Source organism: Urocitellus parryii, chromosome 9, assembly GCF_045843805.1.
Source record: "Urocitellus parryii isolate mUroPar1 chromosome 9, mUroPar1.hap1, whole genome shotgun sequence".
In the NCBI taxonomy this organism is placed as follows: domain Eukaryota; kingdom Metazoa; phylum Chordata; class Mammalia; order Rodentia; family Sciuridae; genus Urocitellus; species Urocitellus parryii.
This window is the reverse complement of record NC_135539.1, coordinates 124,214,928-124,287,016: the sequence shown is the minus strand read 5'-3', so window position 1 is coordinate 124,287,016 and position 72,089 is coordinate 124,214,928. Positions and strand designations below refer to the sequence as shown.

The 72,089-nt window shown below is 33.1% G+C and overlaps 1 protein-coding gene across 2 annotated transcripts; it reads left to right on the top strand.

Moving 5' to 3' along the window:
• Positions 1 to 22,324: 22,324 nt before the first annotated feature.
• Rgs21 (regulator of G protein signaling 21) lies at positions 22,325 to 44,100 on the top strand. Of its 2 annotated transcripts, none has more exons than XM_077802768.1 (4): positions 22,325 to 22,335; positions 26,538 to 26,599; positions 30,368 to 30,534; positions 43,897 to 44,100. In XM_077802768.1, the coding sequence occupies exons 1-4, from the start codon at positions 22,325 to 22,327 to the stop codon at positions 44,098 to 44,100; spliced, it is 444 nt and encodes a 147-aa protein (XP_077658894.1). The 2 variants fall into 2 exon arrangements, with proteins under 2 accessions (XP_077658894.1, XP_026246498.1); XM_026390713.1 differs by having other exon boundaries at positions 26,523 to 26,599.
• Positions 44,101 to 72,089: the final 27,989 nt, after the last annotated feature.

The following is a 72,089-nucleotide window of genomic DNA, read 5'->3' as shown; positions in this document are numbered from 1 at the left end:
ATGTACAAGTAAGTCACTGACCATAGATTGGACTGAAGTAGCCAAAACATACCCCTATTTATCCATTTGTTTTCTCTAAGCAATTACCTTAGACTGAATGTTAAAGAAAAAAAAAAAAGCAATAATCATTTTCACAGAATTCATCAATCATCTATAAAATAAAACTATTCTATATTTGGGAGATTCATTCCAGGTTTTAACTGGTTCCAAATATTAATCTAAAATCTGGCTACTTAGATAAGTTTACTAGTAATCAAACATAAATGCATTGCCAGATTTAAAATTAAGTCATTATCTTTAATGGAACTTAAAATTATTTGTCACTTTCAATATGCATTTTAAATGAAATTAAAACAAATAGAGAGAGCTCAAAAGGAAAGAGCTGTGATCCTATAGAGGATTTGTCTTGTTTTCTTTTTTTTTTTTGTTAACCTGAGCTATCCAGTCCCTCATTTTGTATTGTTGTTTATAGTTTTTCTACATTCTTCAGTAGGATGGACATTACAGATGATTCCAGTGCAACAACTGATAGTTCATTGATATAAGAAAAATTTGAGTGATTTGGGCCATCTATAGCGCTTGTCTCTTCCTCTTTCACCCTTTCAAGTATCTGCAAGTAGACTCAGGTCTTTAAAAAAAAATAGTGTACTTTAACAATTTCCCTTCAACCTTGACTTAATAAAGATGTTGTTTATGCATTAAAAGTTATTTCTTAAATAGATAAAATTGCATAATAATACGCAGCTTTTCAGCATTTTCTTCCAGATAAACTGAGTCTTAGAAACTAAAAGCAATGAGCCATACAAATGTAAAATAAAAGATGAATTTCCTATGCAAACATTTATACCATATGAAAGTCATGCAAATGCTTCCTTGAGGAAAAAAAAATGGCATGTCATTATTTTTCTCAAATTGAGCTCTTTCGTCAGAGGACAATTGCAAAGTAAAGATTTACATATTTTTGACTGAAAAAAATTTACATATCACATGGTGATTTTACAGTGTGAAGACTTCAGGATACTAAAACATATGCAGGCCCTAGACCATTTTCTAAAAAGAGACTCAGAGAGTAGAGGTTATGGTTGAATCTGATTTTCTACAACTTGATCAAAACACCATCAAAATCTTTCAAATTAAAACTAACTAAAATCTAAACATCTTGAGTATGGAATGGATTCGATGGTGTTTAGATATTAAACTTGACCTCAAAAATAATGCAGTTATATGAAGATTGTGTAGAAAAGAAACATTTGGTAGGGAGCATGTTAATATAGAAAAACTATTGCTCGGGGGAAAAAAAATCATCTAAAAGAAGGACAAATTCTCCCATCCATCCAGTCAACAAAGAAGACATCAAAAGAGCAAGAAGGAAAGTGATTCCCCCTGAACTGCATTTGTGAGTATAAAGAGATTTAAAGTTTGTTATATAGATGAACTTGAGATAAAGGTTAAAATAATGACATGTGTAAATAAAAATGCCAAATATTAGATTCTATTCATCAAACTTAGTGAGTTTAGAATCACAAAAAGAAAGAAATACTAACTATTCACTACGTAAGATTTGCACGAAATAATATATTGTCATAGACTGTCAGAGAACTGACAGTCTTCCAAGTAGCATGATTCAAATTTATATAAAACATGAACAAAGAAGATCAGACTCCAGAGGAGTTAAAAAAAAAAAATAAGACATAGGATCATGGAACTGACAGAGTTTTAGAGCTGGAAGAAATGTAAAAAAGAGAAAAAGAAAAGTAAAACAACAACAACAACAACAAAAACACTTCTATATCTTTTTAGAAAAGCAACTAGAAAAGGTAATAATAAGACAGAATTCAAGGACAAAGTTAGTAGGTGGTCAATTTTAAAATAATGAATCGTATAAAGAAAATATCAGAAAGATGTTACATATAGCCTACAAAATCACATTTAATATAAAAGTTCTCTCTCTCTCTCTCTCTCTCTCTCTCTATATATATATATATATATATATATATATATATATATTTCAAATAACTTTGGCAGAACATGAGAGGATAAGTTCAGTATTTCTATTGAGTTTAAAGTTTTATATATATATAAAACATTACTTTTACTAGTCTTCCAATTTAATTTTTAAAAATAATTTTGAAAAATGTATCTTTATATCACCTTAAATGAAACTGCAAATCCTGCAGAATCTAAAGTTCTTTAAAAATGATTTATACGTTTTTAATTTGCAACTTAATAAGATTTCGGTAGTCAACATGGGCATTTTGACTAAAGATGAAGTGTGGTTAACTCATTATTCACTAGTACATTATCATAGTAGTATAAATGTACATACCATTACATAATAGTACTTTACAACACGCCCTAAAATTTATGACAAATGCTGACAACTCTTTCCCCTTCTGTAAAAAAATGTTTATCTTCATGCCATCCTAAATAAAATTGCAACTTCTATAAAATTTTAAGTTCTTTAAAAATGGCTTATAGGTTTTTGAGATATTGCATTATCTTAAAAAGCTAGTCATTAAAATTAGACATGTCAAGTGTCCCTTTGGGTTTGTTAATGGGACACTACAATTTTGCATTTGATTTGAAAATAAATCAAGCAGCCACATTCTCAAAGTAGCATTCTCAAAGTAGCACTATTAATTACTTCTGCTAATTGCCTCTGAGCAATTGGGACAAGAGTAAAACAATCTCCTCTGTGGTTTGCAGAGGGACATCACAGGATCTCACCCCAGCAGTCTGCCCTTTCCTTCCCACTCTCTGGGCTAGACTCTGACCCTCCCAGAACTGTAAAATCTGTCAGAATTTCAGTTGAGCTCAGCTCTCCGTTTTGGCCCTTCTGTAACATTGCTCTCTCCCAAGATTTATCTTGTGGCAGAAATACAAGGAGAAAAAATGTATCTACTGGAGACCCTCCTGGGTGAAATATAATTTACTTCCCAATTTTGGCTTAGTTACTTTATCTTCATTGATGGGTTTTATGGTTCAGGAGCCATTCTAGTACTTAAACTGATATTGATTCATCATCCTACTCACCACTGCTCAAGCGTAGAAAAATTATCTATTCAAAGAATATGGAATTTTTTATTCAACAATTTTTTTAGAAGTGGTTCTTCCAAGAAATATTGCAAATCCTTAATAATTTCATGTCACAATCATCATAAAGAGCTGCTGGTCATTTTCACTTAGAGGTAAATGGAAGACAGAAATAATTCTTTACATAGACATGTGTCCATCTCTGCACCAGTAAACAGAAGGGAGGGCAGGGTTCAAACAGCTCTAAGAACGCAACAAGTTTTTAATGTGAGAACCCATTCAAAAATTTTTTTATCAATTTCATTTCAAAATGTTTATCTTCTAGGAAAGCTAATCTCCAATTCATACATGAAATATAGATCACATAAAAATATGTATTTTCTACTTTAACTGTCATACGGTTATTAAACACTATGAAAATACATAGAAATTAGTATTTAGGAAGAATTTCTCCTGGATCTTTGCTGAAGCTATGCAGACAATTTTCCAAAATTAGATAAACATCAGGGTAATCAAGCGATCTCACCTCCATTTTATTTTTTTTAAATCAGTCCATTAAGGATGACCAGTATTAAGTAAACTTCTGATTCTGATTCTGCCACAGTTAACAGATATGATAACTCAGGCTACTTTTATGATTTGCTAGAAAGGGGTCATTTTAGCCCTTTCATATGTAGTTAACTAGTGGATACAAAACTTTTGCTATTATGCATGGCACCTAGTAGACAGTTCATAAGTATTAGTTTCTTTCCATTTCAGTTTTGACCAGAGCTATATAAAATAGTGTTTTTAGCTCTTCATTTTATAGCATGTGCCTCATCTTAAGGCAAATAGAGTTTAGATTGTTTCAGTCACTGAATTATTCTGTTTAAGCTATGTACAATGGTCAAAGTATTGCTAGTTCATCCTTCTGGATAGAACTATTTGGAATATAACACAACGGAGCAGCACACTGTGAGGATTTAAAGTGTGGTGGAATCTAACAACAGACTGCATCTCAGCCATGCAATTCTGTTAAGATTACTCAACTCTCCATGCCTCATTTTCCTCATCTAAAAAATGGTGATAAAGGGCACCTGGGGGATCATGCTTCATGGAATATACCTTACCACTTGTTGCTGGGAGGTAAAGTGTTTGGTTATAGGAAAAGAATGATGGGTGCACAATGAAGTATATTATAACAATTATAAGTAAAAGACACATAGCAACATGAATAAATCTTTTTTTTAAAAAGCACAGTGCTGGATGAAAGACATTAAGAAGCAGAATGAAATACATAAGGCTATTTTAGTTAAGATACATGCATACAAAATAGCAATATCCATTTTCCAAAATATATGCACATAAGATGTTCTACATAACAATGATTGCATGGGAGACTGAGAATCAGAGCACCCCTCAGAGAAGCAACTCAGACAATTAAAATGTAAAGGCAACTACTTGTGAGAGAGGGTTGTAATAGTGCTCCATGCTTTTCTGATAAGAAAACATGCATTCCAAAGCACGGCCACCAATGGTGGGTTAAAACCACTTTAGAACATGACTTTCATTATTTACCATGTTATAAATGTAGTTTGCTGCTACCCCACTTGTAGTTTCAGAAAAAAAAAAAGGATAGAAAATAACATGAGATGCCAAAAAGCAAATTCAGAATTACCTATTTGACTAAAAATATTGAAAATTTCTTTTTTCAGCTTGACTGACTTTTTAATCACTTCTACACCTTTAAATCTGGCCAAGTAAAAGAAATCATAAAGACTAACTATAATGTTTAAGGATTTACAAAGACTTTCATCTCCATGTTATTTATAGCTCCTGCAATTAGCATATTTTCAAAGAATAGACTGTACAACAGGTTATGTTATCATGACTTTCTGCCTTTAATTCATCTAATCAAATATGTTTTTAAGTGTAAGTCACACATTAACAAAGGAAAATCCTAATATTTAAATTCTAAAACTAAAGCTATACATCTTGAAAATATATTTATTAAATTTTATTAATGAAATCAAGTCAAAATTCACAGCAATATTATTTTATTATATAAAATTTAGATTTCTATTCAGTCTGATTTCTCTACTAAACACTTAGAAGATGAAAGAACAATATACTTTGATTTTTTGGAAGAAATAAAATCTTTAAAACTATCCATCAACCAATGAAACCACCAATTTAATTACCTTTCCTGTTCTTCAGAATATAAAATGATCTAATTTATAATGAGTGTTATGACAAGTGCCTAATAAACTTATAATGATTTGACATCAGGGTTGAATTTTCATTGGAAATAGAGAAAAGTTTTATGATTTGAGGATTTTCTAATCCCCTGGCATATTGATGAAATGCAACTCATATAAAATCATCCTGATCCTTGTTGTTTTCCAATTATAACTTTAGGCACTAAGCACTAAAAAAAAAACCTAATAAATGAGAAAGTTATTGACACTTTATAAAAATTAACAAATCCTTATTGATTTAATTTTATGACTTTTTGGATTGCTTTTATATAAATTATTTGCGTATCCATGCATAATGTGAACATGATGATAAGTTAAAAGATATACTACAGGGATGTAAAGCTGCTATATATCAAACTACTTTCTTATGAATCCTACATACACACAAGAAGAGCTCTGATTTGAAAATAATGTGATTTTTTAGTATGGTTTTCACTTTCAATGCTTGAATAGTTTTTTTATTTACATTATATCAAAATGGGAAATTTGACTAAAAACAGTAGCCAAAAACATAAGCATGCACTCAAACAAACACACACACACACACACACACACACACACACACACACATTACAGCATGCAAATATTTTGTACATCTCATTTTTAAATGGGATGTAATGCATATTTTTCTTATAATGTCCTTCTAACTACACAATATGTTCCCAGGAAATTAGAAGTGGAGTAACTAATCCAATATCCTGTCCTTGCTGGGGACTGCAGGTGATACTTCCAGAGAAGTTGACAAATACACAGACTTTTCCCTAGGGTCCTCCGTAGAAGACTTAGCCAGAAAGTTATATTTGCCCCTTAGAACCTGAGAAGATCTGTTTAAATATAGAAGCATGATATTCAAATGCCTAAGGCTGACTATAGATTTTATATCAGCAGGAAAACACTCAACAGTGGCAAGGCAGTAATCAAACGAATTGCTCCAAACCTCAGAGTATCTGTTTCCATTCCCAGACCAATAGGTCCTTCTATTGTCACATAAAGGACCCCTTAGGAAGGATTTGTAAATTCATACTTCTGGCCAATGGCACATGTTTTTAATTTTTCCCCAATTATTTTCCCATTCTGAGTTGTACTCATAGTGATTCAAGCATTCTCTGTGTAATCGAAAACATTAATCTCCAACATCATTGAAATGTTTGTTTCTAGTGAACCATTTTGAGTTCTGATAACCCTCAAGCATTTTACATCTCCTAAATCAAGTGCCCTCAGGTGTTACTGGCTTTTTAGGGTCTCCAAACAATGCCAGACCTTTCCAGTACCAGGCCCCACACTGAAGCACACCCCTCAAACACCCCAACATGGTCTCTCCAAATTTCACGCCTATTGACCTATTTGTTTTATCTTTCTAAAAGGGTGTCTAAAACTAAGTTTTCAGTAACTTCAAGCAATTTTCTCTGTTAACATAAACCATGTTAAAATGCACTGTGGCAAATTTAGTCAATTTTATGTTGTATGAACATACAAAATGCAACAAGAAATCCCACTAGTGTGTGTATTATAATACACCAGTAAAATAATTTAAAAATAAATACACTGTGCCAGTCCCAACTGGATCCTGAAACTGAGAAAAAAAGAAAATCAATGAAATATGAATGAATTTTGAAATGTAAATAGCACTCATTAATGTGTCACTTGTTTCTTAGTTTTGACGAATATACCATGAAAAATATAAAACACTAAGGGAAGAGAAGGGTTTATGTAAATTTGATATTACCTTTGCAATTTATCTGTAAAACTAAAATGATTCCAAAATAGTTATTTAAAAATATATGTTATATTTCAAAGAGACTTCAATTTGTCAACACAAAGAATGAGGAAGATGGAAATTTCAGATATAGTGAAAGTGTTGCAAAGAGAGAAATTTGTGATGGAGAAACAGTAGCTTTGCTTCACCTCATACAGGCAGCTGTCTCTTACTAACTTTGCATCAAGATTGGCCTTGGAGGAAATTGCAGGACTTTGCATAGCATCTGGTCAGGCAATGACATAACCTCAGATTTGTTTTTCAGAAAGACGAAACATGTAGCCTCATGGGGTGTGGCCTTCATCCAGGCAAGACAGGATGCTAGGTGAGCAGCTACAGGGCTGTTGCAGAAATAGCAGACAGAAGCTGTGCTCAGCTAGGAAAGTAAAGAGAAAGTGAAATGAGTAAATCAAGAAACATAAAATTAGATCAGATATGATGGGGGGGAGAGGTAAAAAAGTAACTCTCAAATTGTTTGCTCAAATCACTGAAAAGATAGATGATAGAAAAATAATAATTAAAAGAAGTTAGAGAAGAAGGATACAGTACATTTAGATAGAGTGCAAAAATGATAGCCACGTTAAAAGTTAATATTTGTAGAAAATTTTAAGTAGTGGTATAAGGATAAGCTGCTCAAGAGGAACATCTGAATTACAGATGAAGACCAGATAAATCATCAGCCTTAAGGTGATATGAATGAATTTAATAAAAATGACCCAAACAGTTACTACTATGACCTCAAAAGAAAGGAAAGATTCAGAAAAGAAAAAGATGAAGCTTCAAGTCATAAAAGAACACAACCCACAGATTGCTTACCAAATTATTTATCAGAAAGATTTAGTTATTTATCAGAAAGATTTATACCACCATGACAAGAAATGTATTCCCAAAAGGATCTTGTAAGCAAAAACTGATTGTTAAAAACTAATTTTGCCATATGTAAATGCCTATATCATGCTCTATCATTCATTCCTAAGATTACTATAATTAATAAGGAAGTTATACAGGTAACTACAGATACGAAAAATATACATGTAATAGTTAATAACTGTTTCCACACAAATGTTTTTACAATCATAATATTAAAAAGTCAGCATACAGAGCTTCCTTTAATATTAACAGATCAGTGGGTCTTCTGGCTAACCATATCTATAACTCCATTTTGGTAGTAAAGCCCTAGCAGAATGACAAATTCTACAAGACACTTAAATAACTTTCTCATTAGACAAGTTTTCATTTCAGTTTGATTATTGCTCTACATTTGGCTATAATTTTTCCCTTGTGTAGTTTTCTCTGTAAAAGCAATCTATTTCATAAAAGGATAAGGCAATAGAAGTTGCACTTGACTGAGATTTCATGTTGCACTAGTTGTGGAATTGAACTGAGAGTTGGGAACATGACTTGCTGTTCCCTTAGGAATAGTATTTCACCTCAATGTGAATTTCACATTGGGCAAATGGAAATAATGATTACATTGCACTTGGAAATCTGCTCATAAAATACCAAAAGTATTCACAGAGGAATATATATATATATATATAATATAAATATAATAGTTGCCAGATTTTGACATTCACAGATCTCCATCCATAGAAAAAAATATGGGTTCCATTTGTATTTATTAGATACTATTGATCTTTTCTAAAATAAGTTATTTGCATACTATCAAAGATAAGCCCATAAAGACTATCTCAGGCCACTGAATGTCTTAGTTATAAGATAATCAGTAAGAAGCTGGATTGAAATAATAGGATGCTGTTATAGCTAATGGTAGGATGAGAAGGTGAGAATTTTTTAATCTATGAAAAACCATTTGGGATTTTCATAGATTAAAACCATTGATCTCTTCTGTCTTTAATTTACACTATCCATGAGAATGAATGTGAGCTACCTTGAATCCCTTACTTTTCAAATTTTAAAGCCTTACTATACCAAGAAAAATTCTGTTTTGATTTACTTGGGATAGAGGGATCACGCAGGAAGAATATGGATGTAAGTTGCTTTGTCACAAAGGAATAATATGCCATATATGGGAGATGGTTAAATTTGTTTATTATATTATGGAGATAAAACATGGCTATTCTAGGACTAATAATTATAACTCAAATATATGAATCAGGCTAATATTATAACTTAAGTACAAAGAAAATGAAATGGCTGCTGTATATATCAGACAAATCTGGGTAGTCTTTGTGGTACCAGAATGGGAAAATACTAGGCATGACTTTAAAATAATGATATTTCTTTTTCTGTTATACTCCTTGATTGATCAAAATCTATTTTCAAATACTTTGAACAGTTATGAGATAAGCAATTTGTTTTATCCAGTGTTACCAAACTTGATAGAAAAATAGAGAAGCCAAATTAGACTCTCTCCATAAAAAAATGTGTGTTTCAATTTGAACTCTACAGCTTATTAGTTTTATGACCTATTCAATATGCATACATGAAAACCAATGGATAACAATATTTGCTGAAAGTTATTTTTGACTTTGAAATAATATGAGCAATTATTTCATGAATTGTACTAAGTAGTAAGTACATGTATGCTTCTTATGTTTAAGTCATATTGTCTAATCAACAGGAAAGTCAAGAAGTTTGTCTTTCCTTTGAGGAGACAAATTCAGGTAACTAGCAGTGTGAATTCCACTTCATATGCAAAATGAAATACAATTTCCTCAATTTTAGAAGATGAAGAAACATATAATACAGTCCTATGGAAACTAATACTAACTTCAAAAACAAGATTACTAACTCATTTGTATTTATAATATGCACAACAGCTGATTTTAAGTTTTAGAAGTATATCCTTATGCATCCACCCACCCTGTAAGTCAAGGATATGAATTGTACCAGTCAGTTGCAAGTGAACACCACCAAAAATTTACCGTGTATATCTGCATAATTCCCATATGATAGACAGTGAAGTCAAAAGAGCACTTCAAAAGTCCTAGCGTAGTCCAGGCTCTAGTCCTCTCTGGTTCTATTTTACAGCATAAGCAAGGATGTTGGAAGAACCAGCTTTGACTTCTGATGAAATGGCTTTATGAGGACTCTTTCCCAACAAGCCAACCATTTCTTTCAAAAAGAATAAGAGAATTTCTAGAAATTTATGAACCCTTTCAATATGCAACATATAAAAATAACTTGTTAAACTTTTTCAATTAGCTGAGAAATTCCGAGTGGGTCAAATATTATGCAGCCTTAGTAAGGAGGGAGATATGATGCTACCAAAGTGGCAAAGAGCAATGAATAAAAGGAAAAGTGCAGCATGAGCAGCCTTTAAGAAGATGATAGCAGACTACACAAAAGGTTAGCAGGAGAGGCACAACAAAACATTCTTAGCAACAAGCAGATTACACAATGCCCTAAGTCTCATACATGCAAGAAAGCAGGAAATTAAAAAGATGAATAATAATGCTGAATCAAAATATGTATGAAATTTTAAAAAATGACATTTTTAAAGGGAAAGAGAACACATTCTTAAAAGGATTTGCCATCTGGAAAGCAAAGTCCTATTAAACAATTAACTGAGCATTCGGCAAATATAAAAAGTCTGTTACATCCCATTATATGCATAAAATGATGATATGAGGAAAAAATTATCATGGCAAGAAAAACTAAGACTCTGACTTCTGCATCTGTAGCAATTTAATTACATCAGGAATTGTGCTTATGTAACTAAATTGATGCTTATTATTTTTAAGTTGTATTGCCTAATCACCAATAAGATTGTCTTTACTTTGATAAGCAAAATGGACGTAATCATCAGTGTAAACTATACCCCATACACAAGATGAATACAATATGCTCAATTATTTTTAAAAGGCATAACAATGATATAGGCCTATTGAAATTTATACTAATTTCATTTGTAAGATGTATTAACTATGATTGGAGGTGTAAGAAGTGTAAGAACTGAAGAGTAAAGTTCAGCACAAATGGTTATCATTTACCTGAAACAACAATATCTCATACTTTTACATACAAATATGATTAAATTCAATTAATTTACTTTGTTAAAATATTACACAATTGAAAATTATTTCCAATAGATCAAGTGTTAGAAATTCACAAGCCAATTTTTTTCTTTTTTAATTACAACAGAAAGTTTTGGGGAGTTAGTCTACCTCATAGTGATCTAGGTTTTAAGTTATTTGATGTGATAAATCAAAAATTTAGAATTACTGGTTTTGATTGGACTTTTAATGCCTTAATATTATCAAAATTTACATGACAATAGATTGACGCCTTACTGGATTTGGTGAAAGTAGGTGCTGGGCCACTAAAATACTCCCATTAATATGAGCATAAAATCCAAATACCCATTCTGTTTATTCTTGAATATATGTTATCTTCATTGTGAGCATAAGAAGAACATCTCTCTATTGTGAATTCCACTTCTCAAGGCCATCGCTCTGACATTAACCAGATTTCCTGCCTAAAGAAGCTAAATTTGGACTATTTCTAGTTCTTCTATGCCTATTTATAAAATAATGTTTAAATTTATTTGCTTATTATTATAAAGAGGAAAAAAGGCATTTATGCAAATTGCATGTTACATTAGAAAAATAAAATTGCATAAACACCTATTACTCTGACTTAAAGGAATATTTTAAGGGAGAAATTAAAGTATTAAGGAAATTTCATAGATTCTATAAAGCAGAAGAATGTTTCTCAAATGAGGTGTGTCGTGCAATTAATGTAAAACTGCTGCCAAATCTTTGTTCTATAATCTTACTGCCTAAGGCAATAATACAAATGAGAAAAGGAGGTCAACACGGACAGGAAAGAGTAAAAATACTAAATCAGACCCCAAATCCCAAAATCTTTATATGCCAAATACACATTTTTGCCTTTTCTACATTATGAACAGGGTTGGGGTAGAAGCTTATTTCTTTAAACAGAAATATTCCAATTCAATGAGAAGTTTGTCCTGTAGATATATGTTCATGGCAAGTAAAAGACATGCTACCATGAGGTGCACCCTAGTTGCACAGAGAATAAGAAGGACACAGAAATATTTAAAATTCTGCTCTCTTGAATTATATTTTTACATCCGATATTATTGGTCATATGATATGTCGACCAATATTATTGTTACATATGGTAATGTGCTAGATGTTGAGGAGAATTATAATTTGAATAAGAAGTCAGATCAAATGAATAGACTAAAAGTATTTTTTGCCTTTCCCTCAAGACCACTCTAAGGGAATACTAAAGGAACAAGTATTGAATATATTCACTATAACGAAGATATCTATAGAAGTGTCTTAAATTTAAATATATACATCTTCAATTTTGGGAACCTTATTTGATACAAAAAATTCACGCAAATGAAGCATCACCTTAGACTGAGGGTTCACAGTGATGAGAAACGACCAACTATAGAAGTTAAATTCAGTATGCTCACAATCTTAAAATTGATAAACTTAGGTTTGAGGGGAAATTTGAGGAAAGGAAATTGTCAAAAACATGATGAAAGGAAAATTCACAGGTATGAAGAACATAAAAAATTTATATTGAAAGGATAAATCATCTGTCCAGCTCAATAAAGGAAAAAGAAATGTAAAAAGGAACAGCATCAAAATATTCCATGTTACCAGCAATACAGATGGAAAGAATTGAGAATGATATGGATCAGTCAGCACCATTGGATAGAAGCAGAGAGTGGAGCAACACCATCAAAATAAGAAGTCAGGGAGGATGCAGACACATTGGGTCTCTCATGAACTGTAGGTAGGGTAGGATGTAGAGCAATCAATGGCCTCTCTGGAAATAATTCAGCAGTTTATTAAATAAATAAATACACATACACACACACACATTTACTATAAGACTCAGCCCTTTCTTTCATGATTATTCCAGATAAATGAAAACTTACCTAAACACAAAAACCTGCACATAATTGTTCATAGTAGCTCCATTTTCAATAGATTAAAAATCCTAAGCAATGTTGCTCAATAGGTGAATGGTTAAACAAACAGTGATCTATCCATGAGGATTAAATATTACCCAGTAATAAAAAGATCAGGACTATTTACACACAAAATGATACAGATGTACCTTAAGAACGAGAAGGCTTATTTACTCTATGAAGCCATTTATGTAAAAAAATGACCAAAGAGAGAGAGAGATTAATTCAAATTAGTGGTGTCCAGCATGTAGAGATGATGCACAAGGAGTGACCATAAAGGCCCAGCTTGAGGGAGACCTTGGAGGTGGTGGAGCAATTCTCTATCTTGATTGCCACGTTGATTTCGTAAACCTACACATGTGATGAAATGACAAAGAATGGACATACATATGTCGATGTCAGTTTGCTGGTTTGGTTACTGTACTATAATTATATAAGATGCAAACCACTGGATAAAAACTGTGATGGGCATGTAAGACCTTTCTGACCTATCATTTTATCTTCCTAGGAGCCTATAGTTCTGTCAAAATAAAAGTTTTAAAAAGTAAAAGAAAACATATTGTATGGCTGAAAATATAACTCAGAATTGTATCATTACTCCCAGGGAAAAAATGAACTACTTTAACATATGGCTCCCTAAACATATCATGGTTATGGAAAGATGTATATATAGCCATGGCTTTGGGTCCTACATTTGTTAATGTAGGCCATATTTTTAGACAGTGAAGTTCTCAACAGAGCTAGAGTAGAAAACACATTTGAACTTAGAGAAACTGAACTTCAATCCCACATCCAGCAGTTATTGATTTAAAAAGTTTGTTAGTTGTGTAAGTATGAGTTAATGCATTTTCTGAGTATCAGTTTATCACTTTTTTAAAATGTTTATTCTTAAGTTTTAGGTGGACACAATATGTTTACTTTACATTTATGTGGTGCTGAGGATAGAACCCAGTGCCTTGTGCATGCTAGGCAAGAGCTCTACCACTGAGCCACAACCCCAGCCCCAAGTTTATCACTTTTAAAGAGGAGATGATAAAGGGCTATCATTTAGTATTACTGTCAAAAATCAATGAAAACGTATGAAGAAGAGGTTTCTACCAACATTCTTCCATTTTTGTTTTAGAATTTCATTTGTCAATATTGGGAACAATTTACCTCTCTCCATAGGACAATGAGTACAATCTGCTTTTTTGAGCTGTATCACGAAAGGCTGCCCGATGTTTATTTTTAATTTAGAAATTGTATCAAATAAAGAAAAAAGGGACCTCTGAATCCTGCTGTAAGGCCACTTAGGACAAAAAGAGCAGGAAAAGATAGATGCTGAAGATACTGAAATGAAGAATGAGTTGAACAATTCTGAACAAGCACTAGGAAATCATATGTGATACTTATGTGTTTATTCTTGGAGATATGTCTTCTAGAAAAATTAATTAACTTCAGAGGTCATCAAAGTACTACTTGATACTTATTTTAAACTTATGAAAAATAACTTTATAACCAAAGAATGCACATAATTTGTCCTTATAATTATACACAAAGAAAGAATATTGGTGTAGGGATCAGTTAAGCTTTGTTTGAATCCTGGCTCCACCATGTAAGTGACTTCTGCATGACTCTGTTCGTTTCCTCACCTAGATAGTGGGAAACTGTGTAAAAATGTACTTATAAACTCTATGCAGAGTGTATCAGCAAAGTATGGCACATGACAGAGGCTTATTCATGGCAATCGCTTCCATTAATGATGTTATTTATTTAGCTCCTCCTCGCCTATATTTGTGTTATTTTAATCCTCCCAGGGTGTCCCTTAATCATGTATATGGGCTTCCTGCCATATCCATTTCACTTGTGTTTTTCTGTAACTTTTCACTCTTATAGTGCAAAGCACTATGCCATCTGCTGTGAGGTGTATAGGACGTTATCACCACCTCAGATGAGAGAAAAGACAGGAATACAGAGTGACGCAGTAGGCCATAGGTGACCAGCAGCAGCATTACAGTTTTGCCCACAGAAGGCTGTCTATCCCTGGGGGGGGGGGGTTCCTAAGGAAAAGCACAGAAGGCTTCTAAGAGGTGGCAGCTTTGAAGCTAAGCTTTGAAAATATTCAGATGATAAAAAGTGGGCCAAGAATCCTAAGTAGAAGAAATTTCATGAATAAGAATAAAGACAGCGGCTCAGGAGGTTACGACAGGAGGATCATGAATTCATAGCCAGCTACAGCAATGGCGAGGCACTAAGCAACTCTGTGAGATCCTGTCTCTAAATAAAATACAAAATAGGGCTGGGGACGTGGCTCAGTGGTCAAGTTCCCCTGAATCCAATCCCTGGTACCAAAGGAAAAAGAGTAAGAGTAAGGCACATGAGGGAATAACAGAAAATCATTGTCTGAGAGGAACAGATAAAAGATCTGTGTTTAGAAGAATAGTTTCCATACCACCATGCCAGGGACTTTGGACTCACTGGGCAAGCAAGAGGAAACCAGGGAAAAAAATGTTGGTAGTTGTTCAAGAAGGTATATTCACTGTCATAGTATCTAGGTTAACAACCTGTGTAATATCCTGCCACGTAGAGCACACTGCCTAAAAACCAATTGATTGAAAATTAATGTATGTATGACATTTCTGAATTTCCTGTAGCCAGTCTATAAGTCAAGCCTAAGCACCACTAATCAGAAGATTAAAAGGCTCAAGCAGTCAAAGAATGATAAATTCAATGGGAGACTTTCTACTGTCTGATTCCCGGCAGAGCACTTATTTGATGACTTCCTGCCTTCTTTATAATGTTGAAAAAGAGAGTTCTTTCAGCAATAATCTACAAATTAAGAGAAACCCATTCAGCCTGTCAAAAAAGTTACATGATTGAACATCACTAAGCATTGTGCCAGATATTTTACTAATTCTTGCAAAAAAAAAAAAAGTGAATAGTTTTAATTACCTTTTCCCTTCTCCATTCTAGCAAAATAAATTTTAAAGGTTGAAAAGTTAAAGTATATGTAAGTAAAATGTTGGTACAAAAGGAGATACCTGGTTATGATGAAAATAAGTGAAAAAAAATTATTATTATTTGTCAAGGAAAAAAAGATAATTGGCTTGGTGAGAATTTCATTTGCCTTTTTTCTTTACCATTTCAGGTAATGTAATAGGACAAATTATCCATAGTTGAAATTTCAATCTGGCTAAAGAATTAAATAGACTTTATGTAATGGCTTAAATAATTTCATAATATAAAATAAATAGAACCATTCCCTTATAAACAGTAAAAGAGAGTATATGCTATGCATAAAATGCATTTGGATATAATCAAGCATTTCAATTTAGATACATACAGCCTGAATTTTTGCACATTCTTTTCAGTTTAGGAGTTAATGCCCAGAAAGACAAGGAAAACCTGATCACCTTCTATCTATTGTGGATTTTCAAAATGATACAATAGACAGAGCATTGCCCTTCTTACTATGTCAAAATTCCTACACAGACTGCAATAGTCTGTTGGGCTGAAAAAAAAGTCAAAAAAGTATTTTTTGCCAAAGGTATATATAGATTCCAGTTGAAATATACCCCTAAAAATTGCATTATTTAGTGTTATTACTATTTCCCATGGCTACTACCTTGCCTTACATATGTTTGTGTTGAGTACTGAGTTCATTACCAGATAGTAAAGAAAGGAATACGTAACTCAGAAGAATAAACACATGGTGTGTATACAAAATGGCAATGTAGATATTTGAAGAATGGGGGAAAGACGATTAAATGCTTATTTATATCCCTGCTATTAGAATATTTAGCTATAAAAGAGGAAACTAGTCAGAATCAATTGATAATACACATTATGAAAATGTTGAGTGAAACATTTTATTTTCTTCCCTTCAAAAGAGAAGCTAACATTTTGGTATGGAGAATGTTGTTAACTTCAGTAATTTCTATGATACTCTTTAAATTTAACTCCCACTAAAAAGAAGAAATTAAAAACACTTTTAAAAGGCAAATTTAATTCTCATTAATTAATTTAGGTATATGAAACCACTAAAATGTAAAATGTCACTTTACTTTTAAAACATGAGAAAAGACATTTTTACTCACATCAGAAATCTTGTTAAGCTTCTAAATATTTCTCTTTAGATGTTTCTTCGACTCTCAGTGACTTGGTATTCTAAGAAAACATAAAGAAAGTACATTTAGGACGTATAATCATGTGGTATGACTAGAAAGTAATGTGATTGATTTGTCAACAAGCGTACTTAGAATTATATATCCAAATGAGCACTGTATTTCCAAGCAGCCACTTTGGGAGATCAGACACATTTCAGTAGCATTGCCATTGCTCAAAACATTTCAAACTTCTCCTTTAGAATTGCTCTCAGAAATAATTTATGAACCATACAAGACTCAGGCTCATTGCTTTATAAATTGCACCTCCTACAGCAGTAACTTGAGGGAAAGCGGAATCAAGAAAAAATAATTTCTCCTTTCTTTTGTTTATAAAAGAAATTTAATTTTTAAATTATTTAATCCCAAATTAAACCTGCCTATGTAACTATTTTATAAATCTCTGGAGACAGTTGTAAAAAATAATTAGTATTCCTTCTCTGCCTCTTATAATTTGAATAGAAATGTAAGATGGATTAATTATCAGAGCAAAGATCTGCCCTGTTCATCTGAACTTATTCTGTAGGTCTTGTTTATTTTCCCACAGATTATTTTAGCAAATTCCTCGGGATTTTATCATTTCTTATTCCTTGTCATTCCTCTCTGTCATCCACCTTCTTTATTATCCTGTCTTTTTCCAAAAATTCTCTGAATAGTATTCCTAAAAATATTCCACACCACCGAGTGCAGTAGTGCAGGACTGTTATAGCAGCAGTGGCTCAGAAGGCTGAGGCAGGAGGATTTCAAGTTCAAAGCCAGTCTCAGCAACTTAAGGAGGCTCAAAGTAACTCAATGAGACCCTATGTCTAAATAAAATACAGCATAGGGTTGGGGATGTGGCTCAGTGGTAGAGCACCACTGAATTCAATCGCTGGTACCACCCCTCCCCCCAAAAAAGAAAACAATTTCCACACCACTCTGTAGCATTAGCCTTTCTCTAAGAGTGTGCTACCCCAGTTCTCCTTTTATTCCTAAAAGTTAGCTATTGCTCTGCGTTCAGAAGTTACTGCAATACTTAAATATCTATCACATAGTTCTCCATTCTATTTTTCTGCTCCATTTCCTTTGTTAAACTAAATCTAAGAGGTGAACAATCAACATCACCTAACTACCAACCCCTACCACAGGCCATGCTCCAACCCTACCACTTCCAACTTATATATAATCTTTAGAAAGTTATTTAAACTCATATGAAAAATGGGCATAAAAAATCTTATCTATCTCATAGGACAATAACCCAGGAAATAATGGTTGATAAGTTTCTGATACATACACTCAATGTACATTAGCTAGTATTAATTCAAATACTCCATTATTTTAATTATTTATCCCCAAATCATTCACGAAATCCTCATGTAGATATCATATCAATTTTTAAAATAGCATTCTCTAGAAGTTGCATTTAGTTAAATGTTTTGCTTTTACTTAAATTACGCAAGCACCATGTATGAGAGTCAATCTCTTATTAATTTTCTTCTCCTACCTTTCTTAATGAAGTATAAATAGAAGTAATTTTTATGTTAATGGAGATGTTTTATAGAGATTTAAAAGGACTTTATTGTCTCTGAATAGCTATAACAATGGTGCAACCTCTGACAGGAAAACTAATCAAATAGTGTCTAAACAATCTGTGCGTCTCAAAGCTTTCTTTTACATATTTACTTCCCAGCTTTTCCTTTGATATTGCTGTGATCACAAGTGGAAACAGCATTTGCTCAGAGCACTGGGTTAGACATCTGTTCTTTTGACCCCCCCCCCAGACAAAGGGACACCCCAGGACTGTGGTTTATTTTTTCATCCCTCTGCAGTCACCCTTGCTTAACCCTTGTTCTCTTGCCTTGAACTACTGTACCCACACTTTTTTTAAAAAGGTTCTGAAATTTTTTATTAAAATCAAAAACAAAGAACTGGCACATTTTTAAAACTAAAAAATTGACTGCAGAGTTCAGTTCCAAACTCTAATAGTTCCAAATATAAACATACAGTTCATAAGTATTTACTTAAGCATAAGCCAAAAATGTAAAAAAGGAACTACCTCTAATTCTACCAATTCTTCTTTAATTATTTTCACTGATAAATAAAAACTCTACATACTTACAATATGTTTCTTAACTCCCCCCTGCCTTTTTTCTTACATTCTTCCAATTCATTTTACACGTCTTAATCATGTTAATTTTCCACAATTATCCATTTCATAATCACTGGTAAATATTTTCTATTCCTCTGTTACTTATCAAGATCTCTTACACAATGTAAGCACTCTATAAATTTTTAGTATAAATTTCATATCCTTGCAGAAAAGCATGATTGATCTAAGGTATTCCTTACTATTATCTGAGCCATGGTTCTGTGAACATTAAATATAAGCAGAAAGAAAATAAAATAATCATATATAAATAATAATATATCATAATAAAATAATCATATATAAATAATAATATATAATAATAAAATAATCATATATAAATAATAATATATCATAATAAAATAATCATATATAAATAATAATATATCATAATAAAATAATCATATATAAATAATAATATATCATAATAAAATAATCATATATAAATAATAATATATAATAATAAAATAATCATATATAAATAATAATATATCATAATAAAATAATCATATATAAATAATAATATTTCATAATAAAATAATCATATATAAATAATAATATATCATAATAAAATAATCATATATAAATAATAATATATCATAATAAAATAATCATATATAAATGATGCTATATAAGTTGCACTGACTTGCACTGATCTCCCCTTCGTCTCACATTGTAGTCTTGTGAGAGAGGTACCCCTCCATTTCTGTAGTAAAGGGGTTCAAAGAGGTCAGGGTTACTGTCCAGTATGAAGTAGCCACACTTAAGCACTCACTGCTTTTGTCTCAACATTTATAACTATTTTGTTATATTCCTATCTTATTTTTTTAGAGAGATAAAGAGAATGAATCTTTTTTGTAGATGGACACAACACAATGCCTTTTTTTAAAAAAAAAAAATGTGGTGCTGAGAATCAAACTCAGGTCCCATCTGTCCTAGGCAAGGGCTCTACCACTGAGCCACAATTCCAGCCCCTACTTCTATCTTATTTTAAGCAGGAGTTTAAAGACTGGAGTTACCTGGATGTATTAGATTCCTATTGCTGCTATAATGACCTATCACAAACTTAGTAGCTTAAAACAACACAAGTTTATTAGTTTAGGGACCAGGGAAAGAGTCCAAAATAAGTCTCAGTGGGCTAAATCAAGCATTGGCAGAGCTGGTTGCTTCTGAGGGGTTAGAAGAAAAAAATCTGTTCCTAGCCCTTTTCAGCATCTAGAGGCTGCCCCTATTTCTTGGACCTTGGCCCCCTCCTCGTCCCTTTAATCTCTTGCCTCCATTCCCACACACCCTACTATTCACTTTAACCCTCTTGCCAATTCCTCTTAAAGGATTCCACCTAGTTACAATGGGTCCACCAGGATAAACAACTCCTTTTTGTCATGGAAAATAACATATTCACATTTTTCAAGCATTAAGACCTAGACATCTTTGGGGAGCCATTATTCAACCTGGGGAAAAGCTCTGATAATGGATACTGAACCCCTATAGACAAAAATCTGGTGGTATTTATATGTCCCAACAATGTCTATATCTAGCAATCTTTTTTGAGGATGTATTGAACATTGCAAAGAATCATTCAAGCAGAAAGTTTATCTCCTCACCTGCTCACGGTATTATGGATTTTAACTTTGATACATAAAATTCAATTTTTGAAAACAAGCTTGAAAGAAATGGGAAGTGCATATTAAATAAATAATAATTTTGGTGTGTAGAAGGATTTATGAGAAATGTCATGTTTGTGATTATATTGAACTCAAAATAGAAATTTCAATTTTTGTTTTAAAGTTTTAACATAAAATAAACCTTTTCCTGACTCCTGTTTCTTAAAGACTTTGCAGGGATTTTATCAAAAGGATCTTTAAAAATGACAGCTTATTTTCAAAAATATAATATTTTCATGCATATGTTATAGAGTTAGTACTTCATTATCCCCCTCAGCAAAACAAAGTCAAAATATGTTTAATGATTCAGTTTTTGCATATCATAAGACCATTACTTAATGGTGCATGAATTAACAAATCAAGCTAATTGATGATATCCCTTCTGAATAATACACTGACTTTTTAGGTCATCTCTTCTTCTGTCATTCTCAATAGTCCCAGGGTCATTCCCAGACCTGGGATTTCCATAAAGCAACTAAATGCGGATGCTTTAATAAATATTAAGTCAGGAAGAAGCCAACTTTCTGTGACATTCTGAGATGGTTTTTTTGTTGTTTGTTTGTTTGTTTTCCACCCTGAAAATCATCAATCTTTCAGAAATGTTTAATTTACACTGGGGTTCATAAATATATGATGGTAGAATTTTACTACCAAAGAACTCTTATCACATTGAGATAAAAGCTTGCCAAAGCATGGGATACAAAGCACTGACTACAATTATAAAAATAACAGTATATGGCCTTGGTTTTAATAAATATATCATAATTACCTTAAACATCAACATGGCAGGAAAAAAAATTGGCATAAAATTTCATAAGATTCCTGGCTAAAAGTCATAGGGAAATAAGTGCTATTATACTACAAAAACTGCAGAAATTTCAGAATAAAGTATAGTACTCAATGTAGACCATTTTAGCCCATGTATAACATGACTTAAATACTTAAGCATTCATCATAGTTGTTTGAGTATATTAGAAGTAGAGCCTTCCTCCCACTTCCCAAAAATCAAAGAACAAAGGAAAACAAAATGATCTTTTCTCCAGGTTAAAAAACCAAAGGTGAATACCTAATGTATAGACATTAAATCTATATTTTGATATTTACATTCACTGAATTTCGTATGAACAATAGTTGTCTTGTAAATGAATGTATATGAACTTCTAGAATTAAATTTTCAAATGGAATATCTGTCTGTTCTGATAGCCATTCAGAGAAATGTCACGTTGATTCAAATGTGTTCCTTAGAAGTTTGTTTTGACCAGTGAAAAGTTAACAAAATGAAAAAAAAAAGCTGAGAATAGCATGATTTAAAGAATGCCAGTTTATAACCCAGGGGACAGGTATTTGCATACTAATTGTAATGTTCCTGCTGTCGCATTATCTTCAGCTTGAAGATCAGTCAGAAAGAGAAATTCGGCATCATCTGTGACAGTCAGACAGTGGACGAAACATGCCAGTGAAGTGAGTTGCCCTTTAAAGCTATTTCTATCTCAGAAGATGTAAAAATGAAACACTGAGTCTCCATTGGTCTAGATGCTGCCTTTTCTTCGTTTATGATAAATATGCTAATTGTTGTCTTACCTCCTGATTTATTCTTTTTTCTTTTCTCTATTGATTTCTTCTTCTTTTCTAAAATATGTCAACAATGTGGGGCTTAAAGAAAGGTTATAAAGTGGAGAAAGACCACTGAAGTGTCTCTGTATGATGTTTTTCAAGATTATGAGATGAGTTAGAGACATGACATGTATACAATCCTTGCAAAAATTATTCATTATCACAACACTTATGGAGAAACTTTTACATGGATATTAAATGCTGGGTAAGAAAGCAGCTGTCACTTCCTCGGGCACATGGACTCCTTGCTTGAATTTTCCATTCTCCAGCACACTGCTAATTGAGTGTGAACAGCTAAGTTGTTGGATTCCACATTTTTAATGCAATACAACTGGTTCTAGCTGGCACAATTAGCAAGATAACTGGTAGCTTTCACGCAGTTCCCATCTGGCCTGGCTCTTCTCTGGACATATAATATGGGTACTGCTGGCCTTGATGGCACTTGCTTAATGAAGAAAACAGAAAGGAAATCAGCCAAAACCCCATGAAATACGAAGCGCAATTTTGGCTCTGTAATACAAAGTGAATTTTCATGGCAAACCATACACACACAAAAAGTTACTCTCATTATGCATCAGAATTTTAGAGGAAACAAACAACATGCAAGTACTCACAAATCCTCTGTTAAAATTATAACTATACTCCACATAAAAAGTAAAATAAATGACACACTGTCCATTTACTTTAGGTAACATACATCAAGGAAAAAAACATCAACCAAGACAGCACAGTTTTAAACCAGCCGCCTTCTATTTCTTCACACTTTTATTCAATAGGTTTCTTTCCCGACATTTCTAAGTTGCATTGTTTAAAACACAAAATCATATTTCTCATTCATATCTAACCTAAGAAATGTTCTATTTTTATTTGACAATGTACAAGCTTAAGAATATCTTGTGTAAACTTGTTATTGAGTAGTCAATTACCACAATTAAGCTATTATTTAGAACAAACAGTTGTATGAAGTGTAATAAAATTTCTATTGCAGGAAAATCACTTTCAAGATATTTATTACATGTTTCAAAACATAAATAAGGTAAAAGCATATATGTATTCACAGAGTCGTTTTAGAAAGAAGTGTGAAGATTTAGGGTGATAAGCCCACACGCCATTAAATTCTAGCTCCCCATTACTGTCTCTGGGATTTGTACCAGTTACCAGCACCTCTGAGCCTTTTAACTCACAAATAATGTGGGAATAAAACACATTGCTATTTTCAAGATTAAATGAGGTAAATTATGTGATGTGCTCGCACAATAAAGTGTACATTGTAAACATTCAATAGATCATTGTGCATTTTAAAAAGTGCATTATAGTCTTTTGATTTTTTTCAAAAATACCAATAATTTGCTCTTTCACATAATTGAAAAGATACAAGAAACCCAATATTTAAAAGAAATTAAATGGCAATAAATGAGGATTATTCCTTAAAATGGTTATATGCCACCTAATTTCTAAAAAGTAAATGCTGCATTACCTCCAACCCTTTCAGCATATCAAGTGTATAAAAAATGAACTTTCTGGCTGAGAAGTAGGTTAGCAAATAGTGAGGTGGGGGTACTAGGCATTGTCACACAGCTGCAAGGGTAACCCTTTACAGCAACATAGACATTTGTGGACCCCAATTAATGCTAGAATATCCTAGCAGCTCTAATTCTGTTGCCTATAAGGTTCCATACGTGTATCTATAGAACATCTGTAATCTTTTAGTATATCTCTGCAACTTCAAACAGCAGTTTTCCTTTTGTCATAGATTGTTTATATCTCCCAGATTTTGTTTTCTTCTTTCTGTTTTCACTACCTTACCTTAATGAAGACAATAAGAAGAAGGGCTACCATTTATTTGAACATTTTCATTTTACAGGACTACTTTACATACACAAAGGTCTTTGTGGGCTATTCTTTTAACCAACACCTGGATCTTCCTACAGGACTTGCCTTTCTCAAGGCCTTCTTCATTAAATGTTGTCCCTTCTATCCACCTCACATAGGTCAGGGTTGAGAGTGAAGTTCATCATACCCTGTTCCCCCCCAGGGATGCTATTAGATCATTTCTTGTCTTCCTCTCTCAGAACATGCTAGGTCTTTGAAAGCTAATACAATTAACTATACCTTTCAATAATCTTTTTTATCATTGTAATCTATCAGTACCTTGAAAGCCATTGCCCCTCTTCCTTTGAAGGTTTAATACCTGCCATTATTTGGGGTTTAGTCATTCATTGCTTGTTTGTTAATAAGTTCAATAAGTATGTCTCGGGCCAGGCACACTGTTCCCAATGCTAGTAATAACATTGAGTTCTATCATCAGAGAACTGGCAGACAGCAGGGGAAGTAGATGTTCATTCTTGAATGAATTTGCTTAGATTCTATTTCTCAGTATTTCCCTGGATATCTGCTCCTCTTTCAAAGCAGGTGTGCTATGTGGACAGGCTCACATCTACTCTCTGCATTAGCATATATTCCACAGGTACTGAGTTGCTTTTAACTTGAATACCCTGCTAACCACCAAATTTTAGTCTGCTTTTTAAAGACTTTTTAAACATGTACATTTCAAGTGTTCGTTTGATTTTAGAATTCCTATAAAACCTAATATTTAGAGACATGAAATATAACATAGTTTATTCAAGTAACAGATTATCTAATGCACAAAAGCTCTTCAATGTAAAACTGAATCTCGGATTTAGTCTCATCCTCCATTTATGAAAGATGGGAACTGAACAATATAAACCTTTAAAAATTTCCATTCCAATGAAAAACCACTATTTCAAAATGGTCTCCCTGATAATCTTGTGTCCTCAGAATTTAGCAATCCAAGAGAGAGAGAGAAAAATCAGTGGTCCATAACTGAGGAAGAAAATTTGAGATAGGAAATATAAGTAATAAAAGACAGAAAAATGAATTCCCAATCACATTATTCTGCATGTCCTCCCCTGTTTTCTGAAAATACAACTAATACTGCAATAACAGAAGGGAGCACGGTCAGTCCTCACAAAAATTATAAAACTGCAGCAAATTGTAAGAAGTGATAGGCTGTGATTGTCACCTTGATGTGCGAATGCAGTTTTATAAGGATGACAAGATACAAGACTATTTCTATTTTGTCAGTCATTTTAATATAAACTTTAAATTAGATCATCCCTTTCCATAACTAAGTCATTTTCAAATCACAGCCATATAGCACATTTGTTTGTTTATTTGTTTTTCTGGCCAGCAGATGCTTTCTGTGGATGGGGTTTATTTTATCAGGACCTTTATTTATTAAGAGGAATGATGCATTTGCATTCCAGAAAGTTTATATATTAAACCTAATTTATTATTTCAACATCACATTCCCCCAAAGTATACCTTCCTCAGACAACTTAAGTCTATAAATTTTTGACTGCTTTGGAAAAGACATTACTCTGTCCTGACAGATTCCTAGATTTAAATAAATCAATCTAGAATTTATTTAGCTTGTATCAGTCTAAGGAGAAGTAAAGGCTGACTCAGTGTGGGGCAAATATCCTGGAAATACTACATTCAAATATTTTTTAAGATCATCAGATGTTAAAAAATCTTTAAAATTTTTTTGAACTTTTTCAAGGTGCATAATTATTAAGTGGATAGTTTTGTGTACTGTGAAAACTTGGAAAGTAGTTTAAAGTTCTTCATTATAGTTATCAAAAGAAATTTTCAAGGAATAAAGCAGAGTAATGCCATAAATTTCTAATCATAGTTAAATTCTAATCACCTAAATTTCTAATCATAGTTAAGAAATTCACTATTATTCCACCAATATTGCTCTCGTATTTTTTTAGAAATAAGAATTTACAAATGAATAGATTAGTAAACAATTTCTTGTTGTCAATGTACATCCTACTTCATGTTGCTATAACTGTTCACTGTGAAAAAGCATATGGATTTTTGTTGACCTTTTGCTGTTTGATTAAAGGCACAAAGCTCATTTTAAATAATGTAGTTCCACAAATCTGTATAACTCAAGTATTAATATAGGTTACAGAAGAAAAAGATCACAATACTATTGTCAAGGGTAGATGTTGTTTCTACAGGTCACCAGCCACAGAAGCAATGGCGTGGTCTGAAAATATGGACACACTTTTAGCCAACCAAGGTAAGATCCAAATAATAATAGGTTTTGAAAAAAATATGATAATCAAATGTTAATCATTAAACTCTGAAAATGGCAGGCATAAAATATGATCGACATTTAAAGTATATATAACTCCTAAAAGTGACAAATTCAAAGGCCCAAGGTCAAACACCAAAAAGAATTTACTTGGGTCTAAAATAAGTTTATAGAAACTCTAAACGTTAAAACAAAAGGAAAAGTTCAAACAACAAATAAGAAGTTTCCCAATTCTTCAACCTCATCAGCATTTGATGTATAGAACAAGTGCCTGTCTTTGGGACTAATGGAAAAAAAGTACCAACTATCAAAAAGTTTAAAACTTAAATGAATCCCTTGATTTTTAGCTAAAATAAAGCTTTTTTTTAAAATACACATTTTAACTAAGTTATTCTTATTTTTAGTAAATACAAAAACATTTAAATGTGTGTATTTTAATATGTATATGTGTGAATATTCATTTATATTTTGCAAGAGGTTTAACAATATAATTTTGGCCAGTAATAAAATGCCCTAGTTGTTGACATGAAGTAAGTATACACAAAATAGTCACAAAGGTATTTACAACTTCTGTTGTGTTACACATAAACAGCTTTTCAGCAGTTCTATCTCATCCCAGGGAGGGAAAACGACACTATAGACACATATATAGAAAATATTATAACGATATATTGTTTGTACTAATCAAATGATATTTCCATTTTAAATTAACTAAAACAACCAAAGTATTTGAAAAGTTCAAAACACGATAAAACTGAATAATTTCTTCACAGCTATTTATTCATATATGTTAGATTAAATTACATGAATCTAGATACTCTGAATCTATAATTCTTAAATAATTAAATCCTAAAATAGTGTGAAATAATCAACATAACTCCCAGAATCCAACTAAACACGTATTAAAGATGTTATGGATATTAAATTGCATTTTTAGAAGTTTTGAATGCTGTGCTTCTTTTTTTCTTGTGTTTATAATGAATGTGACAGATCAGGTTTGCTAAGCGCCTGGCCAAAGTGTTTCTGCAGGTTGTGACTTGCTCCACAGGCTGCAGGCAAGAAGGATTCTACCCAACGGTACCATAGACCAAGGCAAGGAGAGGCAGCCTTGAGATGAAGGCAAATGTTTCCATCTGTATACCCCCTAGGATTTCATAGTTCATGCATTAAAGAGCAGAAAGTTCAAATTTTCATCATTTGATCTTGCCTTTATAATACTGGAGAAACAGCAAACTACACTTGTTTTTAATACTTGAAATGGCTGAGGACTCATCAAGTTTCCTAATTGTTTTTGTCAACCTGAAAATCAGTGTGCATAGACTGAGCATATTCCTTCCTTACTGTATTTTTCTCTCCCTATTGTTGACTTATTCCATTCAACACCCACCAATCCATCCATCCTGTAGGGTGCCCTCAGGTAATGATTTTAATTGTATGTAGCACATTATTCCAAAATCATTTGGCATCTTTTGAACATTCAAATTGTATGTACGGAAGGGAAAAGTAGGTCATTTAAGTATTGTGTTCAAGACAGAGATAAATAGCACATTTCAGTTATTTAAGTTGCTTATTTTGTTCTGTTTTGTGCTAAGCCAAGCCTTGGAAGTAAGAAAGAATACATTGTTAGTTCAGAGTAGCCCTTCATTAAAACTGGAGAACAGGAGAAAATAATAATAGTTTCTTGATATCTAACTTCCCATCTCTCATCTAAAGGGAAGCCTTTAGATAATTCTCATAAGGAGAAAGTTTCATCTGCCTTAATGATGCACATATAAAATATTGCCAGGCATTAATTCACAAGATTCTTTCAGTATTATTAAAGTAGACTTTATTCTTTATATAAAATAACTTTCAGCATAGATCATGTTTGGATCTCTCAAATGCATCATTGTTTAGACCACATTCAGAGAAAATTCTAATTGAGTGTTACTAAGATTTTTATAATCTAAATTTTTGTCATAGAAGCTTCTTGGATGTATTTTTAAGTGCAAGCAATGTGTGTAGTTAATTAAATTTTCATATAGTGCTCACTTATTAATGACATCCACACTCTCCAATATTTCTGCTGAGAATTTTAATTGGTATCTGGAACCTTTTGCACTGACTTTTTTATTCCAATGTTATTTCAAATAATTTTTAAATGTTAAATCTATTTTTAATCCGGTGATTTTAGACACTTTAATATTGCTCTGGAAAAAAAAATATTTTCTGTTCTCTCTTGCTAAATTTCCCTTTTGCTTCCTACTGGCAGCAAAAAAACTGGTGTAGTCCCCTTTCTATTAACTTTTTTTTATTATATAGTTATTTTCTCTGGTCAACTTTTCCTATCCCCAGATTCTCCATAAAATTTAACCTCTCCCCTACATTGGAACTTGAAGGATGAACTCTCAGCCTGCAGGCAGAGAAGAATTGCTTTGTGCACATGCAAAGGGGTCCTCCTGTCAGGTGAAGGAGAAAACCACTCATGTTTTGGAAGGCAAATTCCTTTGAGAGGCAAAATCCCTGCTGTACATCTTCCTCTTCAGAGAGCTATAAATACTCACTTAGAAATGGTGATAGTCCTCAGAAAAATGAAAACTATGATACTGAATAACATGACTTTAACACACTAGCTTAGTGTGGTCAACAGAGGGGATCTGAATAAGATTGTTCTAACCTGTTAACTAGTAGCACACTCTTAACTGTACTTGGCCCTAAAATATTTAAGAAGAATTGCCTTCTCAATTGAGCTCTGGATATACCAAAAAGGAATATTTCGGGGCACATTTTGATGAGAAAAGAAGAGAAGTAAGGGTCTAAGATGGTTTTTCCAAACTTAAATATCTATAGGAGCTTGGAATAAGAATGTAAACTTGGCTGGAGATAAGGTGCTGGGAGTTGAGAGAGACATATAGGGATAATAGATCACAAGCTGTGACTATGGTTATCAAATTTTTTAAAAAATGAATATACTAGCAAAGTTGAAGGAAAGTAACCTGCAAAGAAATGGGCCTATTTGCAGTTCTTAGTCTAAAGTTGCCAGAGAAATACATGCACAGGAGTATACCTGGAAGCAGGAGAAAAATACCATCCTAGGTACTGAGAGGGAGATTGGGAGGCATCATGAGTATTGTGCTTAAAGCAAGTTGGAGAGCCCCACCATTTGCCTCAGAATTAAAAATTACCTATCAGCAAATAAACAGAAGAAGGAGCATTCACACAAAATACCTTACTAGTTACTTTCTTGGTTTAAATATATTTGTCCAATCTATTCTTCCCACACTAATAAAGACCAACATTGCCTCCTTTGCTTTAAGCCCAAACCAACACAATTTAATATGTTACTATCAAATTGTGTTTTGTCATCAATTCACAGTGACACAGTCATTCTTACTGTAAAGTCAGTATAAGAATGTTGACTTGACTTAGGGCAGTATGTCTAAAAAGCAAAGTCTATGGGGTCTCCTATGAAGTACCATTAAGACCTTCTCTTTAACATAACTGTTCTTTTCAGAGGTAGAAAGAAAAAGTACATATTTTCTTTGTTAATGGCGTTAATTTAAGGAATATAAATGTAAATATTTTATGTCTCTGATAACTGATTGGAAAATAATTTTTCTAAAGTTAGAAATCGAAACATAACAAATGTTATATTAAGTGGGATGATAAAACACTTGCCACTGAATACTCAATAAATGCTCAATACAATGTACTCATTTTGCACATATTATTGCTATATATCATATTATTCAAAAGTTCTTATATATTTTATAGCTGGTTTAGATGCTTTTCGAACATTCCTAAAATCAGAGTTCAGTGAAGAAAATGTCGAGTTCTGGCTTGCCTGTGAAGACTTCAAGAAAACAGAAAGTGCTGAAAAAATTGCTTCCAAAGCCAAGATAATTTATTCTGAATTCATTGTAGCTGATGCCCCTAAAGAGGTGAGTGAAATACTTCAGGACAATGAAGTTTCATCCCCTAACAAATCTGCTGCCAATTAGAAGCAGATTAGTTTAATCCATCTAAAGGGTAATCAAATCATTGCTATGTATTCAAATAGAAAATGTCAGTGGATACCAAAGGAAGTTCCTTAAGATGATCCTGTCTTTCAGCGACTCAGCTAACATTTCTCAAAACCTACTTTACTATGTATAGATGAGGCTTGACCAATATTTCTATCTCCATGGCACCATACACAGGGTTTCGAGAAAGAGTGTCAAATATCTCAAGTTAAACAGCTGAAGTCAATATGACAAATATCCCATTTCAAAAAGCTGTTGGACTTGCCGTGCATTTTCTTTTTTCTTTTTGGGAACCATGAAGTTAAAAGGCCCATGTGGCATAACATTTTGAGTTCTTTCTTCAAAAGTTAAAAATTGCCCACTAGCCAACAGTATAAAATTTTTCATTTTTAATATCTTAGAAGTCCATTTATGGCATGTAAAACTATCTTACTATCGAATGGAGGGGTTGTTTACTTATATTTCTTTGATGGTGAAAGTCTAAAGTGTAAGGCATTGTACCCAATGATCAGGACCCACCTGTCTACTTAAAATCAGAAAAATGGAGAGGGTCTTAGACAGAAGCCTAGACAACTCAGAAAATAGGCCCCCAAAAGCATTTTATGTGTGGAACAACCTATTTATATTTGACTTAATTTCCAGCACCAATACTATGATCAAACATTTCCAGATACTCTTTTCATCTTAACTGAACAGGTTAAGCAATTTGTATTTTTAAATTTCTTTAGATCCCTTGCCAAAGATATCATGTAAGCAAAAAGATTTAAAGCATAAGCAGCAAGCAAACAGGAAGCTATGTTAAACTTCAAGCACTACACATAAACTCAGGAGATCTGTCATCTTTCCCACAGAGGTAAAATACTCAGATCCTTAGAGGTGATAGTTGCCATATTTTCTGACCCCTAATGAGGATTCATGGTATGAGAAGGATGGTTGTACTTTTGGGGACAAAGGGTAGATGAGATGAAGTGCAAACACCTTCATAAAAATCTAGGACATAAAGTTATCATATCAGTAGTTCAAGTTTAAGATGGACATTAATTACTGCAGACTGTATTGGTCTAGTTTGTCATTAACAAACATGAACCACTGAAACACGGCCAGGAATTCATGGTGGAAAAGGAACTTGAACTCCTGCAGAGTTATTTCAACATTCATTTCCGAGTCACCATCTAAAAATCAATAAATAATTCTGGAAAATTGAAAATGTAGTATGTAAGTTTTGTCAAGTTGATTAATGTGCCATTCCCTAAAAGGCTTTGAAACTTGCCCTGAAAATATTCCATCTTGTGATATCAGTTCGAAAGCCATTTTTCTCTTCTTTATTAATCCATCTAAAATTAACAAATGTTGCTTTGGAAAAGCATCATCAAATATCATGTATAAAAAAATCTTCTAATAAAAAATGTAGTATTTTAATTGCAGGTGAATTCAAAGTTATAATATATAAGAAATTATTTTTTATTTTTCTAACCTTTCCTTCCAAAGTAAATGCACACCATAATAATTTAATTAAATAGCATAGTTATATAGTTATTATTTTAGGACATAAATTTTTCATAGGTTTTTATATTTTACCCATCTGATTAATTTTAAGTAAATAAAATATAATTAAATTATGGCTTCTTTTCAAGTAATAAATTGTCTCCTTGAAGAATCTCTAAACATAGACTGTCAGATATGACAAAATTCATTGGAAACAAATCATGTCTTTACATACACACACATATACTCATTCTCTTTCCTATTATTTACTATTCATTGTTTCTAATTCAAATTATTAAAGAGCATTGCTTGCTATGTTTTATACCAATTGCAATCTTCGAAATATTTTTCTACAGTTTATCAGTTTTATGTGAGATACAACACAGCAGTTAATGTGCTTATTCATTAAACTGATGTTTTGTTTGTCTCCACAAAGAAGTCACAGAATTAAAGGAGAGATTGACAATAAGACGAGACAAACATACAATGGAATATGTGATAATAAAATCATATTTAAAATTCATTATTAGCACTAGGAAAAGAGTGATTAATTTTACCTGTCGAGTTGAAGGACAGATTTATAGCATGGTTCCCACAGGTAAAAGAAAGGTCATGAAAAACAGATCATGTTTTATGAAGAGAGCAAATGAAGAAAGAATATTTCAGACTGAGAGTACACTGGTTAAGTACCGAGGTAAAAAGGCACGCTAGCATGTTCTATAAATCATAAGTATTTTTATATTGCTAACCCAAGCAGAGAAGGGGGTTATGAGGTTAGGACGGAAACAAAAAGTGAAGATAAAGACATGATGGCAAATACTCTAGGTTCATCTAATAGGCTGACTTGACATGATTAGATGATAAATTTGATATGAAGATTGGAAGATACAATGATTTTCATAAGTAGAATATTAAGATGAAATTAACGTAAAATAGTCTCCATTTTCTATATTCAATTATTGTATAGCTTATTCTTAATAAAAAATCAAAATGATAACAAATTTCATCAGTAGAAAATCCTAAAATAAAGAACTGTGACAAAGGTATCCAAAAATTAAATTCCATTTACTTTCCTTTTTAACTTCTTATATCTTTACTGCCATTATCTATAAAATTGCTAGCATAACTTAATTTTCAATTGATTACAATTAGACAGTTTGCAATTGGACTATACTAAATAAATGTCCCCTATTCATAGACTGAGAATTTTTGTGGTTATCAGTTTTTTGCCCTACTAGGCAGAGACTAAATACTTTGATCTCTAAGAAAGGAACTAATAATTTCACTATATTTATGGCCTCTCCTTAATACTATGACCTTCTCTCTGGATTCTACATTAGGGAATTTTTATGATATGGCAGAAAATCTGAAGTTTAGCAATGCCTAGATCTGGGTTCAAATCCTGACGCCTCACTTGCACATAATCTCCTATAAAGCTATTTCACCTCCCTGAGCCTCGGTTTCCTCATCTAAAAAAGTATACACACCCATCCACATAGAAGAGATGAGAATGAAAAACAAAATAATGTGTTAAGGGTTTATATCAAGCAGAATAGTTTTTTTTAAATGTAATCCCTTTTTTCTTTAAAGTCCCTCTATGCACTATTGAATTTTATAGACATGAAAGCAGCCATTAGTTAACTTCTATGATCATTTGAAGACAAGCACCTTTAAATGACTTCATAAAAGTAGAAATCTAAACATATCAAACAACATGTTAATAAAACAGCTTCAGAAAAAAAAAGTGGTAAGAAGCAACTCTTACAGTCAACTGTACCTCGTTAGGTTCAGGAAAAAATGCTGCTGGAAAAATCTACTGTGACCCAGGTATTTTGACTAATTGACTAGAAAATGAGAAAATTGTTAACTAAGCAATGTAGTTTTTTTTTTTTTTAAAGTGTCCCTCCTCTGTACACAGAAAGAACCTGGGAGTTGCAAAGAAAACTAGAATTGTTAAACTTGTACTCATTCTTTGTTCAGCTTAGAGCACTAATTTCATAGGATTTGGAAATTCTCAAGAAAATAATATTACTTAGTTTTCAGAAAATGTTTATCTTAGAAAATTTAAAATAATATCTTCATACTCACATAAGACATGGACATATTTTAAATTTTATGATGTATTTATATCCTCATTCCTTTACATTAAAAAGAAAATTGGTCATAAATGATGGAAAAATGTCATTAAAAAGAAAATAATTTATGTTGATTGTCATTCTGTGTGATTAGAAAATAATATCAAATAACATCACTTTGTAATGTTTCAAAATTATATAAATCCAGGACTGGGGCATATCTCAGTGGTAAAGCAAGTACTTAGCAAGTATAGGGTCTGGGTTTAATCCCCAGCACCAAAATAATATATATCTATAAATCCAACTTCATATTATCAACAACTAGGAACAACTATGTTGGTAATTTCTCAAGTCAAAAAGTAGTATATAATGTTTAATTCTAAGATGTATTAAATATGAGTACATAATAACTCATAACAAAGAAAAAATTGTAGTCATAAAGAAGATAGCTTAATGGATCTGTATAGGACACTTTTAATATCAGTGCCTGACTTCTTTAATTTTTAATGAGGTGCAATGTTATTTATGGGTTAATATTTCATTTACCATCAATAAAGGCTTATTCTATAATTATTATTCACTTCCTTCTAAGATAGAAAACTCTCCATGAAAGGGAAGCTCAGTCTAGGCAAAAAAAAAAAAAAAAAAAAAAAAGATAACAAACACATAAGCATAACACAGTGGTTTTACTAGGCAGCTCTCAATAAGGAAATATAAGAAGATAAGTAGAAACTATGATTTGCCACAGAAGAAACTTTGATCTAACTGGGTTAAAAAATAAAATTTTTAGAACTAGGAAAACGGCAAAGCCACAAATGATTAAGTGCAAAAAAGAATGAAATTGTTCTTCTATCTGGGAAGGATATAATGATGAACAATAGTGAGTCAGGATATTGAGATCTTTTAAATAAGGTTATATTTGAAATTGAGACTTCAAGAAAGAAATAGGTATTTGAATTGTTGGTTGAGAGAAATCTATAAAAATCAGCACTTAGAAACATTTCCTGCTTTACTGGTAATGCCAATTTGTATGCTTTATTTCATTTTCATATTTTTCCTTTGCATTCTTAAATGCCACTCACTTCCTTAGTGTGTTCAAGTTCTTAGGAGTCTCCGTCCTACAAGTTACTGCTAGCCCAGAGTTCATGCTCAACTATGGTAATCTTTTCTAGATATAACAAGTTCGCTTATTATTCAGTTTCTAAATTGTTTATTGATGATTAGTTTGTCAATTATCTCCTAAATACTGTGCTGGTATAGCTGAGAAAAAAAGATGGTCAGGGTCACTGACCATCTAGTTGGGAAAATTCCAGTTTTTAAAAAAATAAAACTTATGGTGGGCGTGGTGGCCCATGCCTGTAATCCCAGCAACTTGGGAGGCTGGGGCAGGAGGATTGCAAGTTCAAAACCAGCCTCAGCAACTTAGCAAGACTCTAAGCAACTTGACAAGACCCCGTCTCAAAATAAAAAGGACTGAGATGTGGTTCAGTGGTTCAGGGCTCCTGGAATCAATTCCTGGTACCAAATAAGTAAATATCACAACAAACTGTCAGGAGCATTGTGATAGGAAAATACAAAGTGAGGTTGCATTTGTGACAGAGAAACCTAAATCTAGGAGATCAAGGAATATGTCTCAGAAGAAGTGATTAATAAACCTTGACAAAAATTTGGCAAAGGACGAGCCAGTGCCAGAAAGACAAGCCCAGTTGTGAAAGAAGCTGAGTACTGGGTAACAAGAGCATAAATCAAGGAAGCTACACCTTCTGGATCCCAAATATTTTACATTCTTATTGATTCCATTTGAAAATAAAAGGATCTCTTTAAAAGGGAGAGAGAGATAAAGGAAAGAGGGGGAGAGAAGAGGGAGGGAAGGAAAGAGGAAGAGAAAGAAAAACAGAACTAAAAAAACTGTAATACCTGCACAGTGCTTTTACGTGGACTATCTCATTTCATTATCACATTCAGTATCTTAGGACAGTATCACAATCATCTACATGTTGCAGGTGAAAAATGAACTGAGCTTTAGAGATAAAGTGATGAGCCCTGCAGTCATTAAGATCCATGGGGAGGGAGGTATTCCATCCAGCTTTTTAGTTTCGAATTCCTTTCCCTAGATCTACTACTTATTTCCTGGTGTTAATGACACAGTCTGTAAACCTTGAGGATTATGCTAGTGGATGAAGCATAAAATTCTCAAGTCACATAAAATCTACTTTTCTCTAAAAAGCCTTCTTTCTCTTGTCACACTCTAATCTGTTCTAACTTCTTAGACCAAGAAGCCAAGGTTTAGGCATTAGGAGGAAACAAGTGTCCAAAATACTTCTTCTAATAATCTATAGTATCATTTGTTCCTCAAAAAATGATTTCTGCATTTCAAATCAAAACCAAAAAGCTCAGGTGTTCTTCAAACTTTCCTACGTCTCTGGGCCACTCAGCCTTGGACCAGCAGGTTGGGGTTGGTGAAGGAAACCAGTCAATCTGATTTCACTTGAGCTGCTCTGGCAGAGCAGTAGCTTGCATACGGCTAATTTTAGCAATCTGTATACATTACGATTTTATACATGCCATCTCCTTTATTGCCATAGAAATTAAAGAGGCATCTGGTTTCTGTTCATTCCCTTCTTTGCTTTGACTACTTGTCTAATTAATCAAGGTGCTTCATAATTCTATTTCTTTCATTTTTCTTGCCCAATTTAAGTTATTAGCACTATCTTCCAGCTTGGGTCATCTATTTCTGTCACCTAACCCCATGATAACAAACAGATAAAGTTCTTGTGCAGGGATGAATTTATTCTAAATGTTGCAAAACTGCTATTTTTAATAGACACCTTTAAGAACATATTTCAGGACATTCATTTGCCTTTGATGATGTCAAAAATGAAGTAATACTAGAAGTGTTAGTGGTGATTAAATAGAATTAGGCAACCAAAAACATGATTATAGATGGCTTTAATTTGAAGAGTAATTTTTCAGCTCTATTGTGAATGAGGTCTAAGATGCTGCCTGCTCCATCGTTGTGAGGAGTTTTACTTATGCATGCACACATCCTTTGCATAATGATCGTCTCCTGCTACACTATACATTCTAAATGAGGAAAGACTCTCTAATTTGAATGTGGGAGCACAATTGAGAACCTTTCATTCAAATTATGTAAAAAATATATAAAGCACAGTTTAGGGTCACAGGAGAGCCAACAGGTACACTTTAAAAACGTATTCCTCCTGTGAAAATAATTTGTTTGAAAGCCAGAAGAATTCTAAGAAGCTGGTGTAGAAGAAAGAAATTTGGCTTGCATAACTTTCAGTTAACAAAACCACATGAGTATTAAATTATTCTGTATCTTTATAATAAAAATGTTTTTAAACAACTACCACAAATATCATTCAGAAGGCAGTCATTTTAATGCAATGGATTGTTGTCAGCGTCAGCTGTGTCGAGGCCTTTTCAAAATTGACAGGATTTAAAAGCCTCTAAATGGCTGTGATGACATCTCAGCTGTCATTTCATAAGAAGAACAATCCTGTGTCTTATTTTCTGAGATTGGCAGTGTGGTGGTCTCAGATTTCTAAGATAATTCATGCCCTTTTGAAAAAGAAACTAACATAATATTATGTTTCTCAAAGTCCTTGAAACTAAAGAGTATCCAAACAGAATACAAGCATCTTTTTTTTTATGTCTATATCTATTTACTTTTGTGTATATTTGTATATATGTGTGTGTACATAGGTGTGTGTATATACATGTATACATATATACATGTAAAACTTTATTTCATTAATTGACTTGACCTTCAGCCAATGCTCAGAACCTAATAGTCTGAGATGTTCAGCAAAGTTTAAGGATTCCAATAGCTCCCAAGAAGCTCAGGAAAGCCTTAGATCAAGCAGTGGGGAAGTCTGCCTTTCTGAGAAAGTCAGAGGGTCACCTCCTGATAGTTTCCCACCTTCAGCACATTCCAGGCTCATAATCTCACATGTCTGACTGTTTGAGGTAGAAATTTATCCAAGTGCCTTGTAGCTGAACTGAACCAAACATCACATTTGAGATGAGTGCAAAGTTAGAGACTCAATTCACAGATATGCTCCCCAGAGTGACTGTAGCAGAGGGATAGATAGGTAGGTAGATGACTAATTGATTGATGGATAGATAGATATCAGTATCCTAACTTTTCACTCCCCCCCCATTACTGAAATTTCATAGAGTCAAGAAGAAAGGGAGCAATCCCATAAGTTACCAGAATTGACTTGGAAGGAACATTTAACTAAATTTGTCACTTCTCTTAATGGAAATATCTTTAATTGGCTTCTTGGACTGGATTTCCTCTCTTACTGATTCTCTTTACTATTTCTTTTGCTGTTCCTACTCATAAGCTAATGGGCACTATAATGAACAGAGATAGTCCTTATTCGTTTTCAGTTTACACTCACTATCCCAGTCATCTTCTTTGATCTTATAGCTTTAAAGGCCACCTCAAATTTGCCACAAATTGAAAGCTGACTTCTGACTTTCTGTTCAAAACATTTTTCTTTCCAAGTCTTCTCCATCTTTATTAATGCAACTCTGTTCTGCATTATTCTGCCTAGGCCATTGGTCATCATCTGATTCTTCTCTTTCTCTCATACCCCCACATCCAATCTATCAGCCCTATATTCTTCAGAATATTTCTAAGATCCAGTCATCCTTACAGATTTTCTCCATTGCCCCAGCTCATAAGTATTAAATAGCAAGTCCCATCGACTCTACTTTCTGAGTATGTTTGCAACACATTCATTCCTGCAAAGTGACTACCATCCAATGCATTAGTTTCCTAATGTTTCTTCCTTATATCCAAACCTGTCTGTTGTTCCCCAACTTGGGAGACAGTGAATTTTTAAAAAATATGTGTTGAAATTATTTACTTACTTAAAATTCTCCTCAAAGCTCTCAAGATAAGGACAACATGTCTTAACAAGACCTATAAGGTCCTACAGTATCCAGAACCTCCATGCCTCTCCTGAATTCTGCCTTTCTTCCCCTCAAAACCCACCAGACTTCTTCTAGTTCACTATCTCATGAGCAAATCTTTTGTTAAATATTTCCTATTCATAATATTTCAAAGGTCAGTTTAAAATCTCACTTCCTTTGGAAAGTTATTCTTCCAGAAAGCTTTTGTCCACCCTTTGGTTGCTTTTTCAAAATCTGTCTTCTTGATTGATGTTTCATCTTAATCATCTTTATATCTCAGATCCTAGCACCATTCTTAAGCACCTACTCAATTAACATACCAAATGAATAAACTTAGGAAGAGTAAAAATAAAATGACCAGTTTTCAGATATAGTTAGATTTTTTTCCCAAAAATATGGTGATAATCTTTTGAATCATCTTACAGTCACATGTGTGATATATTTAATATAAGGTAACCTGTGATGATAGCACATTAGGACTAATATTTAATTTTTAAAACTTAACTATTTTATGATTAAGATAATCTTTGTATATCTTTGTGGTTGTTTTAGAATTAAGGTTATTGTTCAAAATATTTTACTATCAAAGAACACTGAGTTCCTAAACACAAAACAAACAAACCTAAAAACTAGAAGGAAAAGACTTGGGACAGAACATGGAGAATGAATATCTGCTCTGCTCACATTTTTGAGGGAAGTGGAGAATAAGAGTAAAAGAAGCAGAGAAACAATAGTAAACCAAAGACAGGATGAATCCATCCTGAGAACTATTAAATTGCCTTTGTAGTGACAAGTTTTCTTTCTGTGAAAATCATATTAAATACTTAACTTTAACAGAAGCTTTTGTATCCAAATCTGTTTAAGCAAGAAATCAAATTTCTTGAAATTTTGAAATCAAAATTACATATAATGACAAGAAAATTATAATGACTTTTCTTCTGTGATCAAGTAAGGCTTCTTAGAGAATATTCAACTCAAGATAAATCATTCGGAAGGGGAAAATTTGCACAGTTGAGGTGAGAGGGAATTTAGATGATGAAAGAGTATGAACCACAGTTTAAGGTGAAAGATTTACTTTATAAACAGAGTAGAGCAGCTTTATGAGGACCAGTAAGAACAAGTAGGAATTGGTTTGGGAACATGCTAAAGGTAGGGTATGAACACTCTCAAAGCCAAAATAAAATATTTACATTTTATGTCACAGAAAATAATGGGTTTCAACTGAATAGTCATATGATAAAAGTGATATTTTGGTGAAATTAATGTAGAAAAACTGTCCACAGTGTTGAGAAAGGAAAGATGTTGTAAAAAGAGGTAGCAGAGAAATGATAAATTTAATAATTTAAGAAAGAGGTTAGTTGTAAAGGCCTCAAATGGAGAAATAAATTGATATAAGGGCTGGGGTTGTGGCTCAGTGGTAGAGCACTTGCCTAGCATGTGTGAGATACTGGGTTTGATTCTCAGAATCGTACAAATAAATAAAGATATCATGTCCATCTACAACTAAAATATTTTTTAAAAGATTGATCTGAAAAATATCACTGAAATTTCAAGATGAAAGGCATAATTTTAAACACATACACACACATTTAATAAGAGAGCAGGGTAAAAAGAGGTGTCAGAGATGATTCCTATGTTTCTAGCTTGAACAACTTAGAGAAAAATAATGACATTTATCTAAACATGTGGGTGTGATGTTTTGTCACTGACATTAAGTGTAATTGCCAAGACATATTTTCATAAAACTACTGATTATCTCCTGGGAACAGTGTATCTGCTCATCATTTAGCTATCAATGGCTGACACCAGCAGTTGCTTGGTAGGAAAACAGGCATTATCAGAAAAACCAAAGGATTAAATGAGAAGTTCAAGTTGAATATAATTCAATATTAATAATAATATTATGTTGACATGAATAGTTCTCTTTAAAATTTAAAAATTATTTTAAACAAATGTACAACCATTCATTCACCTGATTTATACAGCATATATTTGTTGAGTCCTTACTGTGTGAGGCATGAAAGGAAAGATGTTCAAAATGTAAATATCATCTAAGTAACACAAAAATCCTTTGAGAGGTCAGAAAGTACAAAAATCCACAAGTAAACTCCTCATGGTATATATTATTCTAATTCAGCCTTAGGGAGGGTAAAAAACTAATGTGAAAAAGGATGACTTTCAGTTAGACTAGAAAGGTGTGAAAAATGTTCAAAAGTAGAAAAATACATGAATGTGTCTACTTTGGTAGGAATATATGGTACCCATTGAAGAAAATGACTGTATACATTAGAATCACATTGTAGAAGTCATGAATGCCAAAATCACAGGTTTGGACTTTTTAAATAGGAAATGGGGGCAGGTAGTCAGTGCAAGTGGTTAGTCCTGATAATAATAATACTACTAATAATAATAATAATAACTATCACTGCCACTGTGTAGCTGGCACATGTTGGTCCTGCTTTTAGTGTAAATTCCCCTGATGAGCACCTAAATGTTAAGTTGCTATATTTGTCACTAGGGAAAATATAAAGTTAAATCACAGATTATTATATTAAAGAATCAAACAATGTATCTAAATGAAGAAATTTATTCATTTTCATATTTTTTCATATCTCCATAACATAAGACAGGTTTATTAAAAAAAAAGGCTGCAGAAAATGTTTAAAAATGACTACAAGTTCCTGGTAATAGCCACTATTCATTGATTCTCACTGTGAAGGAAGCACTGTACTAGGTTCATTACATAAGTTATTACCCTCCTTCACTGAGCAGAACTTTTATGTCTTCCTATAGCATGCAGTAGAAAAATAAGGAAACCTTGCCACAGCACAGACACACTGCAAGTCCTGGCTTAGATCTCCTTCACCCCACAGGACTTCATAGGACTTCCCTTCACCCACATTAACCCTCCAGCCATCAAGGCACAGTAGCTCTCGAAATTAAATTCTTTCTTGCATCAGGACTCTGCATTTACAGAAATGATAGTCCTCAGAACTGTCTTATTCTTAGCCATCAACTTTAAATCTAAAATACTACTACTTGTTTTGTTACTGGTTTTCTTCCTGCAAATAAAGGCAGGGCATTTAATCTCAAATAGATACTCATAAATATTTGTGGTACCAATAAATGGATTGGTCATCACATCTTAGTGATTCATGAAATATTAATATTAAGGATAAAAATTAAGGATGAGAAAGCAGAGGCTCAGAAATATCAAGTTCAATCTCCTTAGGTCATCAAGATCATAAGTGTTAGAGGACAGTTTGATAATGATCTCAAAGCCTCCCACTTCCTCCAATCATCTTCATGAATAAAGAAGGGGGTAATTCATTCTAGGTTTTGAGGCCTCTCAGGGAGGTTCAACACTTTATTTGGTGCATTAATAAAGGACCTAAGAAGGTGATTAAAGGAATAAAAGTACAGGTGTGTTCTTGGATCCATGAGTACCTCAAATCCCTAAAGAAAGAAAACATCTGTAAGCAGACAGTGAACTCCAGATGATTCTTTTCTAATTAATTTTTCTTTCTTCTTTTCTTATTTATAGACCAATTAAGTATTTCTATAGTACTTATATGATTTAATCCTTTAAAATACTTTAGATAGGTTCTTTTACCATGTTCTTTTAAACCATGGAAATTGAAGACGAAAGGAAATTATAGAAATTTCTTCAATCACAAACAGCAAGTTGGTAGCTACAGAGGGAATTGATTGTAGTTCCTTTAACCACATTTCAATGCAGCACATGAAACAGTCTTTTATAGCCTTTTTTATTTTACCAGACCCCCAAATTTTAGAATTTTTATAATCTCCCCATTTTGCCCAAGAGATGTTTTTGTTCTATTCAAAAATATTTATTGATTTCCTATTATATCGTAGGTATTCTGCTAAGTGCTAGGAAATGGAATGATAAATAAGACACAGAACCTGCCTTTGGGGAGATTTTATTTTGACATTCAAATCTCAAATCTCCTCTGTTCTTGTGAATAGTTTTGGCTTACATTAGTTATCTTAGATAAAGATTTTCTGCTTTTGAGAACATATCCTGGAATGTATGTAGAGTTAGGAAAGTATCTTCACAAGGTTTGGGGTATTTTACATATTTGCAGGTCAGTAGTGTGTTGCAATGGTCTATTGAGTCTATTAATCTCAGATAACCCTGATGAAGATAAATAGATATAGATATCTTTTTATATAAAATATTTTAAATATATATATCAATTTTATATATACACATATATTCATTTTGTGAATAGTATGAGAGTCAATGAAAAGGGGGCTATTATTTGGTCCATTTTTTCAAACACAAAGAAAGAAAAATTGGAAGGAAAAGAGAGGTTTTGGGGAACAGTAAGGGGAGCCATAGGGACTGGGAATGTAGGACTCAACCTACTAAATTCTAGTTATAGTTCTGCCTACAGAAAGTACATTTTAGGGATTTAGGTCAAAGTACTAGAAAAAGAAAAGGTAACTAGGAAAAGAAATTTAAATGATAACTACCTTGTTTGCTCTTTCATTTTGCCTTTTTAAAAGGAGAATCTCAAAATAAGGCTTTACCTTTGTTTCCTGTCAATGCCACCCCCTCTCAAGCTAGGAAAATAATTAAACCAAGCATGTGTTCTGCATTCCAGAAAATGAACGCATGACCTTTCTGCTGTTTTGCATCAGATTAGTTTTGTGCTTGGAAAAAAATTCAAATAATATGTGTAACCACCATCTGTCCAAACCATGTATTCTTTGATTAAACTAATCTAATGATATGCAACCTTATTTTCCACAGATTAACATTGACTTCAGTACCAGGGACCTCATCTCAAAGAATATTGCTGAACCAACAACCAAATGCTTTGATGAGGCTCAGAAATTAATCTACAGTCTCATGGCCAAGGATTCTTTTCCCCGCTTTCTAAAGTCAGAGATTTATAAGAAACTGGTAAATAGCCAACAGGTTGGAAATCATAAAAAGTGGCTCCCTTTCTTGTGAAGAAGGTAAAATGATAACCTAGTCACTATATTTCAAGGCTAAATGTTTCAAGTGTACGATCACAATACTAATTATTTTAGGCTTTAGAATACATTTTTATTTCAACAGAATATTTTTATACACCAAACCTAAATTTCTAAGTCATTTGTTTAGAACTTAGTCATTTTATCAGGTACTTAAAAATCTCCTACTAGAGAGTACAGAGTTTATAATGATAAATATATTTTAAAAATCATAATACTTTTATGGCATTATAATTTCAAGAAACTATATATCTGTTGCAGAGTAAGAGTCTGTTAAACATCATATCCATGGTTTTAAATGCCATTTGCATTATTCAAAAACCTCACTTCTATAAAAAGTGAAATTTTGGACCAAAACACAACCTTCCATTTTGTGAATTTGTTTTCTTTCAACTATCCTTATAATGTAATGGTCATCTAAACATCTATGGCTCTCAAAGTACTTAAAAAGAATTATAAGAATGTATGCAGAATTACAGGTATGTCCAATAGCACTAGGAGCCAAAGCTTTTCAAAATATATTCCTTGGATCAATTTAATGGCATTATATAGGCTTTTGTATGCAAAGAGGTTTGAGAGTGAATATTCACTTTTTCATTTTAATAGGAATATAAAAGAAAAAAAGTACAATAAAGAGCATGGACAAATCCTTGTATGGTGAACAATGTAGCCCATTCTTAAATTTTTAAAATGACGTTTTTAATTTAAAAATCAAAAATTATTAAAACTGCAACATTATTTATTCAATTGTGGAGCTAAGTACCTATTCACTCATTCAGCACTGGAACTTGTTCACAAAACTAAAATTTTTAAATTTTTATTTTAAAGTTTTCCTAAAATTGTTCATTTATATAAATGTCCCATATGAGTATGGATAACTTCCTGTTGATATAAGAAGCTATAAAAAAATCAACAGATCTTGCATGTTTCTATTTTATTTGCACAGATTTATTTATCTTTATTGCTATTTCTATTTTGAGATTGAACATTTAAAAGCTGAGGAAAAAATAGAATGTCTTATTTCATGTTTCCGCAAACTATTCATTTGATAGACAAAATTTTGCCTCCCCTTCATCATGGAAAATAAACATTTAAACACATGCAAATAGAATATTCCCCGTACATTTGCAAGTTCTTTAAAGCACAGCATAACTCAAACTGGTTGTGAAATATTTAGTGTGCATTTTTGTGCACTTAGGGGAAAATAGTGATGCATTTCTCAGCATTTATTCTGGAGGTTCCAACCAAAATTTAGTCTCTGTTTAAAATGGGTAAGTTTTAATTATTCCAAAAAATGAAATAGAGTTTTGAAAATAGACAGGAGCCTAGAAATTAAAGTCACATTTCCACTTTTGAACAGGAAACACACACACACACACACTGAAAGCTCAGTTATTTCTTCAGATCATGCATGGTAAGTGACAGAGATGGGAAAAGCTGTGACTTCCCCACCTTGCCACTGAGGCTCCTTGTAGTGACAGAAGCTGTGTGGTCCCCTTTCCTATTCAGAACTCTGCTGAAATCGGGAATCCATTTTCCTACTCATCCTCAATACTCCGTAATGATCCTTTCATTTATTATTGGAAGTGTCTCTATATAAATAGCTGGTAACTTCTGTCTTATTATCATAGAGTGAGATTTCTTGGTTAATGATTGACACTCACATTTTCCCTAATGATGCTGAAGGAAGTCACAAATATCACCTTCACCACTAGAAGCAGTAGGTGTTTGATAATACCTAAAATGGAGCAGTTGTCAAAATGGTTTGTGGAAAATTGAATGTTAAATGACCTCTAATAGAAATCCAACCAAAGCCCTTCAATATCGATACTTTTCTCTTATCTCCTCAACTCATTCCTCATCCTGAGCGATGATTCTAGATCTCCCAATTTAATAAATTAGAAAAGAAAGCAATTAAAGGTTTTTGGTAGTGAAGATTTTTCAGAAAAATATCAGCTGTAGCTCTTCCACGTGTGATTCTGTTCATGTCTCCCTCTACATGCTTTTATTCCATCAGTTACTATCAATCAGTGATTTTATGAATGAAATTTAACATTCAAGATTAACTTGCAAAAGATGAATAATATTAACATTCCTGAAAATGTATTTTAATATTCAATGATTCTGTAATCTCATTTTCTAAAATGCTTCCATTGACTTTAAGAAAGGAACCACTTACATTAAAAAGCTAAACTAAGCAGTAGAACATCAATAAAATTGTAATGTATTTAAGTAGAAATGACCTTCAAATTATTGTTTTTCTCCCTCAGCTGTGTTTTTTTATTTTCTGACAGTTCTCACAGAATGTTTTAATGCAACTTACATTCTCCTACCACTCGCTCAGGTCTAAAGTTAGAAGAAATATTTCTAAAAGAATCTTATCTTCTTTAATAATTCATGTGGAGCTACAATCCATAAATTTCTCTGAAATCCTTTTGAATGAGTATATCAAATATTAATCATTTCATCAATAATGACTTTTATATTTATATGAATACAGCTTTTTATATTTGTCTTAAACGATCTATTTCAGTCTCAAAACAAAAATCAAGAGTTTTTTGGTTTTTTTCTTTTTTCAAATATTCATTATAAAAATCTAAAACCTTTAGGGCATTACAGATGAAACCTAGTCTCCAACTTACTTTATCTTCCCAATCTTGCTTCTGTTTTTATTTTTATCTTATGTGTACAGTTCATTCCACTACCTTCCATTGTTTTAGTTACTATTCTCTACACTATTACTGAATCTCTATGGTGTAGCAACTTTATGTATTCATAGTATTCTTGATGAGAATACATGTTTATTTAATAAACAATTAAACATTTATTTAATAAATGTGTTTTTTTCTCCTTTTTAGCATCCTTTTAATAAAGCCTTGTAGCATTTGGCCTTTAAAGCACAGTAACATTCTAGGCCATAAATTTGAGAACTATTCTATGTTTCTTTTCTAGAATTTAAAAAACATTTCAAGTGTATTATCCAGGACTTAAAATTTAGATTTAATATTCTTTCCTTTTGTCTATATGAAAACTGATTAGCCAGTATTCCTAATCATATAGTGATAACATAAACATAAATCAATTTGAATCATTATTGGAAAACTGAAGAGACTCATTCTTAAAGTACAAAGGAAATTTTACAAAGAAATATCTTTTCAAAGCAAAAACTTACAGTTTGGTCTCAGTATCACTAGTCTTCTCACCTTTATTATTATTTATTTTTTTACAAAGAGTTTATCTCTATCCTTTCCTGCACATTCCCTACATAACAAGTTCACCCCAGTTATATCTAATATTGTCCTTATTTACTTTCCAACCACAAAGTCATGTAACTTATTTCATGGTTATGTCAGTAATTTAAAGTGAACTCCTTTTACAACTACATAAAAAAGATGGGATGTTGTCACAGCAGTAATCAATTATTCTATGAATATTCACATAGACTATGATCCTTTTATGTTTTGTTATATTTGCCACTGCTTTTAATGGGAAACCACCAGAAACAAGTATTGATATATTTACTTTACTATGTCACTTCAGAATTTTTTTTGTATTTTATATACAATTATTATTTATATGGTATATTAAAATATATGATATAATTAGTTGTAACAATAAATGAAAAAATACTTATATATTTCAAAGTATAATAGAAGGTGGGAAATAACATTTTTAAAGAACTTATTTTTTTAAGAAACCACATTATATTTTTCTCCTCAGTTTGCTTAAAATTCAATAGTAATGAAAAAAAAAAATACCCAGTGAAATTTAATCAGGTTATTGTTTAGCCATTGAATATTTATGCTTTGTATTTGTATCTAGATTAAAGTCAGCTATGAATATTTCTAGAAATGAAAATTGTCTTGTTCAATTCATATTTTTTCCTTGGGTGGTGATTATTTAATTAATTTCCTAGATATTTTACATAAAACATTTCTATTTTCCTAAACAAGAATTTTGAAGCAATTAACTCCTTACAAAGAGTGTGGGTTCATCCTTCTAGTGCTTTTTTTTTCTTTTGTGCATTTAGGAAAACAGTTTGTAATATTTGGACCATTAATGTTGTGAATGATGATGACTTAGAAATAAAATACAATAAATAAATGGCTGTTTTTGAAAGCTGATAATAAGAAAAAGTTACATATTTCACTAATTTAGATATACTGGGTATTCCTCATGTATTTCTTATAGATTTGAATTACACTGTTTAATTTTTTATAGTGTCAGTTTAGGTCTTTCAAAAGCAAATATTTTTGTGCATGATGACTTAGAGTTTTTGTTTTTATTCCACTTTCCAAATATGTCAGGTTTACTTCAAAGACATATCATGAACTCAAAAATCACAAGACTGTTTTTTCTTACTTCTTAAATTGAAAAAAAAAGAAAATGTCTATTATTCAGCAGAAAAAAAATATGATTTTAAAATTAATCATTCAAAACAGGGTTTAATTTTTGAATATGAATCTTTTATGGGAACATGCCATAATCCATTGTTAAAAAACAAGAGCACATTAGGAGAGATTTAAATGGTTGAATTCATGATCAATCTACTAAAAATGTATTTTTAAAGTCTTGTTTCTTGTCCTACAGTTCTATAGATTCCTTTGTACATTTTTCTTCCTGCTAGTAGTCTTTTAAGAAAGAATAAATAGACCCTAACACTTAAAGGTTAAAATTTGAACCCTGACTGTGTTTTAAGCAAGAGAAAACCCTTTGTCCCAAAGGAAGATTTTAATATTATGGAGTAGAAGCCAGTGGAAAATAAATATCATTGCATAGTAGCTTTAAATACCTTTAGAACTTTATTGAGAAATCTAAGGTTGCCTGTATATATGAACACGTGTATTTATCTATTTAATAAATTCTGTACTTTAGTTTCAGTTTTACAAGTGTCAATGACTTATTTCAATTCACTAGGAGTTAAAGGCTATAACTATATATTTACAAATGTTTAATAACCACTGTCTTTTTAAGAATCCTCATTGCACTTCAGATGTAAGCAATGTGAAAAGCACAAAAGATCTTGTAAAGTCTGTAAGTAAACCATGGACTGAAAAGATAGCAACATTTGTGCTTATAGTTCAAAGTATTTTCTCAAAGGAAAAGCAGTTTCATCTCCCTATAACATATGTAACCTAAATAGCTACAGCATGTCTTGATCATTTCAAGATATGTGCATATGAATATTGATATTCTTATCACTTTATATTAACATATAACTAGTAGAACATGAACAACTTAAAGTAGCATCTACTGAGACAGAAAAGAGAAAGAATGATTCAATGGGAGAAAAAAAGTAGTGGTCATCTAGCAGAGAAGAGAGCAAGAGGTGTGAAGGAAACATCTGGAAGCCCAGGACACCCAGCACAGAGCACAGTCAAGAGGTCTGACTAGGAAAGAAGCAATGCAGAGAATAATGGTCTTGTAGTCCGCAGGACAAATGATTTCAGCCCTGGAAGAATAGGAGAATAATGCAAAAACTAAGAGGGATCTCTTGTTAAAAGGCAGAATGGTGAAAGGAAGGTCATACCAAAGGCATTCCATTTAACAAGTAGAGTTGTAACTACTACCCATGTCCTGTGGTTTTGAGGGATGTAAAAGAAGTGCAAATTCCTCCTTAAGTGAACATAACCTCCTCTTTCAGCTTCTATTAGCAGTTAAAAATGCTCAAATGTCCCACTTTTGAACAAAAAGGTGTTCATTTTCTCTCTCTCCCCCCTCCCTCCCCTGTCTCTCCTCTCCCTCCCTCTCCCTTCCCCTCTCCCCCTCTCCCTTCCCCTCTCCCCCTCTCTCTTTCCCTCTCCCTCTCCCTCTCTCTCCTGCTTAGTGCTCAAACTGTCCTAATTTAAACTCTTCACAATCAAGTATCAGACCAATTTTCTGCGCGGTCAGTATTGACTTGTTCATCTTAAATTCATTATGAACTTAGTACAAGTGGGACTTTTGTCAATGGCTCCCATTTTTTTTTTTTCACTGAAATTGCTATGCCTTTGGGGGATTTAATTCAGGGACCAATTCTTAATCAACTCATTGTGACCATTCTGGGGCTTTTAACAGGACAAATCACTTCCTTCCTAAAATTTAATAACAAGGTCCCTGTGAGGCCGTCTTCCACTAGTGTCTTCCTTCTGTAGAAGCTCTCTTTCCATTTGCTTCAGGGATTTCCTCGTCTTTCTCCATCTATCTACTCCTTAGTTTCCCAGTTTTAGGTTTCCATTTCTCTTCTCTTTCTGATGTGGCTCCCCACAGTCTCCTGAAAGCATCCACACTCCTCAATCTCCCAGTATTTTTTCTCATGGAATGATTTAGGCCCTGTGTGTTGTGAGGATTATACAATATGGAGGCCCCTTTAGAAAAAAGTAACGTAAAATTCTGAAGGCAAATTGAGTTTTAAAAGGTAAACACATCTGGCAAGGGTGTAGCTCTGTGGTAGAGTACTTGCCTAACATGTATGAAGCCCTGGGTTCAATCCCCAGTACTGGAAAAAAAAGGAAAAAAAAAACCAGTGAGTTCATACATCAAATGAGGATGAATAATCACAAATATTAAAAGGTTGATAAATACCACAGCATCACAGAAGCCAAAAGGTAATACACCATTTTCATTCATTAAACATCTGCCACACCGCTGTTGTTTACTTTATTTCCCTTGATTAGTTTGTAATATTATAAAGAATTTAAAATTATGAATCAGTCATGCACTGGACATGATTGATCAAATATTATTTTTTATTGTGGATATTTAAAATACAAATAACATGAGTCTTTTTCACCCAGATGAACTTGGTATGTGTGATACTATTACATGTATTTGTCAGAATTTAGATAAAAGATAAAGTTCATTACCACAAATAACTTCAAAAAATAAAAATAGTAATTTATAGTTCTATATCTCATTATCAACTAAGTTCATAAACAAAAAGAAATTCTGTTTTGTCAAAACATTAGTAAAAGCTAAGTTCTCCACTTACAACACCATCTGCCTGATTGGAAGAGCATTCCACAGCACCATTTGCATTTCCATACCTTTCAAACTTGGTTTCTTCTCCATTACCCACATCCTTCCTATTCCAGGTGTCTTGGAATACTTGGCACTGTGTATCACAATGTCAGGTGAGTTAGCATGGCAAGTAGTATAAGTGTTCCTAAAGGCTGTTTCTGAACCAGGATGGCTGGAAACTTAATTATATAGGGAAGTGGTTGTTAACTCCCCAAGTAATGTTTTTCTACTCCTGAAATAGTGTATTATCTTCACCTCTCAGCTGGATCCTCAAAGCCACAACCGGCTACTATCAAGAGGTACAGGGTGGTGGAGGAAAATGAGAGCAGAATGGGGCAGTGTTAAACTGTGTTTAACATACATGACTTCTGAAAGTTTTACAAAGGTATATCAATATGGGATCACATTGTTAGGGACCCTCCTGGAAACATTCAAGGGATGTGACCAAAAGTTTGCCCCATCAAGATGGATATCACCTGGCTATTACATGAACACCTCAAATTTTCATACTTAAAAATGATTTGACCATCATATTCCAGGCCATAACACCTTTGTTAATTCTCTAGCCTTCCTCTCATTACCCATATGTCTAAGTAAAAAAATCAGGAAATCATTTTAACATTTCTTTTCCCATTTTACATCTAATTAATTGTTAGGTACAGGTGAACGTTCAACGTACTCTTGTCAACACTACCACCACTACAATCCAGGGCCTTATCATTTCATCTGCCTTTCTGAAGTCTTTCCTAACTAGTTCCCTCTCTGAGACTCATAGTGCTAAATTATGATTCACCCATATTTTGCCAGAATTTTATGAACTGAAATTTTTAGCATCCTCTTGTGCTCCTAATTTCCAAACTTCTTCCTATGTCATATATCACCCTTCATAATACAGTTCCTTACTTCAATCTCACCTCTAGCCTATCCTCCATTCCCCCATCTCAATACCATACTGCATTCCCCGTAATATTAGAATATTACTTATAACTGGCTAAAACATTTCAAATATCTGTATAAATATTCATTGTTCCTTCCGCCTGAAATGTCATCCTCTTAAACTTCACATAGTTAAATTTCTCTGGTCCTTCACAGATTCAAAGAATGTCTTCTTTCATTGTGCTTTCTAACCTGGATTAAGGCTCACAAATGAACCATTCACACATTGATTAGGGAATAAGCAATGCAATAAAATTGATATCCATTTTTATATTTAAAAATCCATTATTTTGATGGAGGAGTCTCTAGCACCTAGAAGGAAATGCAAAGATTTTAGGGTTTCTATATTTGTGTCTAACAACAAACAGGTGTATTGTTCCAATAGAGTTGATAATGGAAATTTCCTATAAAGATAGAAATTATGGGATCATGATGCCGTAATTAAAAATGAATCAACAAAACATCTGTCCTAATACTTCTATGCTTATAAGTATTATTCTCCATATTAGTCTGCAAGTCATCTCGTTCAATATGATCAGTAACAAAGTGAGGAGTCATAAAAATATTTTTTTCTCTCAAGGGTGAATCTGTTCTTTTGGTTTCCGCTTTATCACCTGTTTTTGACTTGATACCCATATGAAAAATTCTTCAATTAAGAATTACTTAAAGTGAATGAGAATTTAAAGAAATAATTTGAATATGGAAATTATTTCCAGTTTTGTTTTCCAAATGTGGGATTTCAATCTAGTTGTGGGTCATTAGACTATTCCCAGTAATTGTCTGTGTTCTTAATTTAGGTAAAAAGAGCTCAGCTACTCAGCATAAAAGATGCACCTGCTCCCCCATGCCTTCCAAATACCTCAAAAGTACACTCTGGATTCTTAGACTTATGGGTTTTAGGAGGAAAAACTGGTAATGGACTTTTAATCCCTAAGTAAGCCCAGTTAGCCCCAATCCCCTTTTAAGAGCAAAATGTAACTACCTTGTTATTACCATATCACACAAAAAGTAATAAGCTTTGTAACTGTTATTGACCCATAAGGAATAAGGATTTTCAGATTTAACAGAGGGGATTTCCATAGAACACAAGTGTTTTCAAAATTAGGTACTTCCAAGAAAAAGCCTAGTCACAGCCAAAGGCACCCACACTTGTATACACGGTAATTATTGAGCAATTCACCTTTGTTGTATCTTTCCAAAATATTCAATTTGGTCTTCACTAAACTAAATCTCTTCCTGCTCTGATTTTATCTGTTTATATGTTGCTTACTTAAATCATGCCATAACAATAATAATTAAAACAAGAAAGAAAAAGCACATCTGTCTCTGTATGAATATACAAGCTTCTGGCATGAACAAATGAGTACTAGCTGCAAGGACACATGGTTGTAGACAACATAATTTTTAAAAATGGAGAACACCAAGAGGAACCCAAATATAAATCTCATAGTTTGAGTGCTTAAGACTTGTCAATGTAGGTTCATCAAATGTAACAAATGGACCATGTAGCTTGGAATGTTTTCAATGGAGGAGGCTCTGCATGTGTCAGGGCTGGGAGTATATGGGAAACCCCTGTACTCTCTCAATAATTTTGCTAAGAACCTAAAACTTCACAAAAATAAAGGCTTTAAAAACAGAGAAAATGGAATAACCCAAAGAGGGCCTTACCTGGGGTTCTATTAAGGAAACATCTAGACTGTAAGATGAGCAATATAGGAAAAATCCACATTTATTCATCCAAAATGATGTTGTATTAAAACCCTATAAGAGCTGGTAAATAAATAGAAAAGAGGTGATTCTCCATTTATTGTTAAGGCTTAAATTTCTAAAAGTAAAAATATGATTCAGTTGTATATATAAGAATAAATGCATGTCAACTAACCTATTTTATTCATTAATGAGGAAAACAGTGGAATAGCAAAGCTATTTAAAAAGAGACTGAAGTATTTATAGCCAATTAAAAAAATGCTGAAATATTATTACTAAGTAATAGACAAACTAATGTCCTGAAGAGTAACACAATAATAATATTTAGGGGTTTTTTGTTTTGTTTTTTTTACCAGACAGAAATAAATTATGTCTCCAATGGACAAAAATCATTTGCGACTTATCTATCTACAAGTTGTTATTCACCTTCACTGTATCTGAATCCTAGTCAACAGTACACACTAAATCAAACAAAGGTTCATTCCCTTAGCGCAGGAGTGGACAAACTTTCCTATAAAGAGCCGGATAGTAAATATTTTAGTATTATATGCCACATGAAGTCTCTATCACATACTAATCTCCCCCACCCCTTTTTTACAATCCTTAGTTCAAGAACTGAAAAAAACTTCATGTCTTGGGCTGAATTTCTTGTGGGTCACAGTTTGCTAACCCCTGAACTAGACGACAAAATAATCTTTAAATGAGCCTGTTTCACCAAACTCTAGTGTGATGACAAAAATCCTACTGTCTTCCCTTGCCTTATTTCCGAGTTTGGCTAATTTGTTACCCATACAAACGAGGACGCAGAAGCAAAAAGAATTAATTAGGTCAAAGTTCCAGAGCAAGATATATATCTAGGACAAGAGTTGGGCATAAAAGTTTGGGCATAGGGATGGGGATATAGCGCAGTTGGTAGAATACCTATCTCACATGAAAAAGTGCAAAAGGCCCTGGGTTCAGTTTCCAGCATCTTCCCAAAAAAAAAGATGGGCAAAAAAAAATAGAAGAAATGAAATACATTTAATTCATTAACCTCAAGGATATTTCTCACTATTGACATTATAATTATCAGATGTCAATCATTGTAAATTAACAGTAAAATCCACTAAACTTTCACATTGAAAATTATGTCTCACTGCATTTATATTTTTTAAGTAATTTGAAATTCTGAATATAATAACAAAATATTATGCTGATTACTTTTACTAATTTCCAGTATGAAATAAAAAGGATTTAAAGCCTCATGTAAGTACTGAATGAAAATTTTAATTTTATAGAATAATAATTATGCTATCTTTTTTTTTTTTTAATGGTGCTGAGAATCAAATCCAGGGCCTTGAGCATGCTAGGCAAGTGCTACACCACTAGGCTATGCCCTCAGGCCTGATGTACATACATTATGAACTATTAGTTATTCAGAATTACTGTTGAAACAAGACTTCTTAAAGATTTAAGAAAATTTAAAACATAAAATATTAATAAACATAAATTAATAATGTTTCATAAAAATGAACCACATACAAATTATCTAATTTTAATATATATAAACATGTATGCATTAAACAAACAGATTTTTTTATTAAGCGTGAGTATTTCAGATATATGACTTGGGAAAAACACAATTTCTTAGGGACATGAAATATAAGAAAATAATTGAAGAAATTTATGACAGAAACTATCTGAAAAATTTTAATTGCAAAACTTAAAGATCACTTTTTTCTCAAGATTAAAATGGTAAGCTTAGAAAAGTAGCAGCTTTTTGACCAAAAAAAAAATGCAGTGTACTGGCTTTGGAGATCTATGTAATTAATACATTATGCAAATGTAATTTTACCCTTGCTGTAACACTGAATAAATGCACATACCATATCATAATGAAGCACTTCTTGGTAGTATTCTAAACTTATCATAGAGCAACTTAACCATCACTAGGAGTTTGCAACATATGTTACAAGTATGGATCGAAATCAAAGCATTAGTTAATTAATTAATTATATATCACAGTGTTTAAAATAATATATCTTACTTTATGACCTTCAGTTGTTGTAAAGTATTGGAGATGTATACCACTTTCAAGATAACAAGTTAACCTACTATAATCTCATGGATACTGGAAGCAAACGCTGCCTCCTAAATCTGAAACAAAATATGCTATAAGGCACAGCAGTAGTGACATTTGTTACTTTCAGTAATGTGCATTACTAGTAATAGTAGTCAGAGTATCAGTATCCACAAGCCAAGATCTCCAAAGGTGATGGGCAGAAGCCCTGGTATATAGGCTACATGCTCATAGGTTTGTGTTTCAAGAGAGAAAGTCCATGCTTAGGAAATTTGAATCTCTTCTAGTGAAGAGCAAACATGTCTATCTTCTGCTGTGGAGAAAGACATTTTATTTCCAAGGCTGTTTGCTGTACAACACCCTTAAAAAATTATTCTAGAACAAAAGCAATCAGTGCTTCTACTGGCAAATGGGTAGAAATGTTAGGCCCATGGAGAATTGTCTCCTACCACCCAAAAGTAAAAACTAACTAGTACTTATGTAAGTATGTTCTTATTTCAAGGAACATGGAAAAAACATTGAGATATTTTGCTGTGTGGATTATGTATACAGAGCTACATTTGACCTTGCAGATGGCCATTCCCTGAATAGGAGTTCATATAACAGTAGACAGAAAAGGTAACAGTCATCTTTTGTTAGAGGAGAAACTAGGCATAAAAATATGCCAAAGTGTATTATTTTGTAGGAGGTGAGAATTTTCCCCCTGGAAGCTCATCAACGGGCTGCCTACAAGTGAGTAAGAGAATGCCTTAGAAAAGAGGCATATATTTTCTAAAGACAGTAATACTTTAGGTTAAACAGATTGCATTTAAAATGTGTTACAAGTGAGACGACACAACTGAATCTTCGCGGCTCCCAGATTCACTGTTTGCTGTCTTCTCTCAAGAAGTCACTGCTTTAAATCCTAAATTTACCATGTATAATTGTAGTTTTGTCTCACCACTTGCGGTTCCATATTGTAGTTATGCAGCTGAGCAAGGTTGCCCACTTGTAAGCCAGTCTTATTTACTGTGTTGTTAAATTCCAGAGAGCCCAATGCAGTAGGACATCAAAATAATTACCTTATTTCTGTTTAAATCCATCTGGGTGTATCAGGGGTAATACCAAATTCTGGCATTATACAAATTTTCAAAATAAACATATTTTCCACTAAAAGTGACACAGGACAGCTCCTTATCAACCCATGAATTGGTAAGTACATAGATATAGTTTACATGTACACTAAATGCACTACAGCAAGAAGTTTTGAGGAAAACTGTAGTCAGAAAAGACATAAAAGTTCACTGAACTTTCTTCTGCTTTTTTTATTGCTCTAATTTTTAAGATTTATGCTATATGTACTTCAATCCTTACAAATAGCTCCACAAAACAGGAAATATCTTCATATTTATTGTGTGAACAACATGGAAGAATAATGCAAGCTGACAAGACAATAGGAAAAGGAAGTTATTGTTCTAAGTCATGCAATTATCCACCTATCCATCCACCCATCCATCTATCCATTCATCCATTTGTCCAGACATTCATGTGAGCCTCTGGACCATTAATTAATGTAAGAGATATAGAATTAGTTTGTTGCTTCAAAACCTTGATTGATAGAAGAGTAAGAAACAAGAACTTCTCTCAATGAATTAAATAATATGGAACTTTCACTGATCACATTACAGGGAAACTAGTACAAAGATGCAATAAAAGAAGTCCCCACAGATGTATCACACAGAGGTGAGTTTGAAAAAGTGTGTGTGTGTGCGTGTGCGTGCACGGGACACACATGTTTTTCTGGAACAGAAAGGGCCTCAAAAGAAATCTGAAAAAAAAAAAAAGTGAGACTCAAATGAATATTAAAACCAGACAAGGGAAAACATGTAAAGAAGTATGGGGGTGGGGGGAGAAATCACCACAAGTTTAGGAAAACCCAACACTGGGCCAATTGTCTCTGTTACCTTCTGCTGATCTCCCCGTTACTAAATCTGACTCTGAAAGTGGACTATGGCATCCCTATAAATCTTACCGCTTCTCTCCCCAAATCCCACATAATAAGCCAAGATTGTAGGTGGCCATCCAAAGGAGAAACAGACATTCTCCTTTATGGCTTTGCTTTGTTGCCACCAGTCAGAGATATTAATAGTCATACCTCCCAGAAATGCTTCTTGAATACTTGCTATGAGGCATACAATGAGCTGATTTCTAAGGACTACCAAAAAGAATAAAGTAGACTGGATACCTGCGTCATTGTATAGTTTAGCAACAGAGAGGAAATTAAACAAGCCCAAGAGATATATACTTTTAAAAGAAAAGGGCAGAGTTCAAGGAAGAATACATCAAGCTCCTGGACATAGATGGAGAGCTCAGATAAAGCTTTGCAAAGCAGCTAAGATTCTGTTTGCTGGAGTAAGAAGCAAGCTCTTGAAGGAACTTAAGCACTAGAAAAACAACATCAAAATTTTCTGCTAAAAGAAAATATCTATAGGGTTGAAATGCCTTAGAAATAAATAAACATCTTCTGCTTCCAGATATTAAATAAAATGTTCTGTGCAATCTTGTTAATATAGGAATAGTCACCAAAACATTCTATCTCTTTGACCTCTTTTATATGCAAGTTATAAACTCCAAAGAAAGATGATTTCCTTTTGCAGAACAATGAGAGGGTACTTCATATACAGTAAACACATTTTAAATAGTCTTATAATATCTGATTTAGAATCAGAAAACACAATCAACTGAAGATGGACATATCTTTTGCTTCTTGAAGACTGTAAATGAAGTTATTGCAAACCCTAAAATGGTTATGATTGTGGTTGACATGATTACAAGTGCCTTGACTTTGTAATCTGCTATGATTTGGGAATGGATTTTTCACAGGAAAGCAGGAATCGGAAACTCCAAACCTCAGTTCTTGTGTTCTGATGAAAGAAAATTTAAAGTCAGACACAAAAAGCCATGCAAGAGAATTTTATTATAAGTGAAAGTGAGGTGACAGTAAAGTAAAAGCAAAGTGAGACTTAAACAGAGAGCATTCTCAAAGCAGAGAATGACAAAGGAGATAATGCTATCTCCAAATTGATCACTGTTTAATGGTTGACTTGAAAACTGGGGTCCTCCTTCAGAACCCTTGGCCAATCAGGTGTTTAACTCCACCTTCACTTCAGGTGGTATAGTTTTTGACCTTAGTTGGTCCTCTCTGTCACTGTCATGGTGGCCTTCCTATTTAGAGAAGCTTCATCCACAAGTCAATCTCTTGTTAATGTGGGCACTGGGATCAACAGCTGGTCAGAAGTTAGCTTGGTGCACCTGTGCTACTAAAGGAATCCTCCTTCCCAGACAGACAGAGACACCTATTGCCAGAATTCCTAGTTCCATGTCAACTTCAGTGGACCCTCTCAAGAGTTAGTCCCATTAATCCTTTTCTCTTGACATTGATTTGCAAATAGCTCCCTTGCTTTTATTTATTTTCCACAGATTAACTGTGCCCCTTTGATTTCTCATCCACTCAGGATAGTTTAAAGAAGGCCTGTAGAGTAATTTAAAGAACACTTTGTGACCTTACCATGCATTTCACTTTTCCTTGTTAGCTACTAACAATTTGAGTGTCTACCAAGATTCCAATGTGATCGAAGATTTGTGATACAAGGTTGTATTATTGGGAGGTGGTGGAAATTTTGAGAGATAGGCATTCGGGGTTGTCCTTGGGTCATTAGAAGTATCTGTGGAGGGGATACTCCAGGCTCCCTCTGTGACATATTTGGCAATGCAACCTCTTACACGCACACCCACTCCTGCCGTGATATTATGACACTCGCCATCCTTACCAGAGATCAAACAGATGGCATTCATACGCCAGTCCAACCACCTGAACTTGAACTTTGAACCTCTAAAACTCTAAGCTAAATAAACCATTAGTATCCTGGGTCAAGGATTTTACTATAGTAATGAAAAACTGTCTCATACATTTCTTGTTCTGTATACCAATAATTTGAAAAAAAAAATGTCAAAGTTTGACCAAAGTACCGTAATAACGTTCTGTAAAATATCAACTAGCCTCTCGCTTGTCTATTTCCTTGTTCCAACACCTTAAGAGAGTGAGATCATGGGTGGAGAAACAACTAGCACAAACACTTTTCACAGACTAAACTCTTACATGAATCTTGCCTGCTAATCTCCAGAAGGCACTCTCAGTGGGAATCACCCAAGTGTTTCAGAATGAGAGCAAATGCTTCCATCCTGGTGAGAGGACCCTCCTACCTGATCACTCCACATCAAAATTCACACCATTAGGGGGAAATTTTATCTCTAAACTTTCATTCAGTTCAAAGTCGAAATATGAGAGGAAGTGAAAGAGTACCCTGGTGGAAAATCAACTGCTTGCTGCTAATTAGGTGTCTCCACAATCCCCCAAGGAAGGCTGGCTAGCCAATTAAGCTTAATTGCTGAGCACCAGGGCCTTGGGGTCTGCCCCCTACAGAACTCACAGCAGTAGCTGTAGGGACATCTTTGCCCAGAGCAGGGTTTCAACCTCATGCTTCTCAAACTAATTTCAGTGACACTTTACCCTGATATACACAAGCTGAGAAAGAAGGCAGATTCTACTTTTAGAATGGAGCTATATTATTTAGGATTGATTTCCAATTAATTTTCTCTCTGAATTTCAATATATTCCCTAGCCTTTGCTACTTATTAAAGTTTATGATAATCAAGAGAAGTGCTGGAGAAAAATACACCTGTGGGGAAAGATGATTGCAAAATTATCATTATAAAACCTAAGATGTGCAATTTAATAAAAATCAGAATTCACTATATATATATATATATTTTTTTAAATTTCAAACTTAAAAAATTATTCCCTGCCTTTTATTTAGAAAATATTCTAGAAAGTTTCTTATCAGAATATCAAAAAAGCCTTCAAAAGAATATAACTTATATCTCCCTTGTTGTAAAGACATAGTTTTTGTTATCCTTTTCTCCCTCTAATAATTTTTTCAGTATCCCCAAACTGAGGTTTTTCAAGGTGTATTCTCCATCCAACAAATGGCAAGCACAGGCAGACTTTTTGCAGACTTACTTTTATAAATAAGATGCTATGCCTCCTAGTCACTGAGACAGCCTTCTACAAGGCCTGAAAACAGACCCTTCCACTCTGACACTCTTGTCCTACTCAGATTCCACTATTTGCATTTAAAATGAATGCATGCTGAATTTTATTCTTATTCAAGGCCTTCTGCAAATGGATTTGCACCCAGGTTGCTGCTAAAGTGTGAAAAATTTCCATACCGCATTCATTAGTTATAGAAACAAGCAAATAAGATTTATAGGAAATGATTGAATCCAGAGGATATTTTTTTTTCTTTCTGGTAGTATTATTGATTTCTTGACTTCTCGCCATTTCTCTTTAGTCTAAGAACACAAATGATAGGCAAGAAATTTGCTAACATGTAATTAAACAATTACCATCTTCCAGAAAGAAAAAAATGTGAATTGGGAGGAAGACTATTTGTTGATGAGAAAAATACAGGGAATATAAGAAAAATGCACCAATAACTAGACAGAAAGAAAGGAAGAGACACGAGAAGAGAAAGTCACCTTATGTAAGTACTATACAAATTATGAGAATAAGAATGCAAGTTATTTTATTTTGCATTCTTTCGGCACAAGTGTCATTACAATCTAGTTACATATCAGATTCATATATTCTATAACTTTTTTCTATGTTGGCCAATTTAGTCCAAGGGTTTTTGATTCTCCAAAATATTTAAAAGCCGAAATGTGGGCAGATAAGGAAGTGACATTATAAAGACTATTTTAAATCAGATACTTTCCAGCTCTAGTTGGTTGAATAAAATAATATTATGAGAAAACTCATGGAACAACTTGGAAAGAGTCTAAAGGTTTAAAAATAGATGCACACAAAACTTTCTACTGAGCAACTAAATATGTTAGAAACCTCCAAGAACACTGAGTAAATTTGCAGAAGAGAATAAATATATATATATTTTAAAACTCCAGTCACGTTGCACTAAAGCTACTATGACAAAGTACCCCAAATTGGATGTCTTAAACAACAGAAATTAATTATCTCACAATAAAATCTAGACATTTGGAATAAAGATGTTGTCAAGGGAAGATTCCTTAGGACTACAATGAAAGTATCTGTTCTGGGTCATACTCCCTGGCCAGTAGATGATCACCTTCATGTGCATATCATGCTCTCCTCAAAGATATGCCTACATCCAAATTTCCCCATTTTACAAGGACACAAATCATATTGGATTAACCCCCACAGGCCATTTAGTCCTTATCTTAACTAATTATACCTGCAATAATTCTATTTCCAAATAAAATCACTCCTGAGGTACTTGGGTCAGGACTTCAACCTAGGAATTTTCGTGAAAACTGCAATTTATAACAGGTATGAAGCCAATTTAAAGGTACAAAATATAGGAAGAGATAACCAATGTTGATAAATTATTTTTTACTGTAATGTTATTTGAATAAATAATCAAATAAATTCCTGGTTTTTAAATAAATTTATACAACACTAAAAAATAAAATATTTTAAAATAGTATAAAAATAAGATAAAATTCAAACTAATAACACTAATTCATCATTATCATAATAGAAAATGTAATTTGCTCCAGCCAAGTTAAAATTCAGAACGTGAACAATGGTTTTGGCATATTAGCTTTTGACTATAGTATTACTTTTGATTTCAATATATGCCATAGTTAATTCCATTTTTTCCCCAGCTTTCTCTATTTGATGTATTGTACATATGTGTATGGAAATACTACTGTATTATATGGGTTCAAAAAGGATAGAGAAAACAATAATTCCTAAATGTTCCCTGCTCCATACATTTAGTATAAGAAATTATTAACTATAGGAAGGAATTGGGGTCATAATATTGAATAGTAAGAAGGAAAGAGAAATTTAAAAATCCAAGATAAGCAGGTACAAAGAACAATAACTACCTCTCTGGTTGAGACAGAACACTCAAAAAAGGGATTCCACAGGGCTGACACTTAGATCCTATAGCCATGGCTCATTTTATAGAGAAACCACTGTAGTATTCCATCAGGATAACATATTACAAATATGTCCTTTGAGATGCCAGGTGAAGCTATACACAAGGAGACATCTCAGCAGAGGCACTTTACTACAAACCTGTAGGAGATGATAACAAGGGGAACCTGCTGCTACCTTGCACTGAATACGTCAGATACCAGAGAAGCTAGGCACACTGAACTGGCAAAGACTCAGAGCCAGCTGGCAAAGAAACGGGGTCAGGTGGATTTTCACAAGGCAGATTAAAAAGGTGAATTTTCAGCCTAGAGACAGGGTGCCAGTACATACCCAAAGAATCATTGCAATCATTACTGGGTGTACATGGCAATTATATATTGAAGGCACTCTGTTATTTTCTTATTTGTCAATGAAAATAAAATATTACTGAATGATTCGTATCTTCCATCCTGGAGCGGAGAGGCTTTGACCATCACCACATCTCCTAGAGATGTGGACATTGCTAAGTACCTGAAGTTTGGTTTTCAGACGTAGGTGTTGCCCTACATCCCTTAGGTGGAATTTCACTCACATGTCCTTTGTAACTCCTCCCCTTCTTACCTTTTTTGGATGGAACTTTCTAAGAAGGAGGGCCCTCCCATTGAAAGCCCACTTCCAAACGCGCTCACTCTCTGTCCACCAGCCTCTCCTGACTATCCCTTGCTCTCCCTTTTGGGGAGCTTGAGGCCCAGAGCAGAGAAGCTGTCCTGAAGCTTGTTTAAAGGTAAAGTGTGTGTCTGTTTTATTTGGTGTCCCTGGAAATTCACATGAGCCATTTTAAGTTCAGCTACCCCTGCCGGCCAGGAGCAGCATTACTGGTTTGTAATTTTTTATCCTCATTCTTCACTCTTGAAATTATTTTAAAACCAAATAATTTTTATTCAAAAAATATAATAGGAAACTTTGACATGATCTAACAGATGGATATTTATAGCTTCCACCTCCCATTTACTTGAATACACATATATATCATCATAGAAATTTTACTTGATCCCAGGTGATTTGAGTTGATTTTAAGGTTTACCTCACCCTTCCAGGAAAAATTATATACTTTTCTATGTATGCAGTACATTGCCTTTGGGTTTCCAAAAGCTACAACTGAGGTACGAGAGAAGGAATTCCATTATATAAAGCCAATACACAAAATTTTCAAGAGATTATTGCTTCATCAAAAGTAAAAATCATAACACAAAGTAATAAGGCACATCAAAAAACAGAAAACCATGACCCTATCAAAAAAATGAAATTCCAGCAACCAACCCTAAAGAAATGGAAATCGATGAATTACCAAAGAATGAAACCCAATATGCTACAGAACACAGAGAAGTGAACAAAATCATAAAAGCTATGAATGAACAAAATAATATCAACAAAGGGAAAGTGCTATAAAAAATTTAAAAAAACAGAATCCTTGAGCTGGAAAATATAATTATAGACTAAAATATTCACAAGGAATAGTCAACAGCATGCTTAATCAAGCCGAAGAAAGAATATATGAAATCAAACAAAATCATTTGGAATTATTGGGTAAGAGGTATAAAAAGAAAAATAATGAAGAAAAACAAAGGAAGCTAAAGAATTTATGGGATGCCACAAAAATAACTGGTGGACAAATATGGTATGGGATTCCCAGGAGGAGATAAAAAGAGATATTTGACTGCTATAAACAATTATTGGTTCATAATCTTACAACCTAGAAAAGGATAAATTCTAGAAGCATACAACCTATTAAGACTGAATCATGAATAAATAAGAAATGTTAAAAGATCCATAACTAATAATGAGATTGAATCAGTGACCAAAAACTTCCCAAAAAAGAAAAGTATAAGATCAGATGACTGGACTAGAGAATTTAACCCAACACTTGAAGAATTAACACAATCTTTCTCAAACTCTTCCAAATAACTGAAGAGTGAACACTCCTAAACTCATCTTGAGACTAGCATTACCAGCAAAATCCAATACTATAAGCATATTGCAAGAAAAGAAAACTTCAGATGAGCATTCTTCATGTATAGATGAAAAGCCCACAAAATAATATATATACTAGCAAACCAAATTCAGAAGTACATTAAAAGGGTTATAAACTACAAATGAGTGGCACTAATGGTACAAGTGAAATTCAAAGACGATTCAACAAATGAAAATTAATCAATGAAATACACATTTATAGAATAAAAGACAAAAAAACAAATGTCATCTCAATTCATTTAGCAAAAGCATTTGACAACATTTAATAGCTCTTCATGACTGGGGGAAAAAATTCTGCAAAAAGGAATAGAAGGAAATTACCTCAACCTAAGGTCATATATCAAAAGCCTATACCTAACAGCATTCAATATTAAAAAAAAAAAAAAAAAAAAACTCAAAAGTTTTTTCCTCTAAGGTCAGGAATAACTCTTACGCTTTCTTGTCGACATAGTACTATAGGCCTAAGGAAAATTAAATAAAACACATCCAAATTGAAAAAGAAGCAGCAAAATTATCTTTGTTCACAGGTGACATGTTCTTTCATATTAAAAGATCCTAAAGATTTCATAGACACACATGCATACGCAACAAAACAATAACAAATTTTGGACAAATAAAAACATTCAGTGAAGTTGCAAAAAAAAAGTGAACACAGAAAATCAGTTGGATTCCTATAAACTAACAATGAGCAGTCTAAAAGGAAATTTTTAAAATTAATCCACTTAAATACCACCAAAATGTATAAAATATTTAATAACAAACTTTGCAAGAAAATTAAATACCTGTGCTTGGAAAACCATAGGAAAAAAAAGACTAAAGGAAATAGAAGATACAAATGAATAAAAAGGCATCTGTGATAGTGGAAGATGTAATATTGTCAAAAGGTCCAAAGTAACCCCAAATAAGCTATGAAATTAATGCAATCACTATCAAAACCCCAATGGCATTTTTATTTTGCAGAAAAAAAATAATAAAAAATTCTAAAATTCATATGGAATCTCAAAAGCTCCTAAATAGCAAATTTGGAGGCCACACATTTTCCTAATATTAAAACATTACAAAACTTACAATAATAAAAACAGTATGGTTCTGGCCTAAAGTCCTACAGACCAATTGAACCAAATAGAAAGCCCAGAAATGAAACATGATATATATGGTCAAATCATGTATGACAAAGATGCTAAAAATATGGAGAAAAGACAGTTTCTTCAAAAAATTGCATTGGAGAAACCACAAAAGAATGAAGTTAGTCTCTGTATGCAAATATTAACGCAAAATAGATTAAAGACCTAAACGTATGAACTATAACTATAAAACTCTTAAAAGAAGACTGCATATTAGCATTTATTTCTTGGATATGACATGAAAAGCTTAAGAAATAAAAGTAAAAATGGCAAACAGAACTATACCAAACACAAAAACTTCTGCTTAGGGAAGGAAACAAGAGAGTAGAAAAGCAATCTTTGGAACGGGAGAAAATATGTGCAAACTAAATATCTCATAAGGAGTTCGTATTTAGAATACATAAAGAACTCCTACACTTCAACAACAACAACAAAAACAAGATGATACAAATTTTAAAAAGCAGGCAAGAAACTTGAACAGATGTTTCTTCAAAGAAGATATATGAATGTCCGACAATCATGAAAAAGATGAGCAACATCACTCACATTAAGAAAATGCACAACCAAACCATAGTGTGATAATAGCACACACCTGCTAGGATGGCCAGGGTCAAAACAATACCACAAAGACAAAACACTCACAGAAAATCACAAAAACTGACAAGGATCTGGACAGATTGCCACCCATATGTATTTTTGGTGGAAATTAAAAAATGATGATGCAACTGCTATGGCACACAGTATAGAAGTTTCTCAAAATAAATAAATAAATAAATAAACTTAGAATGATCATAGAATTAAATGACCATAGAATTAAAATTAGAATGACCACATGATCCAGCAATCTCACTTCTGGATATATAATCAATAGAATTGAAAACAAGATCTCGAAGAGATATATGCTCACTATGTTTGCAGGAGCATTATTCAAATAGCCAAGAGATTGACAGATGAAGAAGTAAAGAAAATATGTGAGGAGTATGTGTGTGTGTGTTATTCTCTTTTCAAAAAGAAAACACATTTTATCATATGCTACAACATGGAAGAACCTCAAGGACATTAGGTAAAATGTAAAAACATCATTCACAAAAACATAAAAATATAAAACATGATTCTACTTATGTGAGGTATCTGAAATCATTAAACTCTTAGAAAATGGAATGGTAGGTTCCAGGGCCTGGGGGTGGGGGTAGGAAAAGGGGAGCTGCTCAATCAACACAGGGGTTCAGTTTTCCAAGATGAAAAGTTCTAGAAATCCATTGCCCAAAAATATATACATGGTTAACAATTTGTATTGCACACTTTAAAATGCTTAAGACAGTAATTGTTTTTAACATGTTTTATCCCCACAATAAATAATAATCATCATAATAAAATGGATATGGGCCCTGAAAGGGCCTAAGGGTATTAAATTGTAATATGGTTATCCAGGTAATTCAGAATATGCTTATATTATTTTAAATATAATACATATGATTTTAAAATTGAAATTAAAAAATTTCTCATAGAGTCAGAGGACTGCCTATAATATTTCTAGAACATCAGAAGTAGGCAGGGAGGGAAAGATATGGAGGAAGTGAAAGGGGATTCTAACTTAGAGAAAGTCTATTTTATATGATTAATCCAGACCTCACATATCAAAGAGTAATTTGACCCTGTTCAATTGCCAGTCTTAAGGAAGAGACAAATTACAAGGTGCCAGCTTCTTTAGCCAACCCAAACCCTGAACCAAACCGCAACATTAGCAAGTTTGTGTATATTTTTGATAAGGTAAAAATTTTTAAGTAAAATTATAACCTTGTTATAAAAGTAAGTACAATGAATAAAGCCATTTCTTTTTAAAAAATATTTATTTGTTCTTTTTAGTTATACATGACAACAGAATGTATTTTGACATATCATATATACATGGAATATAACTTCCCATTCTTGTGGTTGTGCATGATGTGGAGTTATGCTGGTTGTGTATCCATATATCAATATAGGAAAGTTATTTCCAATTCATTCTATTGTCATTTCTATTCCTATCCCTCCTTTGCTTTATTCCTCTTTGTCCAATTTAATGAACTTCTATTCTTCCCTCCCATTCCCTTATTGTGTGTTAGTATCTACATATCAGAGAGAATATTCAGCCTTTGGTTTGGGGGATTGGCTTATTTTATTTAGTGTGATAGTCTCCAGTTCCATCCATTTCCCTGCAAATGCCATAATTTTATTCTTCTTTATGGCCATTCAAGTAATATTCCTTTGGGTATATATATACCACATTTTCTTTATCCATTCATCAGTTGAAGGGCACCTAGGTTGGTTCCATAGCTCAGTTACCGATTGTGAACTGAGCTGCTATAAGCACTGATGTGGCTGTGTCACCATAGTATGCTGATTTTAAGTCCTTTGGGTATATGCTGAGGAGTGGGAAAACTGGGTCAAATGATCATTCCAATCCAAGTTTTCTGAGGAATCTCCATACTGTAACCACAACACTAATTTGCACCAGTAATGTATAAGTGTACCCCTCCTCACATCCTCACCAACATTTATCATGATTTGTATTCTTGATTGTTGCCATTCTGATTGGAGTGAGACAGAATCTCAGTGTAGATTGAGTTTGCATTTCTCTAATTGCTAGAGATGTTGAACATTTTTTTCATATATTTGTTGACCGATTGTATTTCTTCTGCTGTGAAGTGTCTGTCTCTTCAGTTCCTTTGCCCATTTATTGATTGGGTCATTTTGTTTTGTTTTGTCTTGTTTTTGGTGTTAAGTTTTAGAGTTCTTTATATATCTTAGAGATTAATGCTCTATTTGAGATGCAGGTACAAAGATTTCTCCCATTCTGTAGGCTCTGTCTTTATGTTCTTGATTGTTTCCTTTGCTGTGAAGAAACTTTTAGTTTGAAACCATCCCATTTATTGACTCATGATTTTATTTCTTGTGCTTTAGGAGTGTGTTGAGGAATTTTGTTCCTAAACTGACACAATAGAGATTTGGGCCTACTTTTTCCTCTAGTAGGCACAGGGTCTCTGGTCTAATGCATACATTCTTGATCCACTTAAGTTGATCCACTTGAGTTGAGTTTTTTGCAGGGTGAGATATAGGTGTCTAATTTCATTTGCTACATATGGATTTTCAGTTTTCCTAGGACCATTTGTTGAAGAGACTATCTTTTCTCTAATGTATGTTTATGCCCCTTTGTCTAGTATAAGATAACTATATTTATGTGGGTTTGTCTTTGTGCCTTCTATTCTGTTTCATTGGTCTTCATGTCTGTTTTGGTGCCAATACCATGCCATTTTTGTTACTACAGCTCTGTAATATAATTTAAGGTCTGGTATTGTGATGCCTCCTGCTTCACTTTTTCTCACTCAGGATTGCATTGGCTGCTCTGGGCCTCTTATTTTTCCAAGTAATTTTTCTATTTCTACAAAAAAAACAATCATTGGAATTTAAATAGGAATTGCATTAAATCTGTTTAGCACTTTTGGTAGTATGGCCATTTTGACATATTATTTTTGCCTATCCAAGAACATGGGAGATCTTTCTATCTTCTAAGGTCTTCTTCAATTTCTTTTTTTAGAGCTCTATAGTTTTAATTATTCAGGTTTTTCAACTCTTTTGTTAGATTGATCCCCAAGGTTTTGTCTTGGTTTGGTTTGGTTTGGGTTGGGTTGGGATTTTTAGAGGTTATTGTGACTGGGATAGTTTGAATTCTGAATAAAGATACTTCTAATGAGAAGAAATTTGGCTCACCATGATCTCTACTGTGATTAAATCTCCAACATAATCTAAAATTTTCTAGACTTTAAATAATTTATAACAGCCTCTATTTCTCATTTGCTTTTCAGCACACTCACTTTTGAAATATACTAAATGCCAATACACTTAACTTCATATGCATAAACTTCTCCTTTATATGTATTTTATCAGGCCATGGCTCCATTCTTTGCTATAAATGTTACTGTGGAAAAATACAACAACAAATGTAATGTTTTTGTTGAGGAATGACTGATCGATTCAGCAACACAAAAATCATACAAGTCATATCAGACATTCATTTAATTTTAGACTTGTAAGATTACATCTCATAACTATGATTGAACAATTACATTAAAATATTATATAAAACAGTAATTTTAAACTTAGAAATAACTGAGCATTAAAAAAGAGAGTTAGCAGTCATCTAAAAGATAAAGTTCCTTATTGAACATTTGGCAGCAAAATGAAGATAATAATGTCACCTGATTAATGTTCAGATTCCAGTATTATTAACACATTGATGCTTATGAAGTTGGCTAAGATAATTGTTATAAATCATTTTGAATACTATCCTGGATTCATGTTCTTGACCCTATTTCTGTTTTTAGAAAATGTAATTGACATGGTCATTATAGTTAATGATGATATATCTGATTCTTAGAAATCACAGGGAGTGATCTTAAGTATTTTTACTACAAAATGATAATTAGTTGAGGTAATATATTTGTTAGATTTAATCATTTCACAATGTATACATATTTCAAAATATATTTTACATAATACATAAAATTTATCTGTCAATTAAGAAACAAAAATAAAGCAAAAAAACATTAAAAGCTGGTAAATTGGATTTTATCTGGAAAGAAAGAAAAAAAATAACCTGGCTAAGATTGTTGTCACCACTAAGGTACAGGTTTACCATTTGCTATTAAAAATACGGGTCCTCAATTGCTGTATTCAATATCATTAACTCATTTCATGAAATAACAGAACCTCGAGTAATTGCGAAATTCAGTTGACAATGGCAAAATTGCAAAACAGACCAAATAAATTATTAAGGCTGCTTAAGCAGTAGTGTCTCACAGAAACAGTACTTTTGCTGGTAAAAACCCACTCCTAAACTTTTCTAGTATCTTTTGATCCAAGATGTTGTTTACACACATGGGAATTTCTACATGACTTTGATTCCCAAGTGCTCTTATTTTAACATAAAATAACTTTTAAATTCTAATATTGTCTAATAATATCATGCAAATGTTTATCAAGGGACAGCAGCAGTGAGCCAAAACATTTGGAATGCAAGTTAATGTGGAAAGCACTATCACCAAAGAGCTAGGAGGACTCACTGTGCTGTTAACTGGAGAAGGCGCTCTCCCTGGGTTATTTTAGAGATAAAGGTGAGAAAATAAAAACACCATGAAACTGGCTTTTAAGTAAGCCAAAATCTTCACATACTAGGCAAGGAAAACGGGAAAAATGCAAGCCATGGATGGTGTAAGTTGAACTTCTCATATAGAGTGTCCCTAGGTTTATGTGAACCGAAGGGAAATCACTTCTGTTTGGTGACAAGAAGGACTTAACCTTCCTGCCAGCTTTACTTGACTTTAGGCCCCAACACACCTTTTCTCAGAGCATTTACTTGAGAAAACTTATAATTAGAAATGCTTTCCCTGCCTCTCTGAAATGTTAATGTTTCTTAAAGCCTTTTAACACTTTTATAGCCTGGGAATGTCATTCTCAAGGTCCTGGGAGCCATCTTTGACGGGAGTCAAGGAAGATGCTGTCCTCATATGCCAGTCTCTATGGGAAGGCAGGAGCCCAACTTCAGTGAGCAAGTCCCTGACTTGTCCAAGGTGCAAAACTATGTCCTGTCACAAGGATGGGAGAAAGTTTACTTTCTCTTTAAGGTCCATTGGCAAACACTGGTGGCCTATGTCCCTCCTCCTCAGCTCCTAACTCTTCACTGTTTCGGTAGAGCTGAATATCCAGACTAGGCCTCTGCTCTCCCTGCTGTTACTAGAAATAGTATGAATAAAGTCAACTTTTATGTGTTCATCATGTTTGGTTGCTAAGAGCCATAGCCAAGTAGTATGATGCATGGCATTTTTGGTTGAAAGGTGATGCCAGCAAGCCATTGAGATGATATGATTATGTTAAGATCTGCATTCATATGGATATTAGACCCCTGCAGTCCACCTTGGTCTGCTATGAGACTCCTGGAGAGTTCCCATTGGTTAGGGAAGTGCGGTAGGAATTCCTGAGGAGAGACTTCCTGTTGAAGTGTGTGCCACGGAGAATGTTGTGTGTGTGTGTGTGTGTGTGTGTGTGTGTGTGTGTGTGTCTCAGCATATTTCCCG

Excerpts from the sequence above, each read along its gene's own strand:
- Rgs21 (XM_026390713.1), top strand. Across the intron at positions 26,600-30,367 it reads CACACTTTTAGCCAACCAAG|CTGGTTTAGATGCTTTTCGA; the intron begins GTAAGATCCAAA and ends TATATTTTATAG. Across the intron at positions 30,535-43,896 it reads TAGCTGATGCCCCTAAAGAG|ATTAACATTGACTTCAGTAC; the intron begins GTGAGTGAAATA and ends TATTTTCCACAG.